Source organism: Grampus griseus (genome assembly GCF_964374135.1).
Source record: "Grampus griseus genome assembly, chromosome: 5".
NCBI classification, from domain to species: domain Eukaryota; kingdom Metazoa; phylum Chordata; class Mammalia; order Artiodactyla; family Delphinidae; genus Grampus; species Grampus griseus.
This window is the reverse complement of record NC_138998.1, coordinates 139,564,261-139,634,950: the sequence shown is the minus strand read 5'-3', so window position 1 is coordinate 139,634,950 and position 70,690 is coordinate 139,564,261. Positions and strand designations below refer to the sequence as shown.

Below are 70,690 nucleotides of genomic sequence, written 5' to 3'. Positions count from 1 at the left end.
TTTTACTCAATGTCAGCCATTTGTGTTTTTTTCTTTATTTCAAAAGATGAATAGTAAACAAACAAACCCAAAAACTATTGCCAATTAATTGGAAACGCTGGTGAGTTTTCATTCTGTGTGAGTTCAGTTATTGGCATAATTAAAGATGCCCTAAAGGAATCTGCAGCACTGACCCAGCCATCCCACTCCTGGGCATATACCCTGAGAAAACCATAATTCCAAGAGTCATGTACCACAATGTTCATTGCAGCTCTATTTACAATAAGCAGGTCATGGAAGCAACCTAAGTGTCCATCGACAGATGAATGGACAAAGAAGATGTGGCACATATATACAGTGGAATATTACTCAGCCATAAAAAGAAATGAAATTGAGTTATCTGTAGTCAGGTGGATGGACCTAGAGTCTGTCATACAGAGTGAAGTAAGTTAGAAAGAGAAAAATAAATACCGTATGCTAACACATATATATGGAATCTAAGAAAAAAAAAGGTTCTGAAGAACCTAGGGGCAGGACTGGAATAAAGACGCAGACATAGAGAGTGGACTTGAGGCCATGGGGAGGGGGAAGGGTAAGCTGAGACGAAGTGAGAGTGGCATGGACATATATACACTACCAAGCGTAAGATAGATAGTGGGAAGCAGCCGCATGGCACGGGGAGACCATCTCGGTGCTTTGTGACCACCTAGAGGAGTGGGATAGGGAGGGTGGGAGGGAGATGCAAGAGGGAGGGGATATGGGGACATATATATACGTATAGCTGATTCACTCTGTTATAAAGCAGAAACTAACACCATTGTAAAGCAATTATACTCCAATAAAGATGTTAAAAAAAAAAAGAATCTGCAGCACCGTCCCAGTGTCTTGTCTGAGTGTGATGGGGTGTATATTTAACCTTTAGGATAATTAGGGTTTTGTATCATTCATCTTCCTGTTAAATTTTTTTAAAAAATGTTTAGTGGGTATAGCTGCTTTACAATGCTGTGTCATTCACCTTCTTTTTAATCATTCAGGGGTCACCACCAGGTGTCGGGCCTTACTATGAGAACCATGGATTCCAACCCGAAAGCCTCTACCCGCCGCAGCCGCCCATGGCGCACCGTGCCTACGCGGGGTACCCGGCTCAGTACTACCCGCCCGCGGTGCCCCAGTACGCCCCGAGGGTTCAGACGCACACCTCGACACCCGTCATCCTCATGCAGCCCAAACCCCCGGCGGGGCCAGCATGCACCTCAAGTAGGACCCTTTTTGCATTTATTTCCTCTAATGGAGCCTGAGTTTTGGGTCTGCCTTCTCCGGTGGCCCGTCTGCCCCACCGGCTCTGGTGCCAGCTCTCCTCTGTCTGCCGGGCTGGTCTGGCTCTGCATACCTCTCCCCTCCCCCACTCTGTGTCAAAGCTGTGGGCCTGGGTCTCGCCTCCTGTGGGCCTCTGGGGGCCTCCCGGCTGCTAAGACCTTCATCTCCCACTAATGCTCTGGTAATGGCTTGGCCTGTACCACCCAGGGTGGTCTTTCTAGCTGGGCTTCTCTGAACTGCTTCTTGTCTGCGTGGTTTGCCGCTGAATCATCTTGAGTAGATGGTAAACCCCCATTGCAGGGAGAAACGATTTAACCTTTCTCTGTGTACCATTCCCTGGGCACTGCAAGTCACGTTCAAGGTGCTCAAAGAGTAGCTTCTGTATTTTGTGTTTGGTGAATGAAGTGGCCGGCGGAACTGTTGTACAGAAGCATCTTCAACATTTCTCTTGCCTTGAAGGGTCTTGTAGCCAGAACTGACTGGGCCACGGAGGAGGGTTGAGGGACTGAAGGTGGTGTGTCCTCTGCCCATCCCCTTAATCCCATATCTTTCTTATCCTCTCATTCATCTCCTTTCTTTGCATTGCATTTTATCTCTTCTCCCTCCAGACCCCTTCCCGTCGCACCCCCCCTCCCAGGCTTTTAATGCAGGCTAGTTGATGTGGTGAGAACTGCCCAGGCAGGACAAGTACTGCCATTACTAGTATGAGCACAGAGCCAGTACAGTAGCTGGACCAAGGAACATTTTCACTGATAATGTTTTAATTTTAATTCGTGAGATACGCCTACCTACGTACACCACTTGCACAGTTAAAGATTAGTGACAGAGTGAATTTCCACGTGCCACCACCATGCCATAAATAATGACAGTAAGGAATAGTGAATAAGACCCGTACCCTTTGAAGACGCCCCTCCGCAGACCACTCCAGCTCTTCACAGGTGCCGTCGCCCTCGGATTTCTGCCTCGGTCCTTGCCTCTGCCTCCTTCGCGCTTCATAGGTGGCTCGTCCATCCTTCCTTCTCCGCACCGCTACTCTCTTCCATTCCTGTGTTTTCTGCCCCTGCCCCTTTCCTGTGTGGTTCTCTTTCCCTCCATTCATTTGTCTTGGATCAAGGAAGCACTTGTCTCTGCACAAGTCTTTCTGGTGGTGGTTGGTAGAATGAGGCCAGTGGCTGCTACTCGGGGTGATTTCGATCCCCAGGGACATCTGGCAATGTCTGGAGACAGTTTTGGTTGTTATAACTGGGCTGGGGGTGCCACTGGCATCTCCTGGGTAGGTGCCAGTGACGCTGCTAAACATCCTCCAGTGCGTAGGGTGACCACTCCCCCACCAAGAATGACCCAGCCAAGGTGTCCGTGGTACCCAGGCTGAGGACCCCTAGTCTTAGCCTGTCATGCTCTTAGCTCATCCTTCCCTCTCTTCCCCGACACTTGGCAAACACTGATCTAACTGTCTCCACAGTTTTGCCTTTTCAGAATGTAGAGTTGGAATCACGCAGCATGTAGCCTGGCAGAGCCTTGACAGTATTTTGCAAGTTACTTAAACAGCACAAACTCAAGAGAACCCCAGCAGGAATACAAGGGACATTTTTATCTTAATGGCTCTGTTTGTTTTATCAAGAGTTGTAGGTGTTTCACATTGAACCACAAGGCATACACATGTGAATGTTTGGGTTTTGGAGGACTGAAGGTCAACAATCCTGTGCTACTAATAGTTGACACTGGACACGATAGGGCTTTTGCACCAACAATTGACAACAATGAAGGTAAATGATTAGTCAGTTATAATTACACTCACAATCCGTACAGTTGCAAACCAGCACCCAGTCATGTCCGATCGACCAGACAATGATTCCGAAATGCCTGTCCCCCAGAGGTGAGATCCGGGGCTCCCGCTGCCCAAGCTCCTAGTGAGGGCTGGGCAGGTTGCCACCTTCTCAACGAGAGGTTCAAGATACCTAGTTTAATAGCCCTCAACTCACCAGGCACGCTATTTTATCTTGGATAAGATAACACATAGGGAAGTCTCCTAAAGGAAGACATCATCCTTGACTAATGGGTCAAATTGGCCACTTGGAATTTCCCCTGAGCTTCCTTGGGGACCCTGCCCTGCTATCGGTAAGATGCAGGCACAGTGCCAAGTCCTGATAATGGGGCTGGCGGTACATGGAGCTCCTCAGGCCGGCGGCTGTGACCTCACCCGTGAGCCTGTGGCGCTGCAGACTCACGCCTCCTCTCCCCGAGCTGAGTCAGAATCTCTGGGTAACAGGTTCCCCGGTGATTTCTAAGCCGGTTTGAGCACAGACTGTGGGATTGGCAGAACATGGTAATGAAATGAGAGGCGAGGCGTTGAGCCCCGATCAGATGGGTCAGCTCTGGTCTCTCAACCCCAGAAGCTGAACGTCTTGGTCTGGTGGACTTCTCGAAGCAAGAATGTGCACAGGTGGGGTGCAAGGCCCCCCCGCACTGCACCTCTGCAGCCTGGGTGTCCTCCTGTATGAACTAAGCGGTTGGAGTGCCTGTGTGAGCGCCTTCGCCCGGACACTTCCCTCTGCCTCTCCGCCTATCCCAAGGGATCACTGGGCCAGGAGCTGCTCTCTGCACAGGACCTGCTGAGGGTGGCGGTGGTGGGGGCCTTCCTCTGAACCTTGGCATGACGTTCGGCTTACACTCTGACCGACAATGGCGTGTTCGTTTGTTTTGACTAGAGAGCGCTGGTGACCTTCTCCAAAGACTTGTATTCTTAGCTGGAACGTGAGCCCAGAGTTCCTGCCCCCAGACCCGGGAGCGATGCCAGCGCTGCCCAGTAGCACTTCCTGCAGTGACGGAATGTCCTGCCTCTTCACAGTCCAGCGCAGTAGCCACTGGTCACATGGGATTACTGAGTAGTTGAATTTACCGAACGATTTAATATCATTTAACGGTAATTAATTGAAGCGCAGATAGCCACATGTGGCCAGTGACTGTTTAAATGAGTCAGTGTGACTCTGTCCCATCCCTCACCAAACCACCTTGAGGAAGAAGCTTTTTCCCCGCTGCCTTGGGTACCACTGACACAGAGATGATAGTCTGAGGAGAATTATTATTATTTTGCTTATGCTTTATAATCACCGGAACAAGGTATGTTTCCTTTATTCAGCCATTTTTTAATGCATCATTTATTTGACTACCTTCAGGCCATACTTGTGGAAGAGCTTAATTTTAATGTATGTTGCTTCATATCACGGCTTCCTGCTTCGGTTCTCAAAAAAAGCCTAAAGTTCAGTGCTGTGGAAGAAGTAAGACCTCCCAGGATACGTTCGTAAAGAGAAAACTCACATTTTTAAATGTATAAGAAACTATTATTCCTTGATAGGATACACCATATATATCTGAGAGTCTAACTTCTAAGAAACTTGGCGACTAAGTTGTTCACTCGACTCTTTTCTTCCAGGGACTAAGAAAGTCCTGTGTGTCACCTTCTCCCTGGGCGCCCTTCTGGCTGGAGCAGTCCTGGCCGCCATGCTGCTGTGGAAGCTGAGTGAGTGCAGGACGGGGCCAAGTCGTGGTGTGCCGGCCCTTTAGTGGCCCTACTCTCTGGGCTGGGGGCTCACCCACAGCCCCTCGGGAAATTTCTCATCTCTTTCCTCCTGTTTGGTTACGCGATGCATGAATAACCTTTCTCGGAAGCGGCCAATCTCGTTTGCATGCTTCCTCCTAATCCGTGGGCTGTCAAGGTCCCGTGCCCTTTGTGTGTGATATTCATACACGTGGGAGAAGCACGTTGAGTTTACCCCGTGCTTCAGGCACTAGGTGGCACCTGGCACTCGTGAGCACAGTGGGTGCAGCACCTCGGGGCCACACCTGGTCCCTGTGTCTCAGTGTACAGCGGTGGCTGCCACAGGCCCCTCCTGTACCCACAGCCACGTCTCCTCCATCAGCCCGGGGCAGGGTTTGTGGATCACAGGACTCACCTGTGTGGCAGAGAGGGCGGGTGCTGTCCAGATCCGAGGCTAGGGGTCCTCCCCTGAGCAAAGGGACAGACCCGAGGGGGTCAGGATCCCTGCGGCCGCTCCCTGTGACATACGTTGTCGGCAAGGACTCATCCCCTCCTTTAACAGTAAAGGAGGAAAAGCTCACTCCCTCTTGTCACCTGGGTGCTGGGAGGTTTTCTCGGTTTCTCAGCCCGATGGACATCTCCCTTCCATTTCTCTGCCAGTGGAGGACGAGTGCTTGGGGATGGAATGCAGCTCCTCGGGGACCTGCGTCAGCCCCTCTCACTGGTGCGACGGCATCCTGCACTGCCCCAGCGGCGAGGACGAGAGCCGTTGCGGTGAGTGGCGGGGCCGTGCCGGCTGCCTCGGAGGGGGGACCGCTCTGCCCCACCACAGAGGCCACAGCAGGGCAAGCGTGACGGTGTCAGGCCCGTGTCCCGAACGCCGAGCGTTCCACAACTGAATCCCTTCCTGAAGGCTGAGCCTCGCGTCTAAGCCCGGTTTTCAGATGACGGGACAGGCTCAGAGTGGGCGAGCGCCAGCCCTCCACCAGCATCGCGCAGCATGGGGGAAGGGAGACCACAGCCCAGGGCCAGGCCAACGTGCCTGCCCCAGCTGCCACGACGTCACTAAAACAGGCAAACTGTTTAAGACATAAAGTTGGGAGTGGGCTCTGCGTTTTCTAAACAAGCTGCCTTTCAAGTGATCTATGTTGTCACGGGGTGGGCACCTTTTCTGCTTTTATTATTTTCAATGAATTATTTCATGGGTGGTAAAGTGGTCATGCCAGGGAAAATGATGACCCTGGCGTTGAGGACGAGGCTTGTGCTAATACCCACTGAGGGCCATACCCAGAGCCTAAAGCCTGCTGCGTCCTCTGGGAGCTGTGTTAACTCTGAACGCAGGTGATGCCAGTCAAAGGCCGGGCTCTACGCCACCGCTGTCTTCCTTCTGCAGCCATCCTGGGGGAGGATGGATTTCCCGTACATCCCATTTCCAGGTCAGGGCACCTGTGTGAGTTGCAGTGCGGACTTGGCCGTGGAATCCTCAGGGTTGGGGGTTAGGCCAGAGCTCAGTCTCTGCACCATCTGCATGGACCTGCGTCCACGCTGGTGCCTTGGCCTCTAAGTTCCGACCTCCTGCAGTTCTTTCCCGGAGGGGGTTTGCACTGGGCAGTGACTCACTCTGTAAACTGTTGACATAGTGACTTGCCTTTATTTTGGTGATAATATATTTGTCACCATTTTCTTAAGTAAAGCAGGGAGTTTTTGAGGTTGAGAAGATGTGGTTAAGCTCTCAGGCGGGATGACATTTGATGTTTCCCTACCTGTGCATGTGCATGTGTTGATAAACTCTAGCAAGACAAACTCATGTTACCTGGAGAGACTAACTCTCTCTCTTCTTAATACTGAAGTTGTATTTACTTAAATACTTTAAGAGTTAGTGTACTCAAATAGATCATAATTCGGGAAGTCCCTAAGGGTATGCAGTGAAAAATCTCATCTCCCCCATTTCACTTACGCTCATGCACACTCACACACACACACACACACACACTCACATACTCACACAGAGTATATACTCACACACTGTGAGATAACAGAGTGTATGTATTGGTCTCTGCCCCCCGTTCCCGGCACAGGGCTCCTGAAACTCTAATGATTCCGAAGTGAAAAGACCACCAGGTGCATCTTTGGTTCTAGTATTTCATCCTTGACCCCAGTTCCTGACACGGAGCTCCTAAAACCCTTGTCATTTCCTGGGTGACAGGAGTGTCTTTTGTCCTAAGAACGCGACTCTTGGCGGGCTCCTGAATGGCTCCTGGATGGGGGCTGGTCTTGGTTAGAAGCTTAGACTGTAGCTCCGCACCCCACTGTCTAGAGAGGGGGAGAGGCTGAAAATGGAGTTAATGATCGAACATGCCTACGTGATGCAGCCTCCATAAAATCCCAAAAGTACAGGGTTGGGGAGCTTCCGGGTTGGTGACCCCATGAAGATCTGGGGAGACTGGTGTGCCCAGAGGGCACGGAATCTCCCGCCCCTCCCCACACACCTTGCCCTGTGCTTCTCTTCCTCTGGATGTGCATCTGTGTCCTTTATCCCATCCTTTATCATGAACTGGTAAACAGTAAGTAAATGGTTTTCCTGAGTTCTGTGAGCTGCTCTAGCAAATTAATCGAAGCTGAGGAGGGGGTCGTGGGAACCTCTGAGTTCTAGCTGGTCGTTCAGAAGCACAGGTGACAACCTGGACTTGGGGCTGGCATCTGAAGTGGGGGGGCAGGGGAAGGGGGAGGAGGGCAGTCTTGTGGGACTGAGCCCTCAACCTGTGGGATCTGATGCCATCTCCAGGTAAAAGAGTATCAGAACTGAGTTAAACTGTTGGACACCCAGCTGGTGTCCCAGAGAACTGCTTGTTATGGGGTAAAACCCACATGCATTTGGTGATCAGAAGTGTCAGGAGTGATATGTTCTGTGTGAGCAGTAAAGAAGACACACGTGAAACAAGGGTGTGAGGAAGAGGAAAGAACAGGGTAGTTTTTCTAACACACAGACACACACACACACAGACACACTCACACACAGACACACACACACAGACACACACACACTCACACACAGACACACACACACACACACACACACACACACACAAGCCTGTTCATCAGCCAATCATGTTTTTTCCTTGGGGCAACGAATAAGAGTATCTTGTTTCTCCTTGCACAGAGTTTTTGCACGAAAATGTACATGTGTTTGCATCGTTAATGTGCCCGTTTCCCTGTGGTTGCCATCCAGCTGACTCCACAGGGCTTGATGACACATCCTGGAAGTCACTTTTCTGCTGGGACGTGAGCCTCCCCTTTCCCTCCGCTGCACTCGCAGCGTTCCTTTGCATGGAATCCTGAGCAGTTTCACGTGTACAGAACAAACAGAGTTCCCATCCCTCCCCGGCCCTCACATACAGTCGCCCCTGCTTGTAACATCTTGCATTGGGGTGGTACCTGCACTGTAAGTGATAAGTCGATATTGATACATTGTTATTGACTAAAGTCCTTAGTTTACATTAAGGTTTACTCGGTATTGCAGATAAATGTACAATGTATACATCTGGACAGTAGGTTTGGACAGATGTCTAACATGTGTCCACCATGACAGTGTCATACAGAGTAGTTTCACTGCCCTAAAAATCCTCTGTGCCCTACTTGTTCATCCCTTACTTCCCAGCCCCGAGTAACCACTGATCTGCCTACCGTCTCCATGATTTCGCCTTTCCCCAAGTATCTTAGAATTGGAACCCTTTCAGATGCTTCTTTCACTGAATGATGTGCATTTAAGGTTCCTCCACGTCTCTTCGTGGCCTGAGAGCTCAGTTCTTTCTAGTGTTGAATCGTAATGCATTGTCTAGGTGTCCTCCAGTTGGCTTATCCACTCACATGGTGTGTGGAATCACTCATCACAGAAGCAGTAGGAAGTGACCAGACCAAGGCTGGTCATTCCACAGCAGGATGAGCCCCAGATGCCAGGCCCTGAGCAACCACTAATCTACTTTCAGTCTCTATAGGTGTCCTTCTCTAGACGTTTCACAGAAATGGGATCATACAGTGTGTGAGCCTTTGTGTCTGGCCTCTTTCACTCAGCAGAATGTCGTGGGTGCTGTATTGTGTCAGTGTTTCATCCCCTTTCATGAACAAATAATACTGCATTATGCGGATGGACCACATTTTGAGCATTCATCGGTAGATGGACATTTGGGTTGTTTCCACCTTTCGGCTCTTGTGGATAATGCTTTCACGAACATTTGTGTACAGTGTTCCCTTTTGTCTGAATACCTGTTTTCAGTTCTTGTGGGTGAAGGGCATATTTTGCGGGGAAAGGCTGGATTCTCGGCACCTCTCATGTGTAGCTGGTGCCTTGGGAAGAGGGAGCCCAGCCCTGCCTCTGGGTCCCAGGGCCTCTGTGTCCCAGGGAAGGTGGGGCTTATGTGGCGGACAGGACGATGGTTTGAGACTCACCAGAATCTCCCTTCCTGCAGTTCGCCTCTACGGACCCAACTTCATCCTTCAGGTGTACTCAGCTCAGAGGAAGTCCTGGCACCCCGTGTGCCAGGATGACTGGAGTGACAACTACGGGAGAGCAGCGTGCCAGGACATGGGCTACCCGTGAGTTCCGAGCCCCGTGGCCTCCGTGATGATGGTGACAGGCGCAGAGACATAAGATCAGTGCTTCTCTCTGTCCCTCCCTGGAAGCGCCAACACAGGGGCACCGCGAGCCTTTGTCTCCTTTCTAAAGCCGCTCCAGGAAGCCGGCAGGGGACCGTGGGCAACACACTGCCCCATCCCCCTCCACGGCATCCCCAGCCCTGCCTCTGGGGCCTCCATCAGCTCCTGGTTCCTCGAGGCTGTCCAGTTCTGCGGTCACCAGGGTCCAGGGTGCTGGCCGAGGGCCTTGGGTGACTCATTTCCTAAGGAGCCCCCAGGCAGGGTCGAAGCCTTGACTCCACTCACCTCCTGGGTGGTAGCGAGAGGGGAGGGCTGCAGGGAAGGTCTGGAGGGAACAGATCTGCATAACCTTCACTGCGTGAGCGCGGAAGGCGCTGGAGGCCTTTGAACAGAAGAGAGCTGATCAACAGATTTATCTGTTAGAGAATTCATTCCTCACGCAGCCACCAGAGGAGGTGGGAGAGGGGGGTGGGAGCGCCCCCTCCTCAGGATTCCAGCCAGGGACACGCCAGACCATCCTTGTCAACGCGTGGCAGCCGTCTGGCCTCTCAGGGAAAGGCTGTGCGATTTCATTGCCACCGTCTCTTCCTTGGGGGTGTCACCGTGTAAATTCTGTGCAATTCTAGTGTGTTGCCTTTATGCCAGTTTTCAAAGTGAATTACCACTTGATAAGAAAGCTGGCATCTTAGCTAGTGAAATACTTCAAAATGCCAGCCCCCAATTGCAGCGTATGTCACTGGGAATGACGTAGGTGAGGCCCCATCATGGTTCAGGGTCTGTATTTTATCACTGGGAGCATTTTAACAGGTGTAATTTTGTTACATTATATGTACTCACACACCCTTATTCTTACTGCTTCTTTATCCTAATCCAGATTAGATTAGAAACACGACTGATGGAGGACATTTCCCTGACACTTCAGGCTTATCGGATGGAAAGATGGTTATAACGCAGCGTCACTTGACTGGAAGTTGTGTTTTTGTTTTCCCAAATGCTATGCTGTTCCTCGTAACCAGAATGTCATATTCTGATGTAGCTATAACATAGGATTTACGAATGCTCACAACAAAACCCATTATTTTAAATAAGATTTTCTGTCTTTTTCAGGAATAGTTTTTTTTCTAGCCAAGGAATAGTGGATGACAGCGGGGCCACAAGCTTCATGAAGCTGAATGTCAGTGCCAACAATATCGATCTCTATAAAAAACTCTACCACAGGTATTTAATTTGGTGATTTCTTTTTAAAAATGTATTTCATTGAAGTATAGTTGATTTACAATGTTATGTTAATTTCTACTGTATGGCAAAGTGATTCAGTTATATATACGTTCTTTTTCATATTCTTTTCCCAGTACAGTTTATTACAGGATATTGAATATAGTTCCCTGTGCTATACAGTAGGTCCTTATTGCCTATCCATCCTATATATACTAGTTTGCATCTGCTAATCCCAAACTCCCACTCCATCCTTCCCCCACCTCCCTCCCCGCTTGGCAACCACAGGTCTATTCTCTATGTCTGTGAGTTTGTTTCTTAGATAAGGTCATTTGTGTCATATTTTAGATTCCACATATAAGTGATATGTGGTATTTGTCTTTCTCTTTCTGATTTACTTTGCTTAGTACGATAATCTCTAGGTCCATCCGTGTTACTGTAAGTGGCATTATTTCATTCTTTATTAGGGCTGAGTAATATTCCCTTGTATGTATGGACCACATCTTCTTCATCCATTCCTCTGTCAATGGACATTTAAGTTGTTTCCATGTCTTGACTATTGTAAATAGTGCTGCTATGAACATTGGGGTGCATGTATGTTATTGAATTGTAGTTTTGTCCAGAAACATGTCCAGGAGTGAGATTGCTGGATCATATGGTAGCTCTATTTTTAGTTTCTTAAGGAACCTCCATACCGTTCTCCATAGTGGCTGCACCAACTTACATTCCCACCAACAGTGTAGGAGGGTTCCCTTATCTCCACACCCTCTCCAGCATTTGTTATTTATAGACTTTTTTTTTTTTTGCGGTACGCGGGCCTCTCACTGTTGTGGCCTCTCCCATTGTGGAGCACAGGCTCCGGACGCGCAGGCTCAGCGGCCATGGCTCACGGGCCCAGCCGCTCTGCGGCAATGTGGTATCTTCCCGGACCGGGGCACGCACCCGTGTCCCCTGCATCGGCAGGCAGACTCTCAACCACTGCGCCACCAGGGAAGTCCTTATTTGTAGACTTTTTGATGATGGCCATTCTGACTGGTGTGAGGTGGTACCTCATTGTAGTTTTGATTTGCATTTCTCTAATGATCAGTGATGTTGAGCATCCTTTCATGTGCCTGTTGGCCACGGTGATTTCCTCTTTCCTTTCAAGAATTGTGTAATGGGAATGAGTAGGAGGCGTCAGGGAGAATCACTGTCCAGAGTTTGATTTCTCTGCTGCACCTGCGGGTTTGTCTGAGTTTCTCATGGTGAGGAGATTGGACTTTATGTAGGACCGTCCCTCTGAGCAGCTCTGGGTTTATTCCAGGGAAGTGACTAAGGTTTATTTGCCATCTTGTTTGTGCCCTCTGCCCTCTGCCCTCTGCCCTCTGCCTTCCATGGTATTGGGTAACATTGCACAATTGAAATTCCTCTTTCCTGATTTTTTTCTCTCTCCGGACATTAGACATGTACCTTACTGTGTGTCAGGGTGTGTGTCTAGGAGTCCAAAAGAATGTCTCAGGGTCCCCACTGGGGTGATCAACTCATCCTGGTTTGCCCAGGACTCTGCCGGTTTCACACTGGAAATCCTGCTTCCCAAGAAGCCCCTCAGCGCCAGGCAGCGGGGGTGGTTGGTCCCCCAGCCCAAGCAATCGTGTCAGAGGATGCTGTGCAAGGGGTGGGCCTGGGAGCGAGCGGCTGGTCCAGGGCACCAATGTTTCCTGTACCTGGAGGGATACTCGCAGCGCTGGGCGGGTCGCAGTGCGTCTGGTGGGTGGAAATGAACCTGAGCTGGTCCCGTGGTTGATGGTTTAGCTGTTTCGGAGGGTGGGGGAGAGGGCTGGACTTGAGCTACCATTCTGTGTTGCATATGTTGAAAATGGTTGCGGTCTTCCTAGGATCATTACTATCCGAATGTTCCTTAACGTGAAAGATACACGGTGTCCTTCTTGCTTAAGTCCTCCTCAGCTCCCAGGTCCCTATCTCCCATCCCCAGGTGGCCAGGCAGGCCGTCACCTCCCTGCTGGCCAGGTGCCAGATGCTGCCTTGATGGGAGGATGGACGGGTCACACTTCCCCTCCTTCCGTGTGAGTGGGAGGCTGGGAGCAGGTTTGCGTTCCTGGTGGCCCGGGGGGCTGACTTCTGCCTGGGGCACCTGGTCTGGCTGTCCCCAGGAATGTGAGAGGGTGAGCCCAGGAGAAGGGGTGCACACGGCCAGGTGTGCCCATCAAAACAGCAGGCCGTGGTTTGCCCTCCCGAGGAACTAAACACAGCTGCCTGGGCTCTTTGTAAACGCCCCCGACTGTCTCGTCATCGTCTTTGGTTACATGGAATCAGGGCTGAGCAGGGGAGGAAAGGCTGCCACCTCTCGGTAACTCACAAGGTGGCTGCAGGGTTTGGAGGAAAGAAGAGAAGGTCATTGCCTGGGATGTGGTGTCCCCGGCATGCATGGTGTGAGGTGGGAGAACTGCTTTCCTCTTTGCTTTCAGAAGTTGCTCTTTGGTACCCGAGTCCTCGCAGGGTTTGTCTGAGTGGCCGCTTTGCGCCCTGATGCCGGTGGCTGCACAGTGTGTAGAGGAGAATGCCCTTATGATCCTTAGGAAGCATCTTCTCTTAATGGGAACATGTCTTCTCTCGGCATCCAATGCCCCCCAGCCAGAGACCGCCGGGACATGCCTTGTCCTGGAACTGTGGGTGTCTCCATGGAAGCGGGTGAGAAGGGACTTATTACAGGGCGTGGGCTTGTGTTGAGTCCTTTTGGGGAAGGTTCCAGGAAGCAGGGCTTTGCCCTGCATTGGATGCTGTCCGGAAGTGAGGGTGATTCTGTAGTTGGTACCTTAATGGTTTTTTTTTTTAGAAGGTGGGTGGCAGGCATGAAGCCAGGCTATGGCTGGGATTGGCTGGGAAGTGCGGCTACTCGTGTCAGCCAGCATAGGGGCCTGTTGGTCACCGTGTGGCTTGGACCAGGCTCATGGGATCGTGCAGTGGGCGTGCCCGCGTCCTGATCCATCATGTAACAGTGGTCTGGCCCCATGTGGATGCCCTGGGAGCTGTTTACGTTCAACAGAACGTGGCCAGGTTCGAACATGAGGGTGTCAGGGCTGTTTCTCTTCTCCTCAGCCTATTGGGGGAAAATTCCGTACACGGTGGAACACATTGGTTGTTTCTTTTTCATAGGTAACCCGGAATGTCTGCCCCCCAAAGGAGTAACTTTTCTTCTGTTCCCAGGCAAATGATTGACTGTATAGTTTCCTGTGCGGTAAATGTAAAGCAGTTATAGGAATCTGGAAGTTTCCGAATGTCTTCCTGACAAAACTAAAGGATCGTTTTAAATCCCAAGGAAAACTAATAACAGCTGATATGATGTGTGCTTATCTTCACAACCATCCTATGAGTTGGTACTATATTAGCCCATTCTGCAGATGGGGAAATTGAGGCACAGAGAGGTTAGGAAGCTTGTCCAAGGTCACACAGCTTGGATTTGACCCCTGCACGTTGATTCAGTGTCTGCTCTTTACTACCGTCCCCTATGTATATAGATTTACTTTCCTTATTCAAGTCTTCAACTGTGGACTCTTCTATGTCTGGGGAGGCAGAGAGTGAGAACAGTAGAAGAAAATATTCATTTCTAAGCATTTTGAGAATCAAGTGTCTCGTTTGTTAGAGTGACCAGAATTTTCCCCTCTTCTTTTGTAGTGATGTCTGTTCTTCAAAAACAGTGGTTTCTTTACGCTGCATAGGTAAGTGATTCTTGGTTTTCCTTTTTGTGTTTCTAAAATAAGAAACATTTGGTACTTATAGAAATGTATCTCCCTGTGTCTCTGGGGGATGTGGAGAGATGAGGTGGGGTAACAGGTCAGGACATGCCCAGCACTCTGCCCAAGGGGCTCCTTTCTTGAATTCTGATGCACTTGAGACACCTTCAGCCTCAAGTCCAAGAAGCAGCTGTCCCATGGGGACGGGAGAGCTCAAGAAACTGCCAGGGCCACACTCTAGGGCATCCGCGCGCTGGAGCTGGACGCCTGTGCGTGTCCCCGCCCCTGTGTTTGGATTATTTATAGCTTCCAAACCTTCTACTGGTATGGAGGACACTGTCCCTGCGCTCCCTTCTCTGGGACAGCCCCATCCTGTTCCCATTCGGGTCTCAGGCCTGAAGCTTGGCTGTTCAGTTTGAACAGCTGAAGCTAGCAGATGCCCCTAGGTGGACGCATGCCCCAGTGGTCCCGCTGGTACCTTCCCACCCAGGCTGGCTCAAGCTTCTTTAGGTCCAGAGAAAGCAGGTGCCTGCCCTGCCTTCCCGCGCACGCGCCGCCATCCACCTCCTGGCAGCTTGAGAGCAGCACACGTGAGAAAAGCCTCCTTAGCTCTGTTCGGGAATCTTGGCGCCTCTGAGCATTCGAGGGGGTGCCAGGGCCTTTGTTATCCAGGCCCCCCACCTGGTGTACGGGAGACGCCGATGGAATCGCACAAGTGCTAAGGAACAGGGGCACCCAGTGCCAGCAGAAGTGGTGCTTCCTGGGGGGAGGGGGAGGAAGCACCTCCTCTCACCCCACCCCCCAACGCAAAGAGACCAGGACACATTCTCGGAAAGTCGGACCCCAAACAAACAGGAACAAGAACAGACAACAGTCACCCTCCGGCCAGACAGGACCCTCGGGCTGGGGGCCGTCTGGGCACCGGGTGTGACGGGCGTCAGGCGGCTGGGAGCGGGCGGCCCTGCTTCGCTCACCGGCCGGACGCGCTGTGCTTGTCGCCCTCAGAGTGCGGGGTCTCCGGGAAGACGAGACGCCAGAGCCGGATCGTGGGCGGGTCGAGCGCTGCCCCGGGGGACTGGCCCTGGCAGGTCAGCCTGCACGTGCAAGGCACCCACGTCTGCGGAGGCTCCATCATCACCCCCGAGTGGATCGTGACCGCCGCCCACTGCGTAGAGGAGTAAGTCCCGCGGGGGCGGGTCCCGGGTTGGGAGGCGGAGGCTCTGGGCCCTGCGGCCTGGAGTGAAGTCTCCGAGTCCTTCGAGTTCCCGTTTCCTTGTGGACACGCGGGGATTCTAAGGGCGCCCAGGTCGTTGCCTCGCTGGGAGGGTCAAATGACTCGTGCAGCGCGTGGCCAAGCCCATCCCTTCAGCGGGCGTCCATTACTCCTGGGGTCTGGCGCAGGGATGCAGTGTGGGGCTGGGGTGATGCTGTGATCAGAACTCCTTCTAGGGGCTTCCCTGGTGGCGCAGTGGCTAAGAATCCACCTGCCAATGCAGGGGGCACGGGTTCGAGCCCTGGTCCGGAAGATCCCACATGCCGCGGAGCAACTAAGCCCGTGCGCCACAACTACTGAGCCTGTGCTCTAGAGCCCGCGAGCCACAACTAGAGAAAGCCCATGCACAGCAACAAAGACCCAACTCAGCCAAAAATAAAATAAATAAATTTATTAAAAAAAAAAAAAGAAAGAAAGAACTCCTTCTAGCCCACAGTCTTCTCAGCTGTCCCACTTTTCCTGAGTCCCCTGCCCTCTTGGGAGGCCTGGTTTCCCCTGGGTGCTCATCCCCAGAGAGGGTGCACTCAAAGACACTCAGACCTCACACTGCCATGCAGGAAGGTCCTCTGTGGTCCATTAAACACCCTGGGCCACAGCATTGCCCATACAGGGGGGTGGAGAGGGGCAAGGGTAGCCATCATTTACAGTGTTAGCTTTTGTAGAAGATACTATTCCCCCTCCTTTTTTCTTAAACGTGGAGGGTTTTTTTGTGTTTTTTTTTTGTGTTTGTTTTGGTCACATGGCTATTTTGAAAAAGCCTCGCTCATCAGAGTTATTTTTCTTTAGAGTGAGGCCGGGCCTGGCCTGGCCGTTCTCTGGCTCAGTGGCTTCAGACAGTCCCCTCGAGGTGGCTGCCTGTAGCATCTGCACCTGTAAGACAGGTGTGCTGCTGCACGGGCTGTTGTATGGTTGAAGAAAGCAGTGTTTATTACCCAAGAGCGTTCCCTTCCTTCCATCCACCATATTCCATGGGCTGTAGGATTTAGGATTTTCTTAGAAGGGAAATACCCAGATAAAGGTAATGCCAGGACGGCTATTAGACTCAGAGTCTGTTCATCAGTACACACCTATTAAGCACCTACTGTGTGCCAGGAAATGCTCTAGCATGTAAAAGTCAGTTAGATCTAGCCACGCCGGAAATGGGGTTTCAAACCTCAGGAAGGCACTTAGGCTCAAGAATAAGCGTTCTTGGAATCGCGAGGGTTTGCCGGCTGGCGGGGAAGCACGGAAGGAATAGGATTCACTGACGAGGTAAAGGAGGGGAGTGGGGGCTGTGTGGGGTGTGGAGGGGGAGGGGCCTGAGACCACCTGGCCAGCCTTGTCGTGCGGCTTTTGACAAATCACGTCGCCTTGGAGACCTTGGCTCGGGCGGGTGACTTTTGAAGGCCGTCGAATGAGCGTTTCGTGTTTGTGGTTCTGACACGCTGAGCGGTGTTCACGTCTGTCTTCCAGACCTCTTAACAATCCCAAGATTTGGACGGCCTTTGCAGGAATTTTGAGACAATCTTTCATGTTCTATGGAAACGGATACCGAGTAGCAAAAGTGATTTCCCACCCGAATTACGATTCCAAGACCAAGAACAACGACATCGCTCTTATGAAGCTGCAGACGCCTCTGACTTTTAACGGTGCGTAGCAGCGTTCCTGCAGCCCGGGGTACGTGAACAGTTTTGACCGCATCTTAAGGAGAGGTTGACTGGAAATAAAATGTGCTGTGATGTCCAGAAGGAAGGAAGTTGCACTGAGTTGTAGCGTGTGGAGCCAGGGGAGGGGTTGGCTGCTAGAAGAGGGCTCAGCAGAGGCCGAGTCACCCCAAAATGTGCCTTTGGCCACGGAGGGATGCGTTCACTGCGGCACTTTTCCTCCTCGGCACGGTGACGACTTAATCAGCACACGTGAACGTCTAGAAAAGTTGTTTCCTAGTCAGCATCTGGTGGGTGCTGGTTTGCAATTGCACCTGTTGTGAGTTTAATTATAAATTGCTAATCACTTACCTCCATCCTTATCAATTGAGTCCGATGCAGCCCTACCACGTCCAGTGTCAACTCTTTGCGTCACAGGACTGTCGATCTTCAATCCTCCGAGACCCTAACTTTCAGAGGGGGGCGTCTTGCCTGTTAGAAGGAGGGTCCTGGCAGGGGCAGGAAAGGGGATGCCAGGACACACTGGAATCCAGAAGTCTCCCTGGGCAGGAGGCTGGTGGTCCCAGGCCCAGGGAAGATCCAGGTGGACACCGTCGCCGGAGGCCTTCAGTTAGACCAGACCCGCTCACGCTGTTTTCCCTTCTTGGAACAGACAGAGTGAAACCAGTGTGTCTGCCCAACCCGGGCATGATGCTGGAACCGACACAGGCCTGCTGGATTTCCGGGTGGGGGTCCACCTACGAGAAAGGTGAGGCTCCCAGCAGGGGATCTGCGGGTCTCAGGAGCAGATCACTGGGTTCTGAAGCGGGAGGTCTAGGTTTTGATCCTGGTTCTACCACTAAGTGATTTGACGACTTTGGGCAGTTCGCCCAGTCTTTTTTCCTGTTTCCCCACGTGCTAGATGGGAAAATCCTAGCTGCCCTACCTACCCCATGCCCTTATTAAGACCAAATGGAACAATGTGTGGAAACTGGTTTTTGAAGGGTGAAGGCCACCGTGTGAGGGACACACGGCCCCCATGTTTGTACCCCATGGTCGCTAACAGGCCGCCTGGAAGTCTGCCTGCCTTTGATGGCTGAGTGATAACGGACTCGGTGAGGATGGGCTTGTGTGACCGGCAATGCCAGCTGCAGGCGTCGGAGCCTTTGTCCTCCTGCCCTGACACCACAGAGTGGGAAGAGGCGCTAGACCCTCCTGACGCAGGCTGGCCCAGCTGCCTTCAGTTACAATTTGCTTTCATCTCAGATAACGTTTTTCAAATGAAGGGATCCTTGCTGTTGCATTCTTATGGAGCATTGGATGGGCTTAGTCGTGCATTTATATATTGTTTACATCCTTCCAAAAGTGTTTAGGGCACACCTCCAAGGATCTTTTAAAGCACGGTGAATAGCTCAAGGGCGGGGTGGTTGGGAGGGGTAGGGGAGATGTCGGTGGCCCTGGGTGTCCTGGCATCTGGTCTAAAGAAAACTCCTGGATTGAGCCTTCCAGTTGTGAGCGAGGTTTCCCAGCATCCAAGACAAAAGGGGAAGTCAGCCACAATTTGGGGAGCACCGACCAAGAGCTGGGAATGCAGCAGTGAACAAAATGAGACAGAAATCCCTACCCGCAGGAGCTTCACATTCTCCTGTGGATGTCTGGGGGCAGGATGTGCTCAGACAGGAAAGGAATAACTGAACTAGGTGCTTTCAAACAGCGGAGGTTTGCGACAGCGAGCGGTGGTCAGGGAAGGCTTCTCGGAAGAGAGGACATTTGAGCTAAGATCTGCATGACTAGAGTGTCTTACGAACAGAAGGGCCAGTGTGGCCAGGGCACGATGAGCCGGGGTGAGGGGGCAGCCTGGGGCCAGGTCGCATAGGGCCTTGTAGGCTATAATGAGGATACTGGAGTGACTTGATCTGAGAGCTGTGTAGGGAGTCACGGCAGGGTTGGGGGTGAGGGCAGACGGAACAGCACGGTGAGGGGACCAGTGCTGTGTCCTCCGAGACAAGAAGGCGGCTCAGACGGGGGGTGGGGGTGGGGTGGGGGTGGGAGCACGTTTGGGACAGAGCCTTCAGAGCTGCTGATGGATGGAGTGTCAGCAGAGAAAGAGCAGAGAGTCACAGGAAGGCGGCTTCCAGCTGTGACGCGAGCCCCCCGGTGGGTGGTGGGACCATTTCCCGAGTCCGGAGGACGGGGGGCGGGGTGCGGTATGGCTTTGGGTGGAGGAGCCCTCTAGGAGAGGGCCCAGAAGACATCCAGGTAGCAACTGGGAGACATAGAGTGCAAGTCCCAGCGAGCGTCTAGGAAGTTTCCACCTGCTGGCAGCCGAGGGCAGATGGTCAGAGAGTGAAGGGTCGTGTGGGGTTGAGGACGGTCGGGTGTTTGAGGTGGAAACACAGGGCTCCTCCGGTGGCCCTGGGAACGGTCCAGAGAAGAGGGAGCAAGGAAGGAGGAAAGCTGACCCCAGGGAACCAAGTGGCTGGGTGATGGGAGAGGATGATTCTAGGACACAGGTGATGGGAGAGGATGATTCTAGGACACAGGTGATGGGAGAGGATGAGTCTAGGACACAGGCGGAGCTCCCCAGCCCCAGAGGCAGGCAGTCTGCTACCAAACCCAATCTGGAGCCGCTTTACACACAGACCCCAGCAGCTGGAAGATACCCCGGTGTCCCAGGAGCCAGTATGGGAGGAAGGGCGTGGCTGTCTCTCCACGCCCCCCGGGAGGGAGTCCAGGCTTCCTGCGAAAGCCAGGCCATCCTCTGTTGCAGGGAAAACCTCGGATAGGCTGAACGCGGCGATGGTGCAGCTCATCGAGCCCTGGCGGTGCGACAGCAAGCAGGTGTACAGTGACCTCATCACGCCGGCCATGATCTGCGCAGGGTACCTGCAGGGAACCGTTGACTCCTGCCAGGTGATGACCAGCTTGCGTTCGGCCTCTGCGCCTTGGCCGGCTCCCAGGGGGCCCGTGAGGAGCACCTCCTCCCCGACCTGGGGCCCGGGGGTGGCCGTGGGAAGTGACGGCCATGGACGGTGCGACAGCCCTGGTACCCCCAACAATGCGCGCCGCTGCTTCCTCCGGAAGGCGCTATGTGGTCGAAGTGTCACAGAAATAAGTCTTTTGACTATTTAAAAATATGGACAGCCATTTATTTGGCAACTATTAACTGATGCAGACGCCAATTTGTCGCTGGTGCAGTCTCTTTGGGGGACTATATTACTGTCACCTCGTCGGAGGAGACCTGCAGCCCCTCCCATTACCCCCACCTCCTTGCCCTCTGTGATGTACGGCCTGGGGTTTCACTTCTGCTCTGTAACCTGCTGTGTCCCCCAGGGTGACAGCGGAGGCCCTCTGGTCACTCTGAAGAGCAGCGTCTGGTGGCTGATTGGGGACACGAGCTGGGGGTCTGGCTGTGCTAAGGCTTACCGACCGGGAGTGTACGGAAACGTGACCGTGTTTACAGACTGGATTTATCGACAAATGAGGGTAACTTTCCCGTCCTCCTCGTTGGGTTCTCTGGCTTCGCTGTGTCAAAGCCTAGGAGGTGTGGTCCCCGTGCCAGGTGGCATCCCCTCCCCCACTGTCCAGGGCCCACCACTGGTGTTTGGGTGAAAACGTCTGGGGCTCAGCTTTGTAGGGTCCAGAGCTGACTGTGATGGGCTTCCTTGTGCTCTGACCACGCTCGGTTCTGGCTCAGGTGGTTCTGTTTACCCACCCAGACGTCGTTGAGTCAAACTTCTGGTGGATGGGCAGAGAGCAGGGAGAGGCAGGTCAGCCAGCCGTGCCTCTGCCCTGTCCTTTTCCGGGCTATCGAGTACGCCCTGGGGCCGGGGAGCAGCTGGGGTTCTCTGGTACAAGGAGAGGTGGTAAGGTGGGGAAAGATCCCAGGGGCTCCCGACCTGGCCTGTGGTGCATAACGGAGCCCAGTCCTTGTGCTCTGCCTGGATCCTGGGTCCACCTCACGGGCCTCGGGACCGGCAGAGCCCACAGATTTCGGCTTCTTCTAGGGGTTGGCTCCTGGTGGAAGAAAAAGTTCTATTCTGTCCCCTCTCAAGTCTCCAAAGGTACCCAGGTGCAGAACCAGAGGGCACTGCCCAATGAGGTCCGGCCTGCATCTCCCCAGATTGAAACCGTAGGACCTAACACCTTCAAGTGGCCACGGGGCCCATCTAGTCCCCGCCCCAGAAAGGGCCGAGTGCTGGAAATAGATGACTCCCTCTGGCCCGCCGGGGGCTATGTGGTAGAGGGAAGCTGGGGGGGCTGCGGTGGGGCTGGGAGGAGAAGGCAGCCCGGACACGTTGAGGGAGGTGAGCCAGGCCAAGGGGAGACTGTCCGTCCAGGATGAGAGAGCAAACGGGCAAGATGTGTTAAGGTACCGCCGGTGGCTCAGCACGGCCAGAGCGGGGAGTGAGAGGGCTGGGTGGCAGCAGAGAAAGTGGTAGAAAGCAGGACAATTAGACACTTGACGTCTTTCAGTGGCTAAGGTCACACTCGGTTTGCCCACAGAGGCCTGTGTCCCAGCTGTGCTGAATGATTGGATCCCTACACACCCCGTTCCCCCTTATGCCTCAGGGCCTTTGCACATGCTGTCCTCCACTGTCAGCCTAACCCCTTGACCTTCATGCTGTAGAAAAACAATATCCCTTTGTCTTATTAAGCTTACTCATTGGTGTATAAGGGCCTCACGTTCATTTAGGGGAAAAAATAATTTTCTACCTTTGTTTGTCTCAAGAAAATAACATTGTTTCTTTTTCCTTTTTGAACAGGCAAACAGCTAATCCATACAGCCTGGGTCCTTGACACCATTTCACAAGAAAATGAAGGGGCTGATTTTTTTTTTTTTTTTTTTTTTTTTTGCGGTACGCGGGCCTCTCACTGCTGTGGCCCCTCCTGCCGCGGAGCACAGGCTCCGGACGCGCAGGCTCAGCGGCCATGGCTCACGGGCCCATCCGCTCTGCGGCATGTGGGATCTTCCCGGACCGGGGCACGAACCCGTGTCCCCTGCATCGGCAGGCGGACTCTCAACCACTGCGCCACCAGGGACGCCCGAAGGGGCTGATTTTTAATCCCTGTGCATGATGTATTTTTAGAAATGATTCCCAGGTCCTTTCGTTTTTATTAAATAGTGAACCTGTCTGTCTTTGGCACGCTCCACAGTTCTCTGCAGGCCACACGGCCTCCCCCACCCCGGGTGTACACTGCCGCGCCCCTCATCCGACAGGGGAGGCCCAGCTGGGTGTGGGCATGCAGGGCCAGTGCAGGCAGAGGGCTGGGGTCTGTCCCACGGGGACCTCCCTTCCAAGCCCCGTTCCAGGGGCCCCTCTTGTATGCACATGGGGCTGGTGACTTCTCAGCTGCTGGACGGCTTGAGATGGGAAGGGAGGGAGCCAGGTAGAAACTGCAGGGGCCACCCTCTGGGGCCATCACCAGTGCGGGCCACTTGGGGCAGCCCCGGGGCCTGTCGCCCCACGAGGGATTTTTGCTGATCATTTTTTAGTGCCTTTTTAGCAGCCCTGGAAGGTGGCTGGAAATAAAGGGACCAGCCCTTCATGGGTGATGACTTGATAGCCACTTGTCAGGGCACTGAAACCTTTTTTCCTTCTTGGGCGGTGGTGAGGGTGTAGACGGAGCAGATGTGTTCAGTGCAGAGCACTGCCGGGGCAGGGGGCCCCTGCCTGTTGGGTGGGGCGCTGTCCAGGGAGACCAGCCTTACTCCATGTCTTCTCCCTGTCCCTCTCCTTGGAGACTGTGCTACGCCCCACCCCCTACCGTGGTCCCACCCCGAGTGGGGTGTCTGCTGACCCTCTTAAGGTCTGCTAATCACGTGGAAATTGAGGTGACCCAGGGCAATCAGGGATGCTGATTAAAGATACACTGTTTCCTGTAAACTTTCTACATGTTACTACCTCAGTGCTCATGGAATCTGGGCCGTGATCCTCTAAGTAGTTCTACCCCTGACTCTGAAACTACTGTTGTCTTTGCCTGTGTGAACAGCAGCGGACTTGAGTTGCTGGCTCCGAATTGAATGCTCTGTAAGTGACATGCACAGCACCTGTGCTTGTGACAAAGAAGAGAGAGGTGTGTGTTGGACTCCCTGTGACCCCTTCCAGCCCCTAAAGTTTCCCTGGAGGGAAGGTCACGTTTCAGTTGCCAAGCGTGAAGCATAAACGCAGGGCCGTGAGGTTCTGCACCCTCTCAGACACGCTGGTGTTTCCAAGAACAAATTGAGTGATTCTGTGCTAGGACTTAACCTTGGAACGGAAGGCTGTACGATCCGCTCGCAGGATGCTTGGCCGGCAGCAACCGCAGGGACCATCCAGACGCGCCTGCTCCCCGAGGCGGATTTTAAAAAGCATTGTCATGGTGAGAAGGCGTTCCTTCTTTAGTGCTTCTCTTAATTTATGTGATCACTGTTTGTCTTCTGTTTTGTATCTTTTTTAAATTGTAAAATTCAAGTGTGAAAAATTGTACAAATAAATTATACATTCTTTTTCCAAACGTGTTGAGGCTCTGGAGATCTGTGTGGCCACCGCGAGCCAATCTGCGTTACTTTGTAGGGCCGGGATGTTGGAGCAGCTGCTGCGTGGTGGGGTGGGTCTGAGGCTGGGGGGGAGGGGCTGGGTCTGAGGCGGTGGGGCGGGGGGGGGGGGGATCACTTGTACCTCCCACTTCTCCCAGATTCAGACCCCGAGACCCAACTCTCTTCTAGAACTCTCTGCCCAGTGTCCCAAGAGTTTTCAGAACCTGCCTCCTCAAACATGAGTCTAGCGTCTCTTCCCCTAAAGCTGTCTTCCTAAAATCCCCACGAGCTCACGGTGGCAGAACTGCTTCCTTAACTAACAAGCATCTCCGTCCCTGGCATTGTGGCCACAGGTGGGAGACGGAGCTTGGGTAAATGTTTTCCTGCCTGGAACAAAAATCCATTCTCATTCTCCAAATTCCCCAAATCCAGCAGGTCCCAACAGGTAACAGGTGATTGGAGAAAACAACTGGCCGTTGTCTTCATCATGTCAATTTGCGTTAAAATTATGGAAAAACTTGTAATTGAAAAAGAAAAGAAAGCACATGTTTTTGTTAGATAACGTTCAAAAATACAGTTGAGGGCTTCCCTGGTGGCGCAGTGGTTGAGAGTCCGCCTGCCGATGCAGGGGACACGGGTTCGTGCCCCGGTCCGGGAAGATCCCACATGCCGCAGAGCGGCTGGGCCCGTGAGCCATGGCCGCTGAGCCTGCGCGTCCGGAGCCTGTGCTCCGCAACGGGAGAGGCCACAGCAGTGAGAGGGCTGCGTACCGCAAAAAAAAAAAAAAAAAAAAAAAAATACAGTTGATTCTTGTTACTCGTGGCAATTATGTTGTACAACGTCATCGCGAACCTTGAATTAGTGAATATTGAATCATGGCTCCTAAGGGACAAATAGGGGCAGGTGCCTGCCAGCCACCTGTCTTTGTCAACCCATCACTGCATAACCTTGTTCGGTATGTGTTTGTTTAAAGACACCTTATGGGTATCTATTGTTCGTTCGTTAGCATTGAACTTACGGCCCACAGCCCTAAAACACTCACTCCTGAAGGCCGCTTCTCCGTAGGGCACAGCCCAGCCTTCCTGCACTTAGCACACTAGACAGCTCTTTCCCACTCTGCCTGGGGCCATTTCAACAGTGAAATCACCAGCCCAAAGTACAAAAATGCTAAAAAAAACACCGCACTAAATAGACTGAAAATGATACTTCTTTACAGTCTGAGCTGAAACGCATTCAGCAGCTCAAATGTCTTGCCCCTCTGCCCCTGTCCACAAGTGTTGATTTTGCGGGGAACCAATAAATTTTAAAAGCAAGTTGGTGAATCCACCCATAAGGGATCTGCAAATAATAAAGACTGTATACCTGAAAACGTCCATGTGGGCAAGGCAGCTGACATGCTTTCCAGTCACACTTTTCATTTTGGAGTCCCCTCGTGAATGGTTTTACTTCTGGATGAAGCTGATTTCACCTAAAAAGTCCAGCCAGAACACTGAAAACATTGATATGTTTGTACTTAAACCTTTACACAAGACATAGGTTCGATTTGCTCAATATAAATGAACCCAAAATAGTAATTAAAGTGGAAACGAGTATTAAGGAAAGTGTGGAATCTGTGTTGATCGTCTTGTGGCTTCCTGCAGCTGGGGCAGGGGGAGTTCGCAGCATGGAAAATGAATGAACTTTGATTCGCTTCTTGCTGAGCTGTTATGGAGGTCGGGGTACAGTCCTACCTTAAACTCGGGTCCCTGGCCTGTTCTCCGCTCCTTCTCTCTGGTTCTCCTGTGGTTTCCCTGACCTGGCTCTGATTTCAGAGATGTTTTCCTTATGGCCAAGGCTTCACCCTGGAACCTGACTTTTTAAAGAGACACACACACACACCCCTGGTTGAAGTCAAATCCTTTGCTGCTTTGGACGCAGAGAAGGTTATGTGGCACGGGCCAGAGCTCTTCTCCCAGCGCCCCCAGTGTTTTAAGGGCTGCAATTTAGGCTACTTCCAAAGTGACACTTAAAAGATTCACTGTTGTACCAGCTACCTCATTTTAAATGAATTAACCCCATAAACATGGGCGTTGCTGTGATTAAAGAACCTGATCTTATAATCCCCTGAAAATCCACTGATCCATTTGAATCCACTGAAGGTGAGTGGATTCAAGGTCAGTGCCCCTTTTGCTGCTTTTATGGCTACCTGGCGGATGATTTGTCCCTGGGACTGGATTCCTTTCCTCCCAAACAAAAACTGACCACGGGGCCTTTTCTGGCTGGCTGGCTGCTTTCGTCTTTGCTTTCTGCTCCAGAAGGAGAGAAATAAAGGGAGGTCTTCCATAGCATCTTAGAAAATAGTCAGGCATCCGGCAAGTCATTTGGACAAGTGCCCAGCATCTCCTATGCCCACTCCACCCCTCACAGCATTTAGTAAGCACCTGCAGACCCTGCATTCTGGAAAAATGAGGCCTCCTACTTTGGTCAGTTCAACGTGATCTGGCCCCTCTCCTTGCTCTGCTCCAGACTCAGCCCCATCCTATGGGATCAGCTGAAGCCCAGGCTTGCCTGGAGTGAGGGACCGTGAGTGGGCATCACTGCTATTCTAGCACATTCTGCACACGTTGATGGACCTTCAGGCCGATGCTAGAGCAGGCAGCAGACCCTGGAGAGGCAGGTTCTGATCCGGGTGCCGCCCCTCATGGGTGGAGATGGGAGATGTGAGAAGGAGAATGGCGGGGGCAGTTCAACCCTTTGCCTGAGCCTCTCCGCCCTCTGAGTGAAGGAATCACACAGAGTGAACGCCAGGGCTGTCTCTCCCTGAGTCCTGAACAGGTGAGAGGAGAGACAGGGCACTTCTCCCCTATCGATGGCTGGTCGGAACAGGCCTGAGGGATTCCTGGACGTCTGTTCTTTCGGGGTAACAGGAAAGTGATTATGAGTACCTTGTGAGTCCCCAGCGGGCTTCCTCCCTGGGGAAATTCCCGTTCTCTGGGGCACATACTATCAGCTTTCTTCCTCCACTCAGTCTAGGAATCGCCAGGAAAACCGTAGCGACAGCAAAGAACCCTTGGCAACACGAACACCTCTGATTCTGGTCCCTTGTTGGTATTGGAGCAGTTACTCAGTCCAGCCACGAGGGGGCGCCAGCCTCCAAGTGTCCAGAGCACCCCGTCTCGTACATGAATTCGCATATTGTCCCAAAGCATTGAGGATCACGGAGTCCTGAGTGTCAGAAGGGCCTTGGGATGGGGGTGCGGGTACGGTGGGGGCTGGGTGGGAGGGGACAGTGTAGCTAGTTCACCCCCCTCTCCCCAACAACAAGCGGTTGTCCCACTGGGCCTGGGAGTGGACAGCTCGTGAGATAGCCACTCCCTTTCTGGCGGGCTGTCTGCGTGCGCCCCCAGCCCTGCCCAGTCCAAGGACACTCAGGACCGTGCTGTGCTCCTTCTGGCCAATTCACGGTTAACGGTCCACCTTCTCTGCCCACCAGACCTGCATTGGCCTGTAAAACCCCGCTGGCTGGGCAGTGACTTCTCTGGACGTGGGCTGTTTACCTGTCAGCCTCATGCCAGGTGGCCAGCGGTTAAGCAGACTGGACACTTGATCAGCACACGTTATACACAACGAATGCCGATTGCTTCACATTCTGTCCCATTTCTTTAACTGTATTCCCCATTTCCCTTCAGCCTCTCATAAATAACCGACCACATTCCTCTGTTCAACTGTTCGTTGTGACCTGATCCAGCACTGAGGGAAGCGGTAGTGCCCACCGACTGCTCCAAGCGTTCCCGCCTGCTGTCACTGTCAGACTTCTCCCCCCCAGATAAAGAAGGTGTCAGAGAAATGTCTGGTCGAAACGAGTTTATTACAAATCAAAGAAATAGGCTTCTGTGTGCATTCACACACGTGGCACTAATGCCCCTAAAACGTCGGGTGTGAAAGGCCACTACAGAAACCGGAATGACCCTTTTAGGATGCTGTGTGGGCATCGGTAACTGATGAACTGATGCAGAGAGCACAGGGCAGGCATGGACCATCTATGTAAATCACTTTATGCCTGAAGCCAGCGTGCCCATCACAGCTTCTTACTAGGTCGTCATCCACTAACAGCAGGGATGACGGCTACAGTCTGACTACTAACCACTGGCGCAACTGTGAAAGGATCAGCTAATGACGCGAGGCTGGCAGGGAAAGATGTCGGTTGCCGGCTTCCTGGAGACCCCGGGGCGGGGCGGAGGGCGGGTTCAGCCGGGGAACTTGGCGAGCCGAGCCCGGGTCAGCCGCTGCAGCGGCTCCCTCGGGAGCTTCCTCCTGTCGCTGGTGTCGCTGCGCTCCAGCAGCCTGTCGTACTTGTCCTTGCTCTGCAGCAGCTGCAGCATCCCCTTCCGCAGCTGGCCGAACGTCTTGAGCATGAAGAACTGGATGATCGAGGGGGTGTGGCTGGAGATGCGGGTGCTGACCTCCTGGCAAGAAGGGAGGGGCAGTTCACAGGAGGGTGAGGGGCTGCGGCCGCCAGGAGACCCTGACGTCACCGAGGAGCCCCCGGCACGGACGAGACCTGGCGGGTGCAAAAGCTCCCCACCTGGGTTTCAAAGGCACCCTCGTCCTCTGTGCTCCAGGAGGCACTGCGTCGGGGGCCAACCCCAAGCCTGGGCTCCCACCAGCCTCTCCTGATCACTAAATGCTTACTTCTGATGCAATGCGCTCTAAAAAGGTTAATGGGCAGACTGAGTACAAAAACTCTGCCCCGAAGATTTTATAACCTTTTTTTTTTTAAAATCAAAGCTAAAATTATTTAGCAGAAAAGGAGCTGGACTATCAAAAACCACAGAAGGGAGCTCTCTGAGCTCTGGGCACATTGAAAGTTCGTTTTGACCTTCCTTTCTCCCTCTCTGTAACTCAGCAGGACCCAGTGGGGTCCTGGGACAATATCCCCTCCTCACCCCACCCATGTCCTCTGCTTTCCCTTTGTCTCTAAAAAAAGAAAATGTATCCAAAGGATAAATTTAATCAGAGAAATGAAAAAAGGCAGCAACAAAGGAAAATAGTCAAGCCAAACAAAAGAATAATAGTTTAGCCGTTAAACAAAGTCAAGGACCTTTAGTCCCTCCTCAAGGGCTACAGACAGTATTTTGCACCATGTCCTCTGAGCTGCTTTACAGAGACTAAAACTCCCACCACGTAAAAGAAGTTAATCATATGCTGCCCACAATCACGTAGACCCCAGATCAGTTGGAACCAGAGGGTTGAGGATGTTGACCCTTGGTGACCTCACCACCAACCAATCAGAGGAATGTCCACGAGCTCATCACGTACCTCTTTAGCATGTTAACCCTTCCTCTTTTCCCTACAGAATCTCCAAACAAAACCTGGAAAATGGGGAATTGGTTCTTTGGGCCATGAGTCCACCTTCTCCCCAGGATTGCCGGCTTCCTGAGTAAAGCTGTCTCTCATTTTACCCAATACTTGTCTCTCAGTACTGGATTCTTGAGCAATGAGAAGCAGAACCTGAGTTGGGTAATGTCACCACACCCCACCTGCTAGTGCAAAGTTTCTCTTTCCTGAGATAAGTTGATCTCTCAACAAGCTGATATATACTGGTACTGCAGCAAGTTCTGCAACCTCTCCGTGCTTCACTTCCCTTCTCTATAGTATGAGCACCTGGCCTCACGGGAGGGCTAAAAAGATTACATGAGCCAAAAACAAAAGTTTAGAAAGATGCCAGGAGTGGAGCAAGCACGCAGGGTATGTGCGTGGAGGGAATCAGTGAGCTGGAGCTGGAACACATGCTCCGTGCCCCAGGATGAGGGCAGGCGAGGGATGGGACCGCCAGTGTCACCGATGCAGGGCGGGAGAGAAGGGACAGGCAGATGAAGGCATTCCAGGGGGATGCTGGGGCCAAGAAACCAACGTCTGATGTTGGAGAATGGACACCAGCTGAAAGGAAGGGCTGGTCTGTCTGACCGGCAAAACCACACGCCCAAACAGCTTTTGAGAGTCTGGTATGAACACGGCTGCAAAAGTCATTTTCCCATTGTCCTGGAGATCATTCAAATCATCCCTAGTTTTGGTGAAGTAGGAGATGGGTAATGTTCAGCCTGTGACCCCCGTGTAACAGAAGCAGGGGCGGCCAGGCAGAGCCACATAGGGGGAGGGGAGCAGCACAGGTCAGACAGGGAAGGAGAGGGAAAGCCTTTCCTGCCGGGGAGCTCCCTGGTGAGCACAGTAGCCCAGTGAGCAGGGCTGGTGCAGAGTTCTTCCTGACCAAGTGGGTGTGGGGGAGCTGAGGTGGCGGGCCACACAGAGAATCACACAGAAGGGCCACGTTGGCATGAGACCATCTCTTGGGAGCTGAGAGGAAATTTCTGAGTAGTGAAAATCAGCTCCCCTGGACCTCTCCGTTGTATTTTCTTTTCATCACCGCAACTGTAAGATCCATTACGAGACACGTCAGGCTTCAAGGCCTTGGTGGGTTAACAAAGATCAAACTGGGTTATTTCAGGGGCAGCACCGTTGGGAACAAAAAGAGTGTGACACACATGATATGTCGACTTGCTCACTGTTGAGGGAGGGCTGATTCTTCTGAGAGTCGTGACTGATATGGGCCAATGAATCTGTATTTTCTCTCTAGGTGTCCTCTGAAATCAGTACTAGACACTTGCTGGCCAGAGTTCAGGGATCTGAAACAGCACATGTGGCTTTCATGCCACTAACTCCTTACTCTGGGCGTCCTTCACCGACTGCATCACCCAGCCCCCCAGCCCTGGACTCAGCTTGACTTGCAGGGTTTCCCATGGTGCCTTGGACTCACCTTTCCGGAAACTGTTTGCAACCACAATACTCCATCTGTAGAACTCGGTTCGCATTTTGTTAAACAGCCGGGAGTCATACTCTCTCACGAATTCTTCCCCTTCTATTATATTAGTGATCTCTTTATTAAATGCATCAATTTTCTGCCAAGAAGAAAAACGTTACGTATCAGCGGAGATATTCCAAATACAAGCAAAGTAGTTTGGCGGTCGCATGCATGCAGAGGGTGGGCGAGCCCTTCTCTGCTGCCTTACAGGCCCGGGTGGGAGGACAGGAGAGAAGAGGCTTTGGCAGCAGACAACCCCAAACTCCCCTCACTGCCCGGGGGTCTCGGGTGAGCGCGCTTGAGAAAGAGCCGATGCTGTGAATGGGATGGCCTGCCACTCCCTGCCCACCGTCCTCCAACCCCAGCCCCTTTCTGGTGCTAAGTGGCCAGAAGGAGTCCGGATCAGCTTTAAGGGAGTGAAGAGAGACGTGCACAAGGCCCACACACGATCCCTTTGTAGACAGTGATGTGCGACTCTCCAGCTTGGTGCCCCTGGCAACACTCACATCTATCAGAGAGAACATCTTCCCACTTGCGTCTTCCGGGATATCTAAGCCATACTTCTGTAGCTCCTCTGTTATTCTCTGGTGACTCTCCTTTATCTGATTTTCTAACAGGGGCAGAGATTTCTGAGGAAAATAGAAAACAATGGAAAGCCATAAATATGAAGAGGGAATGAGTCAAGTTTGGCGATGACGGGAAAGGAAGAGTTAGTCCAGTGCTCATAAGATGCTACTTAGTAATTAGGCCAAGTGGATAGTTTATGAGCATCCCACTCAACGTGGTCCTCTGACAGGCAACATCCACACCACCTGGGAGAATCCCGGGCCACATCCAGACCCCCAGAATCTGAGCCGGCATCTTCACGAGATGCACAGGAGATCCACGTGTGCTGACGTTTGTTAGCCGACACGGTTAAGCTTTGTGTCTGCAGGATTCTATTCAGAGATTGGACAGCTTTGCAAGTACTTACACAGATGTGCATGATGAGTTCAGTGGTCAGTCTTTCGGCCAGGCACAGGACCGTGGCCCTTCCTTCCTCCAGAAGATCCCTGTGAGAGAAGACAACGTACGTGTCCATCTGGGTCTAGCCAGAAAATGCAAGTCGGCTCTCTGCTGCTAGGGAAAGCCAAGGCAAATCCAGTTACTTCCCACTGGATGGGATGTCCTGCATCTGGTCCCCAACAAATGTTCAGAATTGGATCGCATAGAGTTGACTGAATTTCAGTAACGTTAGGTATTTCAAAAATGGTACAGAATGATCCTGCCAGCTGATATATTGTGTCTCATGACATCTGACTATAGAAATGGTCTTTATAAAAATATACAGTCACCTCTAGATACGTTTTCATAACGTGCACATACCCTTCTATATACGTGATGCACGTCAGTATCGAGTCTCGTGAAAATATACTGACACAGGTTTACGGATGAACCCTGAACTGGGGGACCCACCCTTCCCCAAGAGGAGAACTTAAACCATGGGCTGGTTGGAGGAAGGAAGCCAAGCCCTTCTCTCACTCTTTCCAAATATGTGTTTGCAGGGTGAGTTATTACATGATATTCTATATTTTAAGGGACTTTTTAGGATGAAGGGCGGCCAGGAGGCATGAGTCCACACACCTCTTTGCAAGAGTACACTCGTACCTAAGTTTCAGTGTCCACACCTGTCAATTTTTAAAATTGTAAAACATACATAACATAAAATTCACCATTTCGGTCGTTTGTAAGCCCACATTCGGTGGTATTAAGTACAATTACGTTGCTGTGCGTCCATCACCACCATCCACCTCCAGAACTACCCCATCTTCCCCAAAGGAGACTCTGTCCGCATTAAACGTCTCCCCCTCCCCCTCCCCCCAGGCCCTGTCTCTATGAATGTGACTCTTCTAGGGGCCTCGTACAAGTGGAATCATACAGTGTTTGTCTTTTTCTGACTGGCTTATTTCACTGAGCATAATGTCCTCAAGGTTCATCCGTGTTAGAACATGTGCTAGAATTTCCTTCCTTTCTGAGGCCGAATGCTATTCCACTGTATGGACGGACCACATTCTGTTTATCCCATTCATCTATCAGTGGACACTCAGGTTGCTTCCATGCTTTAGCTATTGTGAACAATGCTGCTATGAGCACAGGTGTACAATTATCTCCTCTGAATTATACGTCTCTGCAGGCTTCTGGGAGCATCAAATGTGATAACGTTTACGAAGGACATGGGTCTCCACCTGCATACACATGTGTGCACACAAGGGATCTCAGTGACTGTGTCACTTTTTTCTCCACATCTTATAAGCTCCTTTTCATTGGCATCTCATTGCACAGCAGTCTAATGGTTGCCAACGCTGTGATCTCTTATTCTGGTTCATTTATATAAATCCCATGATTTTCAACATTTAGATTCCAAATTTTCACAATTAAAAACAAATCTGTGGGCTTCCCTGGTGGCGCAGTGGTTGAGAGTCCGCCTACCGATGCAGGGGACGTGGGTTCGTGTCCCGGTCCGGGAGGATCCCACGTGCCGCGGAGCGGCTGGGCCCGTGAGCCATGGCCGCTGAGCCTGCGCGTCCGGAGCCTGTGCTCCGCAACGGGAGAGGCCACGGCAGTGAGAGGCCCGCGTACTGCAAAAAACAAAAAACAAATCTGTAAAAAAAAATATTGTATAATATTGCTTATATGTGGAATCTAGAAAAATGGTACAGATGAACTTATTTGCAAAGCAGAAATAGAGACACAGATGTAGAGAACAAACTTATGGATACCAAGGGGGAAGGGGGGGTTGGGATGAACTGGGAGATTGGGATTGACATATACACATTACTATGTATAAAATAGATAATGAATGAAGACCTACTGTATAGCACAGGGAACTCTACTCAATACTCTGTAATGACCTATATGGGAAAAGAATCTAAAAAAGAGTGGATATATGTATACCTGATTCACTTTGTTGTACACCTGAAACTAACACAACATTGTAAAGCAACTATACTCTAATAAAAATTTAAACAAAAAACAAACCTGTGCTGAATATCCTTTAGCCAACATTAGTGGATACATCTCTGATTACTTTCCTGGGTGGAATTCCTAGAACTGGAACTCAACCTCGGACACGCACCTATGCAGACCGGTTCGCATGTGACCTCAGCACACATTCCCAGCAGCAGAGGTGAAGGTCCACGCCCCTCCTTTCCCACCAACTCTACATCTTCTCATTGTTTCAAATCTAACCAATTTATCAGTCTTTTCCTTTTTTAAAAATGTCATTTTTGGCATTAGGGTTAGAAAGACTTTTATGCTGGGATTATAAATTCTCCGTCTATATTTTCTTCTGGGACGCTTATGGTGCCTTTCTTGTACTTAATTTTAAACTTCAACTGATATTATATTTGGGTATCCCATGTTAAGTAAGGTCACAATTTAATTTTTTCCCAAATATTAAACAATTATCTCAATGCCACTGATGGATGATCCAACAGACATAGCCCAGGGATTTGAATTGCCACATTCATCATAGACCAAATATATGTATCTGAGTCTTATTTCTGGGTTTTCTACTTTGTTTCTATCCTGTTTCACTTACGTTTATATTCCGGTTCCAGAACCATACTATTTCAGTTATTGCAAAAACCTCTGCCTTATTTTGACGTTTTAAATTTATTCTTTGCAGTACTTTGTGAATTCCTCCTTTTTTCTTCCAGGCAAATTCCGTGGTCATTGTCAAGGAACAAACACACATGGATACTCTCAAAATCTGATCTCAGACAGTATCCATTTTCCCCCGTGAGGACGGAGGTCCTTAATTTTGGTTCACACTCGGAAAACACCACCCGCCTACCTGAAATGGGCGTGGTTCCCAAAGAAGTCCTGCTCCTTCTGCAGGGCCTTGGTCAGGCTCAGCTGGTGCTGGATGTCCTGCTGCCCCCGGCACTTGACGATCATGTAGCCCTTCTTCAGATGGAAGACGAGGTTTCTCACCACGTCCACTACCTTGTCTTCGGTGCTTTTGTCCACCAGATCGGGCTTCGTCAAGATTCCTGTGACCCAGAGACTTTGGTTAGAGAATGCTCACAGCTTCGCAGAGCGAAAAGTAAGGACAGCTCCTGCCCCTGGGAAGGCAGGTCCCCTGGCCCCTGGTTTCCTCCCACCCTGCTTGAGGGCACACAATAGGGCTTGCAGAGCGAAGGTGTGAGGCTCAGTCCCTGTGTTCTCCCCAAGCTCACATCACCCAGATCTCAGCTCTCACACCAAAGAGACAGTAGAGTGTAATGGCCCTTTTGTGTTCTTTCTGTCCAGTGGAGGAGTTCACTCTCAAACTTTCCTGTGCATCTGAAACACCTTAAGGTAGGTCTTAAAATGCAGAATCTCAGGCCCCATCCCAGAGATTCTGATTCCGGAGGTTTGGTGGGATCGAGGGACTTGCATTTCTAAAACTTCTGCAATTATTTCTGGTGCAGGTGGGGCCTGGCTCACACTTGGAGGAACACTGGTCCAGCCAGGACCAGTTACATCACTTGCGGGGCCCATTACAAAATGGAAACGCAGAGCCTCTTGTTCAAACGTTGAGTATTGCAAGATGGCAGCATCAGAGCATCACACCAGGTGTGGACCCTTCGGGTGCGGGGCCCTGTGGGACTGTCCAGCGAAGCCAGCCCAGGACTAACCCTGAGGTTTACCGTGTCCACTGGTAGCTGCTGCCCTGGCCCAGAGATTCCCATCCCAGGCACGACAGGCAGCAGGACAAGCAAAGAATGAGAGCCTGCAGCTAAGGATGGTGGAGCAGAAGGTGGAAGGGACTGGGTCCTGACAGCGTCACTGAACAGCGGTCCCGAGGGAAGCAGCCTGTGCCCAGAGTTCTTGTTAGGCGTGAAAATAAATCGCCATTTGTTTCAGCCACTGTACTCGGGTTCTCTGCTATTTACAGCCAAACGTATTTTTTAAAAATAAAATTTACCATTTTAGCCATTTTTAGGTGCACAGTGCAGGGGCATAAAGCACTTCCACGTTGTTGGGCAACTTTGATCACTAATCAGCTCCAAAACCTTTTACTCCTCCCAAGCTGAGACTCTGTCACCACTGAACACCCACTCTTCTTTCCCCCTTTCCCCCCGTTTGACTTCCTGTCTCTAGGAACTTGACCACTATAGATCCCTCATATAAGTGGGATCACACAGTATTTGTCCTTCTGCCCTGGCTTATGTCATTAAGCATAATGTCTTCCAGATCCATCCACATTGTAGCAGGTGTCCGAATATCCTTCCTTTTTTTTTTGCGGTACGCGGGCCTCTCACTGTTGTGGCCTCTCCCGTTGCGGAGCACAGGCTCCGGACGCGCAGGCTCAGCGGCCATGGCTCACGGGCCCAGCCGCTCCGCGGCATGTGGGATCTTCCCGGACCGGGGCACAAACCCGTGTTCCCTGCATCGGCAGGCGGACTCCCAACCACTGCGCCACCAGGGAAGCCCTGTCCTTCCTTTTTAAGGTTGAATACTATTCCATTGTATTGATACAACACATTTTGCGTATCCATTCATCTGTCTGGGACACATGGGTTGTTCTACCTCAAATGCACTGTCAACTGACATAACTGCTTTCTGATTTTGCCTCACCTCCTGAACCCACCATGCCTCTTATAAGCAGGTAGACAAGGATTACAAGCCAACGCATGGCCAACAAGAGTCAAATGTGGCCCATTTCATCTGGCCTCAATGTGTTCTCAAAAGGTTCTCATCTTGCGTGTGTGCCAGGAAGCACCCACTGGATTCAAGCGATGCTTTTCCACTATCAAGCCACCTACTATTTTTAGATTCTTCCCTCTTCTTACCTATGGTCCTGTCCTTGGAGGTCCACCTCCTGAGCCATGCGCAGTGCCTCCACGGTGGCGATGTCCACATTAGCGGGGACTACCACCAAGTTGATGGTCTCCTGCTTAAGGATGTAATTCCTGATGAGAGACTTGATCTGTAAGAAAATGAGAGGGTATGAGAGATGAGACAGGTCCTGACCTTGTACTTGCTTCAGACCCTCCAGGTCCCAGAGGTATTTCTCCAAAGAAGCAACTATGGAGAAACGAGCCCACAACACAAGCCTGGTGGTACTTCCCAAGGCAGAGGAACTAAGTTCTCTGTGGTTCAAACAGGGAAAACTGTGAGGTCTTAACTCTTTAACTATCTCCTAAGACCTCAAATCTGACAGTCACAATGAAAAACAAGATGCCAAAAGAATTGCCGGACTATTCCCTAAATCTTTAATCCACAGAGTGAGATTCACTGATCTAGGAATATCATTAGACTTGCTTCTAATGCTCTCTTATGCTCCCCACATAAAACCCCTTCCTAATACGTGCTGGTTTAGATATGGCACAAAATGTAACTATGACCCAAACGAGTCGCCACATAAAACACAAATAAAATGCATTTCCAACTTTGCCTGTTTGCCTTTTTCCACAGAAGCTTCCACCCAACTTGGTGGAGTAGATTTCGACCATCACACTCTCCAAATTCCCCACCTCCTAATGCCCACTCTTCAAGCTCAGTCCTGGACTCACTGATGCTCTAATGCAGCCCCACCCCCACAAGGCCCGGGCCAGGATGGAACCTGATGTTTCACCTGATATTCAATGCCGGCTGGCTGATTGCCCACAGCGATCCTGGTGATGCCGGGAAGGTCTATCAGGGTCAGATCCGGGACATGAGGGGAGGTGACTTCCAGACTAATCAGCTCATGACTGATTCCCGTGCCTTCCCCAGCAATGGCAACCTGGGCTAGAGAAGAGGAAGGAAAAAAACAGAATAGAGCTTAGGATGGAATATCACATTACAGCGAATCCTCTGAAAGCTACTTCCACCCACTGTGATTCACGGATGAGGCATGCAGTGAGTCCCCTACATATGAACGAATTCCATTCTGAAAGTGCGTTCGTAAGTCCAAGCGTTAAGTTTCTCTTTTCAGATGTCTCACATCGATGATGTAATCTCTGTGGTCTGCATTTACCGAGCCCTGCCATAAATTAGCCTAAACCAGGGTTATGCAAGGACATGCACCCCACTCTTGGAGAAAAAGGACCCCCATTTCTGAATAGGGTTCAGTGATGCCCCAGTCAGCATTTTGGAATGCCCTTTTACCAGGTTAATAGGTGAAGGGGTTCCCTGGTCCCATACCCGTATACCTCTTCCATCAGATCTGTGGGATGGGGAAGTCTGTGAATAAGGGGCCAATACTCCATATTTGGAGACAAGCTTCAAAATTCACACTACACTCAAGTACGTACTTACATACTAAACAATAAACTACTGAGGTCAGATTCTGTCCAAAGCACTGGTCTTAATGAGAGTAAAAGAAGAGAAAATACAAGAAAGCTGGGGGCCGGATGTAGGGAAGGGAGGGTTCCCGAGGGACCAGGACAGGCCCAGAAAGGGGAGAGTGGGAATGGTGACAGGCAGACCCCACCCACTTCACCTGGTTGACCAGACAGCCAAATAGGCAATGACAAACAAACACGGGACACTTACCTTCACTGATTTCCTTTTCCACCTGCGAAGCATCAGAAATCTCAGTCTCTTTGTCCCAGAAACTTGACTTTGCCTTTCCACTCGTCTTCATTCACAAGTGTTTTCAGTTTCAGCACCAGAGGACATCTTGTAACAATACCTAGGAGGTCATTATCCATCAGTTCTATACGCTGCTCTTAACAGTCCTATATGGAGGTCTTAGACCAGTGGTTCTCAAATTTCTATACAATCATCTGGGGAGACTGTTAAAACTGCAGACTTTCTGGTCTCACCCTCTGACACTCCGACACATTCTATCTGGGGTGACTCACGAATGTGCATCTTGACTGTATGTCTCAGGAGGTGTTTGGCTTGAAAGCCACTTCTTTAGACCCCCTGCTTCACTCCAGTGTTTTCCATCAGCCCAGGTGGCAAACTACAGTGGGGAGCCCCAAATTTCTGCAAATGTCCTCCATCGTCCCCCAGTGCACACACCCCACTCCTATCAGGAAGGGGGACTGCCCCCGCCAGGCCACCTCACCACAGTCCCCTTACTGTAAACTTCTTCCAAATCCCACCCGCCTTCACATCTGACTCGTATTTCAAGACCCAGCTCAGGTGTGCCTTCTTCCCTGGAGCCCTCACTGATCCTCGGCCTGGTGGCTCAAAAAGCACCACTTGGCAGAGCACCAATCCTCACCTCCCAGATGGAGGGTCACCTCTTGGGAAGGGGCTCAGGAAGGACACCCACGTGCACAGTGTTCAGGGCTGAGGACCACATGCATTTACTCAGATCTTCCGCAAGTGTAGGTTATGTGATGAGAGGATGTTATGAATTGGGTCTCCTCCCCCCGCCACCCTGTCAGACTCATATGTTGAAGCCCCTAATGCCCAACGTGACTATACTTGGAGATAGGGTCTATCTTTAAAGAGGTAATGAACATTAAATGAGGTCATAAGAGTGGGGCCCTAAACAACATGTCTGGCATCCTTCTAAAAAGAGGAAGAGATCCTAGACATGGGTGCATATAGAGAAAAGGCCACGTGAGGACACAAGGAGAAGAGGGTCATGTGTAAGCCGAGGACACAGGCCTCAGGAGAAACCAACCCTGCTGACACCTTGATCTCGGGCTTCCAGACTCCAGAACTGCGAGAAGTAAATTTCTATTGTTTAAGCTCCTAGTCTGAGGTCCTCTGTTACTGCAGCCTGAGCTGATTAACATACAGGGCAAGTGCTTAGGCAGCTGTCCAGGGCCTGTGGGAGCTGCCCTCCTGGGGGCCTTCCCAGAGACCTCCCCTTAAACCACTGGTCCCCAGGATGCCTTGTGGCTTGCAGGAGGCTGGCCCGGCAGAGCTTATCGCTGCCTCTGGGAAGGGCGAACCCCGACAGAGCCTCCAGCACAGAGCTCTTGCCCGAGCTCTGGTCCCCAGTGACAGCGATGGTGGGCAGGGCCAGGCCCTGCTCCACGCCCAGGGCCCACAGGGAGTCGATGAGGTCAATGCAGGGCCGTACCTTCTCCTCATACTGGTTGTACAGGTTGTTCTCAGACCCCTGGAAGAGGTAGAGTGGGAGACCTCTATCATAGCCTGCAGGTCACATGCCATCAAAGATGGACAACTTCAATCAACCTAATATATACAGGTGATTGGAGTTCTCAAAAGAGAGTGGGGGCAAAACAGAAATAAATACTTGAAGAAATAATAGCTAAATTTTTCCCAAGCTTGGTGAAAACTATTAGCCCAAAGATCCAAAAAGCTCGATGAATCCTGAGCAAAGGAAACATAAAGTAAACTACATCAAGGCACATGATAGTCAAATTGCTCAAAACCAGTGATAATGACAAAATGTTTAAAGCAGCCGGAAAATAACATGTGATAAGTACAGAAGAACAAGGATGAGATTTACAGCACATTTCTCACTAGAATCTATACAAGTGAGTAGACAGTGGAGCAACCTTTTTAAAGTGCTGAGAAAAACCATCAACCCAGAATTCTCTACCCAGCAAACATATCTTTTAAAATAATGAAAGTGAATAAGGACTTTTTCGGATGTACAAAAGTGAATGAATTCATCACCAGCACACCTGCACTACAGGAAATGTTTAGGATGTCCTTCAAGCCAAAGGAAGATTATATTGAATGGACTTCTTAATCTACACCCAGGAATTTACACCAGAAATGGTGACCACTATGCTTTTTTATTACTTAATTATCTTTAAAAGACATTTGACTATTTGAACAGAAATAACAATGTATTGTGGGGTTTAAAATATTGATAAAATTAAAAATCATGATAAAATAGCATGAAGGCTGGGAGGGGAGAAATGGACACATTCTATCGTAAGGTTCTTATACATGAAGTAGTATATTAGCACTCGAAGGTAAACTTGATAAGTTAAGGACACATAATATATTCCCTAAAACAGTTTCATTTAATAAGCCAACGGAGGAGATAAAACAGAATCATAAAAAAACTTGATTAATTCAAAAGAAGGCAGGAAAAGAGGAAAGAGGAGATGAAAAGCAAGGCAAGTAGAAAACAAATAGCAAAATGATCTTTCCAAGCCCGATTACATTAACAATCACAGAAAATCTAAATAGTCTAGATACTCCTAAAACAGTCAAATGACTTTGAAAAAGAAGAACAGAGTTGGAGGGCTAACATTCCCTGATTTCCATAGTTACTATAAAGCTGTAGTAACCAAAACAATGGGATGCTGATGCAGAAATGGAGAAAGAGAATGGAACAGAATGCATAGTCTAGAAATCAACCAATACATTTGTGAACAACTGTTTTTTGACCAAAGTACAAGGGGAATGCAGTGGAAAAAAGGTAGCCTTTTCCTTCAACAAATGGTACTGGGATAACTAAACATCTATATGCAAAAAAATGACCTTGAATCTATGTTTAACACCATGTACAAAAATTAACTCACAGTGGAACACAGACCCAAATGCAAACTCTAAAACTATAGAACTTCTAGAAGAAAACACAGGAGAAAATCTTTGTGACTATGGATTAGGCAAGGATTTCTTAGATATGGCCCCAAGAGTAAAATCCATAAAAGAACCAACACATAAATTGGACGTCATCAAAATTTAAAACATTTAATCTTTAAAAGAGACTGTTAAGAGAATGGAAAGACAAGGCACAATGTTTGCAAAGCTTATGTCTGACAAAGGACTTGTACCCAGAATATATATATAAAGAACGCCTAAACCTCAACAACAAGAAAACCAACAACCCCAGTGGCGAAGAAAATAAGAAAAAATCATTTTACCTTTTACCTTTTTCTAATTCCTATTTTTGTGTATGCTTTATAATATAATTAAATTTTACGGGAATAGTTGTTTTATAGCATCGTGAGAAGGTGTTCATAGTTTGGACCTGATGAGCCTTTGTGGTCGGGCTGTCCTGTGCATTGTAGGAGGTGTAGCAGCATCCCTGGCCTCTATTCACTAGTCACTTTGAATTGTGACAACCAAAATGTCTTCAGACATTGCCAGGTGTTCCAAAGGGTAAAACTGCCCCCAGATGAGAACCACTGCCTTACAGAATGCCTGAGCGCAACATTTCATACGTGGGAAATGTTGACAAGATTCAGCAGAGAAGAGGGTACACACACTGACAGGGATGCCCTTGGCCAAACTTTAACGGGGCTCCTTTGAGCCCCCTTCTCCTCTAGGCTTCTCCTTCACCTACTGAGTCCAGACTTATCAAAGAATCGTGCTAAGCCAGTTCATCCAGAATCTCCTCAGCTTTGACAGCCAGTCAGTTCCTTCCTCACCTCCCTTGATCCTAACCTAGTTCCTCTAGGTAATTCTTCCTCCTGTCCTCCACCCTGCCCGCTGGCTATAAATCCCCACTTGTCCTTGTATCCACATTGAGCGCAATCTCTCTCCCCTATTGCAATAGTCTTGAATAAAATCTTCCTTGCCCTTTTTAAACAAGTGTCCTGAGCAATTTTTCTCTATAACAACACTTCAGAAAGGTTCAGAGCACAATTCCCCACAGAAAGACTCGTGGTGGCTGTGCACACACCTGGCTGTACCTTTACACACATCAGTGACCTCAGTCTTAGCCCTCCTTATGGGTTCTTTCTGTTTTCGTTTCTTTATACCACCCATTCATGAGAGTTTACAAAACATGAATAGTAATTAGTCAAAATGCATGTACCAACCACCTGGGTTAAGAAAACACATAGTCCCTGTACTTAAGACACTCAATCTACCCCTCCCCAGGCACCTTCCTCCTAAAACCACTTCAGCCCCAGAAGGTTCTTCCGTTCTCAGGTTGGTGATAACGATGTCCTTGCCTCTTCATTACAGTTTTACCACCCGTGCATCTTTCCCTAAACAATACGTGGCTTATGGTTGCCTGTTGTGGATGTTTATATAAATGGGATCATACAGTATATTTCTTCTGTGACTTGATTCTAGGGTTCACCATTGTTTATCTATTTTTAGTTTTGTTTTTTTTGGCCACGCCATTCGGCTTGCAGGATCTCAGTTCCACAACCAGGGTTGAACCCGGGCCACGGCAGTGTAAGTGCCAAGCCCTAACCACTGGACCACCAGGGGACTCCCACACCATTGTTTTCTAGACTCAGCCATCTTGATACCTGGAACTCTAGCTCGTTCCTTTTCACTGCTGTATGGAATCCTACTGCACGAGCACACCACAATCTATGTATGCATTCCACTACTCGTGGGCACTTGTGCTGTTTCTGGTTTTGCTTAGAAAGAATGCTATATGAACGTGGAAAAATGCTTCTCAAACTTCAGCACAAAGAAGAATCACTTGGAGGGTCTGTTAGAACACAGATGGTAGGCACTGTCCCTGAAATTTCTAGTTCACTAGGTCTGGGGGAAGGATATGTGAGTGTGATCACTTCCACGTCAAACTTCCCCGGGGATGTTGATGCTGCTTCTCTGGGGACCACACTCTAAGAACCAAGGTCTACACCTAGAAGTGGAATTGCTGGGTCATAAGACACCTCCTATTCAACCTGGCTGAAAAAGGCGACGCTACATCCGAACACATGGGTCTGAGCACTGGGAGTCCCTCCTGCCCTCTACCCTGCCAGTTACAGCCAGGAGAGAGACGACAGTTATATTAGGGTGGTGGAAAGATGGGTGGACCTTCTTATTTTTCTATGTCCTCCAATGTAGTTTGTAATATTGTTTAAAACATTGTTAAACATTGATTATGAAAATGGAGCCAACTGGGAAGACGCGGAAGATCCATTGTGTTGAAACATGTGACAGCGATAAACAGAGCTCTTCCTAAGTGCCCGGTCTCTACCTCTTCTCAACAGTCACACAAGGTAAATACTATCATTATTCCGACTTCACAGATGGAAAATTGGGCTTCTAGAGGGAAGAATAACCACCCAAGATCACACAGCTGCCAGTGTCAGCACCGGAATCAAATTCAGGTTGAGCTGATTCCAGAAGCCATGTCTGGTTCCCACCAAAAATATGTCTCGATTCTAGGAGAAAAGACACCACATGGCTTCACCGTGAGGTGGTGTCACAGTGACACCTCAGAGGTTTGAACTCGAGACTGAACCATGATGTGTGCATGTGATAACACAGGGCTCCTTGGGCCCAGTGCCTGGGGCCAATTCCTACACTAGCTCATCAGCATCTTGCCTGGTTTTCCAGACCAAAATTGCACCCCAACCAGCATCAGTTAAGGTAAAACACTGTCTGCATTTGGCTGCAAGAAGGGCCCAAACAGAATGAGTAGAGTCTTTGTATCCACGTCCTGCCCTCAGAGAGATGTGGAAGCGGGCACCTCCGGGCAGCAACGGCATCACTGTATCAGTGGGCAGCCCGCAAGTGGACACAGCTCATGTCCACACGGAGAGTGGTTTTCAGGCATCAACTTACCGTTTCCTCATTTTTCCCCACCAGATCATCATTTCCATTTAGTAACAGATGACTGGATGCAGAAGGTGAATCGGGTTCTTTGATTTTCAAGTCAGAATGAACCATCTTCTTCCTTTATCAGGTCAGCTTAAAACCAAGTAGGTCAGGATTAACACAATTCAGAAGCTGAGTACATTCAATCATGGAACCAAACCCACCATGAGACACACTGGGACACAGTGGGAGCTCAGAAAGAAATGACAGGACAACTCCAAGGAACCAAGTGTCAGATGAGGACAGATGCTCCCAACCAGCTCAGTGGTCTTCAAGGATATGCTTCCGGATCTCCAAAGATTTTTTTAAACTCTGTATTTCCCATCATGATTGTAGGTTGAACATCAAAAATTTTTTTCACCATAAATTTAAATAGCGGCAAAGGATGAAATTTCTGATGTATCTTTAAGTTTACATTTAAAAGTAAAATTATTATAAAATTCTTTCCAGTGTAGATGAGGGATTCTAAATATTATGATAATTTAACACCAAACCTGTGTTTTATAAAATATGAACTCCAGGGCTTCCCGGGTGGCACAGTGGTTGAGAATCTGCCTGCCAATGCAGTGGGACACGGGTTCGAACCCTGGTCTGGGAAGATCCCACATGCCACAGAGCAACTGGGCCCACGAGCCACAACTACTGAGCCTGTGCATCTGGAGCCTGTGCTCCGCAATAGGAGAGGCCGTGACGGTGAGAGGCCCGCGCACCGCTATGAAGAGTGGCCCCTGCTCGCTGCAACCAGAGAAAGCCCTCGCACAGAAACGAAGACCCAACGCAGCAAAAAAAAAAAAAAAAAAAAAATGAACTCCAAGTCTTTTACTCTGTTCCTTTTGATCCCCGACTTCAGATTTTTGTTCCATTTCCCCCACCTAAATGGATCTTAAAGTCATTCATTTTATTTATTTATTTATTTTGTTTGTTTGTTTTTTTGCGGTACGCGGGCCTCTCACTGTTGTGGCCTCTCCCGTTGCGGAGCACAGGCTCCGGACGCGCAGGCTCAGCGGCCATGGCTCACGGGCCCAGCCACTCTGCGGCATGTGGGATCTTCCCGGACCGGGGCACGAACCCGTGTCCCCTGCATCGGCAGGCAGACTCCCAACCACTGCGCCACCAGGGAAGCCCTCATTTTATTTTTGAAAGCATTTAATTGGCCACCTTATCATACTTGTCTGCACCCAGAAAATACATATGCATATATTTGAAATTCATTAAAATTTTTTTCTGGGACCATAAGTCTCTAAATATTAAAATTTACACATCTAATAATCTTAGATAAAAGTAAATGAAAATATTTCTCCTATGACTTGAAATAAATGTTATAAAAAATATAAAGCACTTACTTACTTCCAATATACCTTCCTTTTACTTGACAATGTAACGTTGACCCATCGGCAGAAATTCAGAGCTGTTCTCCGACACCTCCTTGAAATCAGGCAAAACATACAAATTAGACCAAAACCCGGGCGAATAAATGATAGCGCTCACCAAGTTTCTTCCCCATTGCTGAGAATGGTGCAAATGAAGGGGGGAGGGATGTGCTTTGAAAGAGATTCACAGTTCCCTAAGTCCTTTTTGTAACCCTTAAATATTTAAACTCTAAGGTAGATGGATAAGGCACAGAGCCTTGCTGTCGATGTACGGCCTGAATCAACACTTTTTTTTTTTTTTTTTTTTGTGATGCTCTTGCTTCTTCTCAAGGGACCCTACCCCAAGGCCTATATGATTTTGGGTCCATACTGGTGCAGTTGAAAGGGCAAGTTTGCTAAAAAAAAAAAGTGTACTGGGGGGAGAGGGATGCATTCTGTTCATTGTATAGTGAGAGAAAAGCAATTTTGAAAGGTGATCAATTTTAAAGAGTCCTTATGGAATCTGGCAATCTGGAAATTTATTCCCTAACCACCACCCACCCCCATGCCTTTGGAAAGACTTCGTGTGCCCAGGGGGTCCCGGGCTGGAGCTGGGGCCCCATGTTAGAGACTACAACTTCAGTTGACCTTACTGCACCCAGTCAGGTGGCACATTAGTCCCCAGGGCTACCACCCCATGACCGTGGGTTCTTTGTGAACAAATTCCCTTCCTCTGTTTGTTTCATCAAATGACATTCCCTGAGGGCTTCCCTGGTGGCGCAGTGGTTGAGAGTCCGCCTGCCGATGCAGGGGACGCGGGTTCGTGCCCCGGTCCGGGAAGATCCCACATGCCGCGGAGCGGCTCGGCCCGTGAGCCATGGCCGCTGAGCCTGCGCGTCCGGAGCCTGTGCTCCGCAACGGGAGAGGCCACAACAGTGAGAGGCCCGCGTACCGCAAAAAAAAAAAAAAAAAAAAAAAAAAGACATTCCCTGAAAGCAAAATCTTGTGACTTTTGTCTGTACATCTTAATTATTTGTACCTATCTTGGATCATCTTTGAAAATCAGTTTGGATCTCAGGAGCAAAGCCACCTCAGTAATAAAAACCAGTTTTACTTATTCATCACATTCAGCATCCGGCTGCACTTGTCAAACTGAGCTGAACGCATTCACCCATTCTGGCCATGCTAGAGTCAAGCCGTGTGACCCTTAGCCCTCGGCCCCGAACTGCTCATGAAACGTCTAACCCCTACCCTGTGTCTGCAGACAAGATGGCAGGGAGCTTCGAGGCGGGCACAGCACTGGGAATCTCTCTCCTTTCCAGCTCCTAGCTCCCCAGTCCTGCACACCCACACTGGTCAGTAGTGGGGTTACTGCACCAGGCTCTTCTCTCACTCCAAAGGTTGGGGAGGGGAGGGATGGGGAGAAACTGCCCAGGTGCTGTGGGTTCTTTCCATTCTGTCTGTCCACTCAGGTTCCCCCTGTCCATGGGGGTGGCTGGCTGGCGGTACCTCCCCCTCCCCTTAAGATCTCCCAGAGTGCGTTTGCCTATGTCTCCCAGACCCAGATGCCATTCCCCAGTGTCACTGGAGAATCCCTGCAGTGGAGGGCGGGGAGGGGATCAAAGGGTTGCCCAGGGGAGCTCTGTCCTTGTGGGAAAGCTTCCTCAGCCCAGTCTGCAGAGAGGAGCAGGGATGTGAGGGAGGATTGGCTCCCCTAAGCCCTAAATAAGGGCCACCTACCAAGCAAATTCAAGAAAACACCGGATTCAGTGTCTGCAAACTGCCCAAATAATTCAGTCCAGTTAACCCTCTCAGGACTTAGATTTGCTTTTTCTCATCAAAGTGTTTTGCCTTCCAGAAACTCACTGACATTTACATTGTCAGTAATTGTAATAGGGAAGAACAAATCTGACTCCATATTAGATCTGTTTCTTTTACTTTTAACCTTTATATTCTATTCCTTTTGCTACAAGTTAATCATTAAAGAGATGTCGCCTGTAGCTTAAAGTAAACGTCATGGTCCCCAAGCCTGAATGTAAAATGAAAATACCTTTTCAGCTCACAGGAAACACTCTGACCCAGCCCACCTGTGTATGGCTGCAGGAAAGAAGAAATTAGCACACTCCCTCCTCCAGTCAGGCTGAAATCCAGAGATATTTGCAACAATTTAAGGCCTTTCTGCTTTACCTCTTCACCTCCCCGCTCTTTGTTGTACGAAAGAAACTAGCATCCAGACCCCGGGAAGAGGGTTCTCTAGGTCATCGGTCGTCCGTCTTCTCGGACTCCCAGCTTTCCGAATAAAGTTCTTATTCCTTACGCCCAACACCTCATCTCCCAATTTTCTGGCCTCTCCCAGGGCGAACAGAAACGCGCAGACTCAGTAATTTGGTTAAAAGGTTAAAATCTTTGGTTAAAATCTTGTACTTTAGACCTAAGCCTCTCTATCAAATCAAGATGAGCTGAGTATCGGGAGGTGGGCGGAAGAGAAGTGAAGGACCTGGGGGGGGCGGGGGGAGGGCACGTCCACGGGCCGGTGGGGAACTTCCTGGCCAGCAGCTCTGTTCTAAAATAGAAAGGTGACATGAACATTTTAGGAGTCTTCCGGGGACTTGGCAGCTGAGGCGGAGGTGGGGGGAAGGGTTGACATCACTTGACCTTACTTTCGACAAAAACCTGATTTAAAATTGGACTGAATGATTCCGAGGATCCCACACGCGCAGCTCTGCGGTCACCCGCGGTGGGGTCGGGGCGAGGAGGGCTGCGGCGCAGGTCTCATCAGCGCCTGGGTTTCCCGTCAGCCCCCAGGGCTGTCCTACCTGCCTCCATCCTGAAGACTAAGTGTGCCAGCTCCACGCCGTCGCACCCGGCTGCACAGGCTACGAGGAAGGCAGACCCTGGGCAACTCTCCATCCCCTGGGTTAAGGGTCCTCCACGCAGGGCACTTCTGCGTATGCCCCATCTCTCGGGCCAGCCCTTGCTTCCTATAGGGCGGCTCCGGCACCCAAAACCTCCCAGCGACCCTCCGCTTCAACCTCCCTCTATTCAGAAGGATTGGTGAAGACCCCTGGTCCAGGCGCTTCCAAGGAAACCCCCGGGCAGCTGACTTGTCTGGTTTGCACTCCTTAGCAGGAAATATAAACTGCTATATGAAGCTTGGTCAGCCGTTTGGGGTGCGCTCGGAGGTCACGCAGCAGTGGATGTGAAATTTTTGCAGTGCGCCCCTCTTAACCGGCTCCCTCGGAGACCCTCTTTGACGCCATCCCCTCCACGTGCCCACCTTCTCAGGCAGAAAAGCCGCCAGTTTGGGGGATGGAGGACTGTTTTTGATGCATCACGCAGGAGCCTCAGCAGCGTGCGGTAGGAAAGTAGAATCAGCGGTGCTCTCAGCCCAGCCAACGTCGCCATTACTATTACTATCGTCATCATCATATTCATTATCATGTCAATGTCACTAATAATCATGATCGTTTTTACTACTACTAGCTTGCGCAATACCCGCAGCCCGGAGCGCTCAACTCCCAGCCAGCCGCCCAAATGCCCCGAGGCCTCTGGCCGGCGGAGGGTGCCCAGACCCAGGAGCGCGACACTTACCGTCCGCGTGCAGTGACCGGCGCCAGGCGCCCGCCGCTCTTCTGCTTTAAGCAGCGCGAGCGGCGCCCCTCGCTCCCCGCCCGCCCCGGGCCGCGGGCAAACGAAACCCTCACGTTCCCAGGGCTGCGGGATTAGAAACGAAACGTAATGCGTAGTGCACCAGCGCCTCCGGCGGCCCCTGCGCCCCGCGCCCCCAGCCTCCTCGAGGCCCCCCAGGTGTGTCCCCGCACCAGCAGCATGCCTGGGAGCTTGCGGGAAATGCAGATTCTCGGCGCCCACCCAGACCTGCTGCATCAGAAACTCTCGGGCGCAGGACCCAGCTACCTGAGCTTTATCCGGCCCTTCTGATGGTTCTGGCACGGTTTGAGAACCGCTGCTCTGACAGTCCCGAGTCATCCAAAGCTGAACGTAGCTTTGAACTTAGCTTTGAACTTAGCCGGTGCCTTAAACCTCTGGTCTTCTGAACAGATGCTTGATAACTGGGTGTCTTAAAACCCTGCCGTAGGTTCACTGGGAACATTCCTGCACCAAAACGGATTCTTACGCATTCTAAGCTCATGGCAGCTCCCCACCCCAATTCTTCCTCCCCCCTCAGACCCACATCATCCTCCTTTCTCAATTCTCCTTATCTTCTTCAAGCCCTCCCTGGAGTTTAGCTCATTTGCTTTCTTCAGGATGGAAGTGGGTGGAAGATGGAGGGGAGGGGTGGCAGGGTCAAGCGGACCAAAAAGTGGCCCTTCCAGTGAGGGCCCTGTGGGGGGCAGTAACCTTTCCCTTTGGAAGGAGCTGGCACCGCACCTCCCTTCCCCTTTGCTCAGCTAACGAGCCCGGACAACAAACCTCCTCCCTACAAGGACCCCTATTATTAGGAAGAACATCCCTCACGCCACACAAAGACCCAGGACCTGCTGCCTTTCCAAGTGCTGTGGCCAGGTGTCAACTGAAAGAAAAAAAAAAAAAACCGCACACCTAAAAATTGAGAATCATGTTTTATTTGGTGGACTTACTGAGGACTTACCCCAGAATGATGGCCTCTCAGATGGCTCTGAGGGACAGCTCCAAAGAGGTCAGGGAGGAAGCAGGATGTATAGGAGTTTCTGTAACAAAAAACAGGTAGTTGGAACGTCGAAAGATTACTGTTAATTGAAGAAAAACCAGACATCTCAAGTGAAGGAATTCAGCGCTTTTCTATGTATGGGAAGATGCAAGAGTCTGGGCTCATGGAAATCATTCCTCTGATATGCACCTTAACCAGCTAGGGCCAGTATCCTCTTTTTCTCCACGCTGAAGCCCCTCAGGAGGCACAGTCTCCGGTAGCCGCAGTAGCTGATGGCTTGATGGCTGCAACATCCTTCGTCTACTGATAGAGCAGGGGACGTTCTTCACGCACACAGGGAAAGCTTGGATGGAACCAAACTCAATACGGTGGCACCCAAAAGGAGGGGAGGAGGCCCCACGGAGCAGCTCCCTGGCCTGACGGCTGCCGTGCTCTGCAGGGTCCACTGCTGGGGTCTGGGCAATCCCACCCAGGGTGGTCTGATGGGAGAACACACGCTTCCCCAGTAATTATCCAGGAACACTTGCCTAGCTGCTTCCCTGTCCGGGCCTCGGTTACTTCCTTGTTACAAAGAAGAGTGAAGGCTTAACTCTGAGGAATGATCTTACTTCCTGAAACCACATGAGGCTCTCCCTGTGATTCTGGTTCAGGCATGAATTCAGAAAGAGCCGCTAGCAAAAGTGAAAACTGGCTGGGGCCAAAGCCAGCGCCAGGGCCAGGGCTGGGGGCAGGTGAGTGAGTGAGGTGCCTGGGGTGCAGGATTTAAGGAGCTGCTCACTTTCAGTAGGTCAAGTGCATCCTTAATGTTGGTGCCCAGTCGCTTCACACTCCTCCCGCTCTTGCCTCCTGGCCTCCTGCTGCTTCCAATATGCACATTAGATGGCAGTTCCAAGAGCCCCGGGGCGCGTTTGGGGTATAATTGAATAATAACACAGTAATAGCTCATATGCACCAGGCCATAGTATGTGTTGGGTGCCAGCCTGAGAGACTAGCTCACCTTCACAACCACCCTGTGAGGGAAGTAAGATTGACAGGCCCATTTTACGTATGAGGAGACTGAGGCCAAGGAGTTAGGTTACTGCTAGGCCCCTTGGCTAGGAAGTGGGGGAGCTAAGATTGCAATCTAGGCTTTTATTCCCAAGCCTGTGCTCTGTAGCACCTTCTCTCCATGCTAAAATCGACAAGATGCAGCTCCTGTTCTCAGGAAGCTCACAGCCTTTCACCTGAATTGCTGATGATTCTTTCCCTACTAAAGAGACATTGATGACTCTATATTCTAACAGATGAGTGTCAAACTCTTAGCCCTTGAGAATTGTCCTCCAGGCTCAGCACCCCACTTCTGCTGGCCTATCTGTCCCCCTGGGCTCCTGGAGACATTCTCCTCCCTTGCTAAGTCCCAGCGGCATGCTCCCTGTCTCTGCAGCTGCCCTAGGGAGCTCCTTCTAAGCCTGGGTCACACCTCTTCCAGCCTCCGCTTCCCCTGGCTTAGCTCAGGCAAAGATGCTTCGCATCCCAGATGGATGTTCTAAATAGTGGAGCATGTAGCCTCAATGGGGCTGTCACCTCGACAAAGTTCTCATCAAGCTTCGATCCCTCCAGTGCCTACCACCCAGCAACAGTAGGTGCTTAGTAATCATAGGCTGAGTTTCACTGGACTGAGCACAGCCATCTCAGCCCCTGGGGATCCCACCATAGCGTGCGCCTGGCCCTACCCTCTTACTAACGTTTCTTAACTCCATTAAAACGTGTCTGGCAAAAACACAGCATCCACAGGAGAGCGTATCAGGGGCCAAACAATCACACTGATCCCTGAACTCCTGCTGCCTGTGCAGTCACGGGTGCCCAGGGCTCTGCAGGTCTCTCTGGTCCTGGTCCTGCCCTCTCATCACCTGCATGGCCTGGCCTTGCAGAAGACAGGTGAGCTGGTGCTTATGGGAAACCAGGCCCGACAAGCTTCCAGGCACCGCTCCCCACCTGCAAACCGGTGCATTTACTCAGACATCTGTAGGAAGCGAGCGGCACCCTGTGCAGGGATGGGAGGGGTGGAGGTATTCCAGCGAGCTCAGCTTGGCGTGCCCCATTGCCTGAATGCAGCGCCGCCTCAGTATGCAAGAGCTTCCATTTCAGGGCGCTTGTCCTCCGCCTGCGCGCTGGGCTTCTTCCCAGAAAGCAGCCTGCCTCCGTCCTTCTCCAGGCCTAGTGGACTTGCTTTCTGGGAGTCCCACGCCCCAACTCCCCTATTCCCCAGGACCATGGCCTTGTCACGCTGTCTTGGCCATTTTGAACGCCCTGTCTGCCACCAGGCCGTCAAGGGCGCGGACAAGTTCGTGATGTTTGCTGTTGTACTTGGGGTCCAGCACAGTTCCTGGTACATAGTATTTCAATAAATGTTTCTAGAATGAATGAATGAATGATGAGTCGGAGGACTGGCTCTGGTCTTGCAGACGTGGTCCTCACGTGACCTCGGAGAGTTACCCTAAGCCGCTCAGTTTCTTTCTGATCTGGCGTTTCCCAGTCCATTCAAGTTCGGTTTCCGTTTCTTTGCTCAGAGAAAGTGAAGTCCATCTGCCGCCCCCCAAGAATCCAGGGGCAGGAGAGGCGGGGGCGGAGCTCGGAGGAGGAGGGGGCGGTACCGGGTGGGGGTGGAGCGCGTTGGAGCGGAGGACGCCGCGTGAGGAGGAGGGGGCGGAGTCCGGAGCAAGGGGTGGTGCCTAGGGGGAGGGGCGGTGTGAGGGCTCCGCCCCCAGGCCGGCCAAGTTGTCGCGCCCGCACGCGGTAGGGTGCGCTGCGCTGCTGCCTGGACATTGCATCAGGTCCGGACGCACGTCTTCCGGAGCCCGGCGGCACGCGGGGCTGCGGGGTAACCCGGAACCACCGCGGTAATGCTCCCGTGTCTGACGCTACCAGGCCGAAGCGCAGAGCAGCGTTCCGCGGCCGAGCGCCCCATCAGTCCCGCCAGAAGCGCCAGCGTCTGGCGTCACTGCCACGTTTTGTTTTCTCTTCTGTGCTGGTGACATAGACCTGGCTTCTCAAAGGCTGGTTCCAGGACGAGCAGTGTTGGCTTCACCTTGGAGCTTGTTAGGAACACAGGGTCCGTCACTCTGCTGGAGCTGAGTGGCCCCGGGACCAGGGCCACTGGTGGCCCTGGGACCAGGCTTAGTGTACATGGGGCCATTCCAAAATCATTTTTTCCTGGATAAGGGTCAGCTGTCTGTCTGGCATTCGTCTGGTGATCAACACTTGGTGAAAGTTTGCTTTAACGATGAAGGAGGCAACAGCACGTGTTCCCTGCCTTCCCAGGACCTCTCCCAGGGGGTAACAGGAAGTGGCCCAGGCCGTTCTTTCCACCAGTTCTTCAAATTCCAACCCAGGCTGCTCATTCCTCCTCTGCCTGCAGCTGAGCTCCGTGTTTCATGGAATAGAAAGTGGAGGGAGCCCAACACAGTGTCTCTGTGTCAAAACTGTCATCTCTTTGTTATGGGGCATCTGTGGAGCGACCATGTCAGGTACTGGGCTAATTTCTCTACACATATGATCTCTAATATTGCAAAAATACATCAAATAGTAAATGGAGCTCAGAGAGATGGACTTGATCTCGGGTGGCCTCAGCCTGCCACGGCTTGAAGCAGGATTTTGGTTCCCTGGCCAGAGACTGAAGTCAGGCCGTGACAGTGAGGCCCCTGAATCCTAGCCACTAGACCACCACAAGGGCCAGTGGCCAGTGATAAGGCCCCTGGACCGTTGGCTTTGTAGAAATAAATTTCCACAAAGAGGTGGAAAGTAGTGAAACAAGAAAAGTGTTTATTAGGAGGAAAAAGGGTACGTGTGAATAGGCACACACTTGCGGGCTCAGAGAGAGAGTTGCGCCCTAGTGCCAGTTTGAATCCCTTACATGGGGCATTTCTTCAGGGTTTCCTCTGCCCAATCATCTTGTTTTGCCTGGCTCTGAGACCGTACTTGGTGTATCTCAGCGTCCTCCCTGTGTGCGTGTGCATCTCTTAGCCAAGATGGATTCTAGCAAAGAGGCCTATGGCTAGGATGACATCACTGCTTTGGGATGCCATCTCCCTCCCTTTTTGACCCCCAAGGAGCCTTTCTGTGGGTGTGTAGTCAGGAAGTGTTACCGAGTCCAAGCTCGCTCTGCTCGCTGCGCACGACAGGCCAATAAATTGGGAGACAAGATGCTGAGGCAAGGAACAGGAACTTTATTCGGAAAGACGTCAGACCCAGAAGACGGTGGATTAGGGTCCCCAGAAAACCATCTTCCCGGAGTCTGGATGCCAGTTTCTTTTATAGAACAGAGAGGGGGAGGAGGTGAGGAAGTAAAGTAAAAAGGCCATAAGTCTTGCAAAACATCTCCTGGTTTGGCCAGCCTCGGGGAGGGGATGTGTTCATTTCTTCTTTTCTGCTGCCATCCACAGGTGGACAGGTCAGGGCGTCTCCCTGTGAGCTGAACAAAGGCACTTTGGTTTAACATTCCGGCAGAGGGGCAGGGTTCCCCGAGGCAGGCCCTTATGTATGCCTATAGCTTTCGACAGAACAAAAGCAGTGGAAAGCAAAGGGCAAAGTGAAAGAAACAGATCCAACCTGGAGTCAGATTTTGTTCTTCTCTGTTGCATTATCACTGCACCATTGATTGGAGAGAATATCCCTCCCCCAGCCCACCTCCACCCCAGTGTGGAATCTCAGGGGAAGGGAGGGGAGGGAGTGATAATGGAGCAGGTCGCTGTGGGGCTCCTGGGCACAAAAGCCCTTCTGTGTCCCCCATCTCTTGATTACAGAAAATAGGTTTCATTCAGCCTCCATGACCTTCCCTGAGTTCCAACTGGGCAGCTTCAAACAGATGCTAATCAGGGAAGGGAGGGGATGTGAGACAAGGAAGGAACAGTCAAGAGAAACAACAGTGCAGCCTTGGGGCAGGGTCCTGGTTCCCACCAAGGGATGCACACAGCAATATCTTCGAGCTGCTTTGCAGGTACTGAGACCCCCACCAGGTGGGAAGAAGTTAACTGTGTGCTGCCCATAAGCATGTAGCCCCCAGACCTGTTGGAACCAGAAGGTTGGTGATGCTGACTCCCACTTACCACCAACCAATCAGAAGAAAGTCCACCAGCTGATCATGCCCACTTTGAACCATTACTATAAAACTTCTCACTACCCCCTCCAGGTTGGGATACACAGTTTTGAGGGCATTAGCCCACTGTGGCCCCCTTTGCCTGGCAAAGCAATAAACCTTTTCTACTTCACCCAAAACTCTGTCTTCAAAAATTAATTCAGTGCTGGGGTAGAGAAGCTGGATTTGACTTCAGGAGGGATCGTGTTCAAGCACAGGCAGATCCCCAGACTTTGATCAAAGCAGATTTCACCTGTAGGAGCAGGTCTGCAGTGCCCAGAGGCAGAGGAGAAAGGAAGGTCCCACAGGTAAGGTATGCTGTGAGAGACTTAATATACACACAGTCAATGGTCAGACCATCTATGAAAACAGAAGGCTGAAAACAGAACAGGCTGAAGCAACCCGCCCAGGAAACCAGTCCACTGTTAACAGCAGCCAACCAAGGAAGACAGCCTGCCTTAGGCCAATGTGTAGGAAGTCAGAAAGCTACCTACCAACAATCCAGGAAGCCAGACAATAACTCTTGTAACAATTAGCCCCAAATGATGGGTTTTTTTTTTTTTTTCACCAAACCAGGTCTGTTTGCAGCAGAGAAAGAGTATATTCACAAGACGGTCAAGCATGGGGAAGGGAGAACAAGTCCCAGATCTGCCTCCCGGAAGGCATGGAGGTTTAGATATTTAGAGTTGGGGAAAGGTGACTGGAAGTGGGGAAAAAGGTGAGGTAATCAGTGTCTTGCGCAGGCGCATCTGGGTTACATGGGTCGACTATGAAATTATTCAGAACCTATAAGTTGAGCGTTGTTTTATTTGGCGGGAAGTTTTAGAACTTCACGCCTGGGAGACAGCATTTCAAGTAACCCTGAGAGAACTGCTCCAAGGAGGTGAGGGGGGAGCTAGGATATATAGGAGTTTTGCAACAAAGGACAGGTAGTAGGAACAAATGATTACTGTTAATAAAAGGAAACTAGATACCTCAAGTTAAGGAATTTAGTGCTTTTCTACGTATGGGAAGATGCAAGAGTCTGGGCTCACTGAAATCATTCCTTTGATTTGCACCTCAGCTATTTGGGGCCAGTATCCTGTGTTTTATATCCTCAGTTCCCTCAGGGCTCACCACCTCACCATAGGCTGTGGCTGCCATTGCTGACGACTGTGACACCCTTTGTTTACTGACACGGCAGCAAATATTCCATTTATCACTGGTTTCTGCATCTTCACAATGGAGGCGCATAACATGATGGGAGGGTGGAGTTTTCCAGCCCTCTGGCCTCGAAAGGCCATATGTTGGACACCTGCACAAGCCCAGGTTTAGGGTCAGTGGTCCCAACCAGCCTTAGCTGGCTCACACTGTACGGGACCTGAGCCAAGTTCCGGTAGAACAACTGGGCTATGTGTAGCTGAGAAGGTGTGAAATCAAAGAGAAAAAGAAAGGGAGGGAGGGAGGAAGGAAGGAAGGAAGGAAGGAAGGAAGGAAGGAAGGAAGGAAGGAAGGAAGGAAACTAAAGGCTGCTTCATTGGCGAAGGCAGTTTACAAGCTGAGGGGTTTTGACAAGCTACCCCCTATCTGTTGTTCTGCAAGGCAGGCTTGAGAATTCCTGTTAGCTATCAGTTTCTGTCAAATCTAGGGGGGGCATGGTTTCAATTTGGTTACTATGAAACTTCTAGGTGGTGTTTGGGGGGCTCCGAGGAGCTCTGGTTCTTCATGTCTCAGCACAGAAAGAACTCAGCCAGAGGCAGAGTGATAGGTAAGAAGTGATGTCTTAGAATAGGACACTTGTGAGGCTTACAAGCAGGTGGATGAGAGCTTTCTCCTCCCCAAGAAGTTAGTGGGCTACAGTTTTATAATCATAAGGAAAGTGGGGAGGGGGAAAAGGGCACCTTCTTCCTCATTCTTGAGTAGACGTCACGCTTCCATCATCAGCCCCGCCTCCATGTCAGGTGGGGGAGTTTTCTTGTCCCTACCTGGTCAAGCCAGGACTGCCATGGCACAAGGGAAATGAGCAAAAAGGTGGTAACATATGCTGAAAATGGTAAATCATCTCAGGTTTTAGTATAATGTCACTTTTCCCTATATGTTTGTTTTTAGCGTGTGCAGAGGAGCAAGTCCTAGGAATCGTTGACTTACTGAGCTCACTGTGCAGGATGTGGGTCTCACGCCACCATTGTTTTATCATCTGGGGGCACGTCTCATGCTTCTGTTGCATGGTTTTGTTGCTAAACAAGCATACTTGATTTTGTGGTTAAGAAAACCTGCTTTCTTGGGCTTCCCTGGTGGTGCAGTGGTTAAGAATCCACCTGCCAATGCAGGGGACACGGGTTTGAACCCTGGTCTGGGAAGATCCCACATGCAGTGGAGCAACTAAGCCCGTGTGCCACAATTACTGAGCCTGCACTCTAGAGCCCACGAGCCACAACTACTGAGCCTGCGTGCCACAGCTACTGAAGCCCGTGCACCTAGAGCCCGTGCTCCACAAGAGAAGCCACTGTAATGAGAAGTCCACGCACCGCAATGAAGAGTAGCCCCTGCTTGCCACAACTAGAGAAAGCCCGCGTGCAGCAACAAAGACCCAACACAGTCAAAAATAAATAAATTTTAAAATAAATAAAGAAAATTAAAAACAAAAAAAGAAAACCTACTTTCTTGATTGATCATTAGCTTATAGGGTCTCCCATACTTTTTTCTTTACTTATAATCCCCTAGTAGGATTAGCTATTTAAGCGCCTACTTTGTCCTTTTACTCTGTCCCTATCAAATAGAGTCCCTACTTTTTTGTCCCTACTTTTAATTTAGGACTCTAAAGAAAAAAAAGTTGCCTGCCATTCCAGTTCTACAAGGATCAAGCCGTTGGTCCCCGTGGTTGCCCACCCACAGTGCACCTGAGGGGACTTCAGGATGGAGAAAAACGGGAGGCATACTGTGCTTTGGATATACCAGCCCTTAGAGAGTTAAGATACCTACCTAAGGAAAAATTTCAAGGACCGCAGATTCTTGCATCTTCCCATACATAGAACAGCACTGAGATCATTAACTTAAGATATCTGTCCTTTGTGATTAGCAGTAATCTTTTTATGCTTGATGACATGTTTTTCCCAGCAAAAAAAAGTTCACAAATATCCTGGCTCCTCCTTTACCTCTTTGGAGCAATCTCTCAGAGCAATCTGAGCCTTCCTTTTTTTCCACTGTAAAGCTTTCCCACTCCTCTGCCTGCCGTTGAGTCTCTGACAAAATGTGAGTCCTGGTGGTGGGCCCTCTTGCTATAGCCAGCTGTGAATAAGTAACTTTGCTAGTTCTTGTGGATTAAGAATGCTGCCTGCCATCAGTAAACAAAGGATGTCACAGTCATCAGCGATTGCAGCCACCCCAACAGTGAGCCCCGAAGGAACTCAGGATGGAAACGAGAAATACCCACCATCTAGCAGTCATCAGACTGCAGCCATCTGACAGTGCAGCTTGTGACAGTGCACTGCACTAACAGTGCAGCTTGTGGAAACGCAGGATGAGAAAGCACAGGATGCTGGCCCCAGGTAGCTGAGGTGCACATCAAGGGAATGATTCCAGTGAGCCTAGCCCCTTGCCTCTTCCCATACATAGAAAAGAGCTAAATTCCTTAACTTGAGATATCTGGTTTTCTTTAATTAACAATATTTTGACATTCCAACTACCTGCCCTTTGTTGCAAAAAGTCCTATATATCCTGGTTTCCCCCGAACAGTTTTCTCAGCCTTTGTTTGAGATTCTGTCTCTCCAGGGTTGAAGTCCTAAGAATGTCCACCAAATAAACCATAACTCTCAACTTTTAGGTTGTGCTTCTTTTTTTTTTTTTTTTTCCATCTACATTCTCATTTGGGTAGTCTTCCTTTATTTCCACATTTGTTATGAACAAACCCCAGATCCACAGTAGCATTGGAGGAGGAAATGTGTGTGTGTGTGTGTGTGTGTGTGTGTGAGCCTGGTATAAGAAGGAAGAGCAGGGAACACGCCTGTTTCTTTACTCCTGTGTTTTGTTCAAGGAGTATTCTCCATGGATGTAGGGGTGGGTGTGGCAATGTCCAAATCCTGTTTGCTCCGCCTCCTGCTGAGCTGGACCACATTTCCCAGCCTGCCTTGCAGTTAGGTGTGGCCACAGGCCTGATGTCTGCCCACGGAGGGTAGGAGTAGTGATGTACACTACTCCCAGGCCTTGCTCCTGGAAACCTTCCTTGCAATCCTCACCAATCTCTCTTGCCTCACCTGCTGGCCAGATGTAGAGGGTGTGGTGGAGGATCAAAGGCCACTGAGATGGTGGGGTCACTAGGTGGGAGGAGGCTGGTGCCCTAAGGGACAGTGTGGCTCCGAACCCTGCCAAGCCACCTTGGATCACTGTGATGTGAGCAGGAAACACCCTTGGATTGTGTTAAGCTGTGCAGATCTTAAGGTGTTTGTCGAAAAGTTAGCTCCATGCTTTGACCTGTTGGAAAGCCAGGTGTAGTGGCTTTGTTACTGAACTCAGATTTGACTGCTCACTGCTCAGAAGTCAGTATTCAAGAGGCAAATATTGGCAGAAAGGAAAGTTGCTTTAATCGGAGCCCCAGGAAACTCATACACCTGGCTCCAAGTATCTTCCCTGGATGCCTTGCACCTAGGTTTTGGGGTCAGTCCTGAGGTGGTAAATGAGAAGCTTTGGTTGAGGCTGTGTATGTGTACACATGAGTGAAATGTATTAAACATTTAGGGGAAGCTTTGACTACACAATTTATGAAACAAATAATAAACATCAGATTTTATTTTTCTCAGAATTGCTTGTTCACAACAGCATTTATTGTATGAAGGGATTTGATTCTTTTCTTCAGCTCTGCTACTTTTTGTACATGTGACCCAATTCATAAAATGAGGGGGAAAAGCCAGAAAGAAAAAAAGTATGATACCTAAAGTGAAAACAGTGTTTTGTCTTTTAAATTTTCTTCTCATAATCTTTAGGTTCAATATTACGAAAGTTCTTTAAAATCAGAGTAACTTTGTGAGACAAGGATTCCCACTTTTGCCACTTTTATTCAACATAGTATTGGAAGTTCTAGCCAGAGCAGTTAGGCAAGATACAGAAATAAAAGGCATCCAAGTCAAAAATGAAGGAGTGAAATAATCTCTGTTCACAGATGATATGACCTTATATGTAGAAAACCATAAATAGTCCACAAAACTGTTATAACTAGTAATGAATTCAACAAAGTAGCAAGATATAAAATCAACACATAAAAATGAGTTGCATTTATGTAAACTAATTATGAACAATCTGAAAAGGAAATTAAGAAAGCAATTTCATTTACAATAGCATCAAAAAGAACAAAATACTTGGTAACTAACTAAGGAATTGAAAGACTTGTACACTGAAAACTACAAAATATTGCTTAAAGAAATTACAGAAGACACAAATAAATGGAAAAACATCGTATGTTCATGGATTGAAAGACTTAATACTGTTAAGATGCAAATACTACCCAAAGCTATCTATGGATTCAGCACAATTTCTATCAAAATTCCAATGACATTTTTTTGCAAAGATAGAAAAACTCATCCTAAAATTCATATGGAATTTCAAGAGACCCTGAATAGCCAAAAAAAGAAAAAAAAAAAGAAAAAAAGAACAAAGCTGGAGGACTCACACTTCCTGATTTCAAAACTTACGACAAATCTACAATTATCAAAACAGTGTGGTAATGTCATAAAGACAGTCATATAGACCAATGCAATAGAACAGAGCCCAGAAACAAGTCCTTGCATATATGGTCAAATGATTTTTGACAAGAGTGCCAAGATCAATAGGGAAAGAACAGTTGTTTCAAAAAATGGTGCTGGGCAAACTGGATATGCATATGCCAAAGGACTCTTATCTAACACCATATACAAAAATTGTCAAAGAGTATCAAAGAACTAAACATAAGAACTGGCTGGAAGAGCTTTAGAATTGAGGGCTTCTCGACAAACCTAGAGGTAAAGAAAAAAAGAGCTCTTTGTTGGAGGGAAAAATTGCTGGCATTTTTGAACACCTGCTTTGGGACACATAGTTTGTAGAAATGGTTTCACTTAACCTTCCTAAAATTCCTGTGAGGTCATTAGCTTAGTTCGAAGAAGAAAATAAAATTAACCATAATCCTCCAATCTAGAGATGACCACTGGTGTGAAGCTCTATGCTTTTTAAAAAAATGTTTTTCCTTATTAAATTTCTCTTTAAGACTTAACACAGCAATGGAGTTCACTGCAATTAGAGAAACTACAAATTAAAAATAATATCACTCAGTCTCTTTTCTCCCGGGGGGGCTGGGAAACACCATCGCAGCAAATGATGGGAAGAAGGTGGCATGGCATGACTGAATTTGTCAGAAAGTGGCCAGCTAAGGGACACCATTCCAAACAACCAAAGTCTGGATTTAAGCCATAGCCTCAGGTAATCTCCATCATTCATTGGTTCAATGAGATGTTTATTAAGTGGCTACGATGCTCCAGGCACCATGCGAGATTCTGGAAATACAAAAGAATATGAACTGACCTTACCTTTCTGAGGTCTCATAGTCTAATGCAGAGGGGTGAAAAATTAACAAAGAATGACAGCAGTATTTAAGAATGCTGTACCTGGGGGCTCTGGGGCCCAAGGGCTGGAGAGCGCCCTCTTTACAGAGGACAAGGAAGACCTCCCGGTGGAGATGACAGCTCTATGGGTCGCAGGACTTCAGATATAAACTCTAGTGCTGAGGGCAGCACAGTGAAGATGGACACAGACAGCAACAGAAAAGTCTGGCCCCAAATGAGACACCACTTCCTGTACCAACTCCCTTACAGTCACGTGCATAGCAAAACCCAGCAGCACTGGTGTTCTTTTGGGATTTACCGCTTTAACTGGGGGAATTCGTAGAGAGCTCGCCGTGCCTGAGCCAGCCGGTAAGTTTTCTCCCTAAGGAATCTCCTCTTGGCTGTCGTATCACTCTGTTCTTGAAGCAGCCAGGAATAGTACTGTTTTTCCTGTAGTATCTGCATCATGGCTTTCTGTAAGTAATCACCATTCTCTTGGAGCATAAAATACTGAATTATGAATGGGATCGGGTTGGCGAGACGTTTGCTGGTTTCCTGGAAGAGGGGATAAGAAGGCTCAGCTGGAGGGGTCTGGGGCCAAGGCCTGTGGCTGCAGAGAAAAGTTCTTGGATGCATGCACGGTCTACTTGCTGAGTCCTGGTGTCCCGTCCACCTCCACGCCAGCGGTCAGTACCAAACTAAGGGAAGGATCGATTTGGGTCGCCCAATTTTCCCTGCCCAGGTATTCCCTCTGGCAAGAAGAACCCACCTGTAGGCTAGCAAACCCATACCACGTTCTGGACATCCCAGCCTTTCTGGGAGCTCCTCCCCCACCCCTGCTTCTCCTCCCAGAAGGGACCTCCCAGCTGTGAACCCTGGGTCCCATCTGGGAGCCCATCGGGACCTGTGTCAGCGCTCGCCTCATTCCCTCCTTTCCTCAGCATCTCTAGTTTGCCTGACAGCTGGACCCCACACCTGGGTAACTCTACTTTCTATTCTGATCGAGAAAGGGCTTCAGGAGTTGGGCTTCTTTGCAGTTTAAAAGCTACCTCCTTCTCTATGCACCCTAATACTTTAGTCCACGGATGGAGTGTTAGAAACCACGAAGCCGACTGGGTCGCAAAATCTAGGGAAAGCCTTTTTCATTCCCACGTTGTGGACCTCGCAAGTTTGAGGCACTTCAGGAGCCAAGAGCCTTCTGAACTATGAAGGGAAGCTAAACTATAACCAGTCAAGTTAGCGCTTTGCTGTATTCTGATAATAGTAATTTGGTAATTTATGCATAGCACAAAATACAAAGAACTTTGGAGATGGAATTAATTTTGAGTACATTCTCTGCTCCATGAGAAACCTGATTTGGGGGCAAATTAAAAGTGCTTTGGTAAGGTTACTATAAAACTATAATGAGATAATATATGAGTAGTTTTTCACAGCCAAAGGGCTTGGTACTCAGCAGTGTGGTCTCTCCCCTGTTTGCTCAGCTAAGCAGCTGTCAACGGGGTTACCCCGCTCTCTGCTCGGCAGGGACCGCAGTGCACTGTCCCTGTACCCCTACATGCTCACCGAGAAACACACATTCAGGTGGACCCAAATCTCCACAGTGGAGGAAAATGAAGGCGGATCATTTAAAAGGGGCGATTTCGACTGAAGATTCTGTGGAGGCGTTCCCACTGGGTTAAAGATCTCTTCTCAGACTCTGTTCAGAACCACAAGCTGTGAATCTGATCTTGACAATAAATCAATTGCTCCATCCTGAACTGAAGCCGGGTCAGATTTTCTGTTGTTTCCGCTTGTTTTGCTTTTATGTCTTCAATCTTCTTCTGGTTGAATAAGAAAGAGAAACACATTACTTCTCTTTTTCTCCCTCCACCCCCCGCCATGTTGCTTAAACAGCCTAGGAAGTATGATTATGTTGAACACGGAGTTAAAAATAATCCAAGGTCAAAGAAGGCCCGAGACTTAAATGGCGATTTTCAGGAGCTTCCCCTTCACCCTCTACTGCTGTCCTCACCTGTCCTATCCTGTGACTCTGCCCCTTGCCTGTGCCAGGCTCACCTTCTCTACTGCCAGTCTGTGTGTTTGTTTGTTTAGTATACTTGCTGCCAACGGGAGCACACGCCTGTTCATTTTCTCTGCTCCGACCTCCATCACCTCCCACATCCCCGTCTTTCTGGTTCCCCCATTATGGTTTATTCTACATTTTCATGCCCACCACTCTTGTCTCTGTAGTTGGCTTGAATCCAAGCATTCAAGAATGTCTCCAGGGCTAATGAGCCCAGTGGGATAACAGCTCCCTATCCGTGTTTCCCAGAAATCCTGCGACTCCCATGTCACCTACACGGTCAAAGGCATCCCGGGAACGGGAGAGAGGACATAGTGGCATGGGTTCACTTCTTGGCTTTTGAGTTTCACATGGACTTTTGTGCATTGAAGGCAGAAACAGTAATTTGAGAGAAGAGAGAAACTGTGAGCTTCACAAGGGCAGGTTTTCCTTCTGTTTTAGGCGTGTATGTGGCCAAAACCACGTATGTGACAACGCCCCCCCCCGCACCTTGCAGATTTGGGGCCTGAGAATAGAAGCGGGCTATGCACCACTTCCCAAGAGGAGTTTCACGGGAGGACACAAGACCCTTGGTTCTGATGTGGCTCAGGAGAACAGAGTACAGACCCAGGGGGAGCGCATCTGGGTGGGTGTCGTGTAGCCGTGCCCAGACCTTATTCATCCCAGGACGGCACAGGGCGCAGAGGCCCTTGGACTTTCTCGGCCACAGAGCGGCCTGTGTTTGCAGCAGAGTACTCTGAGCCCTGGCAGGGCTGGGGAAGCGCCCACGAGGGCCAGCCCTGTAGTCGGGAGCATGGAGCGTCCAGGGGACCAACCACGAAGGCCCAGGAAGGACGCATACATCTTGCAAGCTGCCAGCCTGGAGGAATGGTGATCAAGGACCAGGCACGGCACCTAACCCGGGACTCAGACACAGCCCCTGGGATAGCTGGAGACATGTGAATTGTTTTCCACCAGTTGGCCAAGGAGGTGTTTCAGTTGAGAGTCATCAACCCAAGAAAGAAGTTGAATGTTTATAATTGGGAGGGAAAAAAATCTGATTAATTAAATGAAAATAGAAACTCAGAAATTCTTATGGCATTTACAGCTCTCCCAAGAATACATCCAGACTACAGCTGGAGGACTCCTATCATGGAAGGAATAGTGCTGTTTTTATCACGTGCCAAAACAAAGACGCACACACACACGCATGCACGCATCACGGGCACACACCCTATTGGCATTTGGGCTGAAGCAGAATGGAAGTTGGAATTCTGCCAGGGGAAGCAAGGAGTTTCTTGTCAAAGCATTGACCTCTCTGGTCTTGGATTAGGGGTGAAGAGGAGGGAATAGACGGGGTAAGTGAAATTGTCTCGCCTCGGAACAAAGGAGCAGAAGAAAGCTGGAAGTAGGTGGTGGAATCGTCTTCTATTGAATTGGTGAGGTCGGCGCACCACACTGATGGGTGGGAAGCTGTTACAGATACTAAGGGGTCCCTCGTGTGGGCACAGTCAGCTCTTCGCACACTTTTCATGTGCCGGAAGTAGCTTCTGGTCTTGGTAAACATGATGCTGCTTTTGCGGGAGCCCTGTCCCCAGACTCACCTTTTTGGGTATTGGCTGCAAGTATGAGTATCCAGTTTTTAAACTCCTGTCTGATTTTGTTATATAAGCAGGACTCTTTCTCCTTTACAATTTCTTCTCCTTCTATTAACTTTTCAATGTCCTGATTAAACACCTTAATTTTCTGAAAAATGAGATAAAAGCATCATTCTGGGCTGTAATCATATTACAGAGCTGGGATCTGGATCAGCTGAGTGTGGTGTGGGACCTGGGGTTTCAAAGGGGTCCAATGACCCACCAGCCACTTCATCCCCCAGGTGAGACCCAGGGAGGGCAGGGCAGGGCTCCCGCAAGCCACAGGCGGGGAAGCTCTTATATAGGGAGGGCCACCACAAGATGTGCAGGGCCACCAGGGATGATGCGACCATCTAAGGAGAAGCCAGTTTCTGTGCCCGAGGGTCACACGGGGTCCCCGGTAATCTTCAGCTCAATCAGAAAGAACATTTTATAGGCTTCGTTGCTGGGGAGGTTATCTCTACACTGGCGCAGCTCCTCTGTCGCCCTCTGGTGACTCTCCTTTATTTGATTCTCTAACAAAGGGAGCAATTTCTGAACAACAGAAGAGCAAACAATGAAAGGCTGCAGCTTGATGAAATTAGCTGACAGATTTTTTAGGTGTATGGGCAGAGTCTCATTTGAGAGCGTTTAAGGGGATCCGGAATTTCTATTATTGTGTGAAGCTTGTTGAGATGGACCCCTGTTAAGAGCTCAAGAAGGGCTTTGGATGCAATGCTATGCACTACAGCTTCAACCATCTGGTGTCAAGAACTTTGCAGTTCTGTCAAGTGACCAGAGCGGGGAGGAATCAGATGGGGGCCAGTTTTTGTTTTTGTTTTTTTGCTGTGTTTGGCTCAGTGCTTTTCATTGAGAGAAGAAGTATCCTTGTGCTGACTTTAAAAAATGCACAACATGAACAATGTGAGTGAAGTTTTATTTGGGGCAAAATGAGGACTATAGCCCGGGAGACAACATCTCAGATAGCTCTGAGAAACTGCCCCAAAGAGTTAGGGGGGGTTGGTCAGTACCTATGTGGTTTTGGTGAAGGGGGAGTCCATGCAATCAACAACATGTTTTTTGCAGAAGGTTCTGCTCGTCTCGTGAAGGTTACTGCTAGTCATGAGGAGCAGACGTCACCATGAAGGATTTTAGTGCTTTTCTAGATATGAGGAGATACAAGAATTGGGCTCATAAAGTCTTCTGAGAATATCTAACCATCTGAAGACCTGTTCTGCCAGTTTTTCCCAGAGCACAGAGTGCCTCATTCCTGATCTCCACCCTGAACTCCTTTCAGGAGGTGTTGAAGGTCAGCAACTACAACAGCTCATGATTTAATCCTTGTAGAGGCAGATGGCAAGTACTAGTTTGTAGCTGATGCTTGAATATAATGGAAGACTTCTTTAGCAAAATGTTATGTTGGTGGTCATTTGAGCATGACAAACTGAGAAATGGTGCTTTGGTAGAGGCTATGTCTGTGTGTCGCTGTCAGGCTGGTACAGTCCTAAGCAGTCAACGTTGCTAACAACAATTTAACAAAGAGGAAGAGCAGGAAGGATGCAGAGGGGCACCAAGGAGGGTTATCTTTGCGCCAAGCATCATTCCAAGCCCTTCACGTCGCAGTGAAGCCCTGCACTGCGGTACAAAGCATGTGTCTTCATTGCCTCTTTTTCACAAGAGAGGAACCTTAGGCTCAGAGAGCCAAACTGCTTGATATCATTGCTGAGCTGGTAAGCAGTAGAGTTCCACTTTGCATCCCGTTCACCACCTTTACAGCCCGAGCAGGTAAACACTACAGGTAAAGACACCTGTGTGAATGACGCTGGTGCAGCCAGCCAGGCAGGATGAGCTCATTGAGATTTAGATGCAGTTTGTGGATGAGGGTACCATGAAGTTGATAATGTCTCAGCCTCTCTCTCTCTCTCTCTCTCTCTCTCTCTCCAGTTTGTATTTGTATCTCTAGGCAGAATATGTATTAATTTTTTCCCTGATATTTCAAATTATCATAATTGAGTCTTGATATAAATTTTTTAAATTAATTTAAAATAGTACACAATGTAAATTCAAAATTGTAGGATGGTATTATCAAAAAAACAAAAGACAAGTGTTGGCAAAGATGTGGAGAAATTGGAACCCTTGTATACTGTTGATGGGAATTCAAAATGGCACATCCACTATGGAAAGCAGTAAGAAAGTACCTTAAAAAATTAAAAATGGGACTACCATATGATCCAGCAATCTCACTTCTGGGCATTTATTCAAGAGAATTGAAATCAAGATCTCAAAGAGATATTAGCACTCCTGTGTTCATTGTAGCACCATTCACAATAGCCAAGATGTGGAAACACGTAAATGTTCATGGAAAGATAAATGGATACAAACTGTGGTAGATATATGCAATAGAATATAATTCAGCCTTTAAAAAGAAGGAATGTTTGCAATATGTGACAACATGAGTGAACCTTGAGAACATTATGCTAAGTGAAATAAGCCTGTCATGGAAAGACAAACACTACATAATTCCATTCACGTGAGCTATCTAAAACTCATGCAATCAGAGAGTGGGCATGGTGGTTGCCAGGTGTTGGGGGGAGGAAGAAATGAGGACTTGCTAACCAAAGGGCAAAAAGTTTCTGTTATGAAAGGTAAGTAAGTTCCAGAGCTCTGCTGAAAAATATTGTGCCGATAGTTAACAATACTGCATTGTTCACTTAGACTTTTGTTAGGAGGGTGGACCTCATGATAAGTGTTCTTTCCACAATAAAATTAAATTTAAAAAAATGTTTACACTGTGCTTAGTAAGCGCCTACATGATTCTAAGGGCTTTACAAATATTTAATCATTGAACAACCAACTTTAAAGAAGGGCAAATGCACCAGAAGGTTAAGTAGCTCGTCCAGGGTCACATACCAGGTGGTCTGGTTGCTAAGTGTTTGCTGTTAACATAAATTCACGAAGGACCCAGTAGGATCATTTTTCCAGTGCTACTGTGAGTGCCTTTCCTGCAAGGGCTGAGTCCCAGCATGTGGGCACACAAGGATTAAATCTCAGATGTTCAACAACAAAGCACTTCAGCACACCTTTTTATCCAAGACTTAACTTCCCCAGACACCTTGAACAGTGGTTTTCAAAGTGTGGTCCCTGGGTCAGCAACGTCGACTTCAACTGGGAACTTGAGACATAAATTTTGGGACCACACCCCAGACCTCAGAAACTCCGGGACAGGGCACAGCCAGCTGGATTTTAACAAACTCTCTCGCAGATTCCGCTGCTCCCTCGGGGTTGAGAACCATGGGTGTGATTATTACAGAATCTTCTCTCTGTTTGGTGAGCAGAGTTTTCTCTCCCTGTGACCCCTAACACTACTGAAAAATGATCTGTTTCTTCCATTCAGGGCAGGAGCAGAGAGGAACAAGGAACCAGGGTGGTATGTATAGAGTGCTGGCCAGAACATGTGCGTGTGGCATATTATTTAATCCTAACCGCAATCCTGTGAAGAATTAGCAGGATGAGAAAGCAAAAACTCAGCGAGGCTGAGTCATCTCCCAAGGGCACAGAGTAAGTAGCAAACCTGGTCTGCAAAAATTCACCATTTTCCCACCGTCTCTCCTTAAAGCAAGAGTGACCTCTATATCTTATTACCCTTCTCCCCCTGGACTTGCTGTTCAGGAACAGCAAGTTCCTAAATAAAGTGAAAGGAAAAAAGTACCCGATTCAACGGGAAGCATCCCAGTGTTTTGCAAGATTTTGTGGGACTCAAATGAGAAAGCAAGTGAAAACACTTTGAGAAAACAAAGTGTGCTCTGCCTTGTGAAATATACCCTATTACAATTTTTCATCACAGTCCAAGAAAAAATGGTTTCTTTAAGTAAGCCAATAACTTTAACACTGAAATAAAGACGAGGGTAGGTTATGCTCATTGTATAATTTTTATATATAATTTGGTAGTCATCTAGGCCAATTCAGATAGGCGAGGCTGCTTTCCATGGAGTCCAAGGTTGTCCTAAAGAATCTTACCTGAAGTGCGGATGTGTTTGAAAGAACATCATTTCCTCCTTGGTTGCTTCGGCCAAGCTCAGCTTGTTCGTGACCTCCTGCTGACCCCGACACTTCACTATCATATAACTTCTCTTGAGATGGTATGTGAGGTCCTGCATGACTTTCAGGACACCTTTCTCAGCACCCTTGGCCACTAGATCTGGTTTGGTCAGGATTCCTGTGAGGTGATTAGAGAAGGGCACTGGAGAGGTTGTTCTCTACTCAAATATATGGAATGCTGCTAGGCTACGGGATCTTTTATTGGCCATGATCAGCAAAGCCTCCTGCAGCCCTGATGGCCCAGCGCCTGACAGCCCGTTCATTCATTCTTCCCATCGTCACTCCTCTTACTTGTACTTTTCTTCACTCACCCATTCACTCAGCTCATGAACTGCCTTGTGTAATTCATGTAACAAATGTCTCTTGGGTGGTTGCTGGGTGCCAGGCACTCAGGCAGCATACATCATCAAAACCGACCCACTCCATCACCATGCTTCCCAAAACACGTCATCCCCTACTGTAAGGAGGGCCTGTGCCCTCTCTCTAATGTCTCCTGTCGCAGACTCACTCTGCCTCTTCTGGTGGGTACCTCTTTCGACGTCCTCCCTCCTTCCTCTCTCATGTTCCTGCCCTCACTCCTTCCTGCTCACATTGGACCAGAAGCTTTGATTTCCAAGTGACTGTGTTCTTGATGGACGCTTGGTTTGCTTCCACATTTGGGCTGTTGTGAATAAGGCTGCTATGCACATGAGTGTATATTGCATTTCCTTTTTAAACCTAGCACACCGTTCTCTATTTCTGTACTTGACCCTAGAATGCATGGAAAGTTTGCATTGATGTTATAATGCTGTTTGGAATATACTGAGGTCAGATTGTATACTCTATGGTTACAGTACTTAGCTGAATTTATAACAATAATAGCTAATACTGAGCAAGAACTTTTGGTTATTAGAGTGTGTGGCTAATGAGAAGAACAGAAAACTATTACTGGTGTTATTCAATTGCTATGGAGACACTGATATCCAAATAGATCAATCTACTGAACAGATGATATTGTCTTCTGTGGTCGTCAATAAGACATCCCTAATGACTTCTAACTGCACAATGACTCATGACCCAAAACCTGAGTTTTCTCTCTGGTTCAATGTGCTCTAGACACCTGTAGAAGTCAGCAGCTAACACGGCACAAGTGTAGTCTGGCATATAATAACACATTACACTTGAGCTGTATTCCCCTAGTG

At 49.6% G+C, this 70,690-nt stretch overlaps 4 protein-coding genes across 4 annotated transcripts in view; 1 reads left to right on the top strand and 3 right to left on the bottom strand.

Annotated features, from left to right (window-relative positions):
* The window catches only part of TMPRSS2 (transmembrane serine protease 2), a gene marked incomplete at its 5' end in the record, with an annotated part of 23,933 nt that extends 1,735 nt beyond the window's left edge, over positions 1-22,198 (top strand). Inside the window, 12 exons of the mRNA XM_082654793.1 lie at positions 1,014-1,236; positions 4,730-4,816; positions 5,495-5,608; positions 9,301-9,427; positions 10,595-10,705; positions 14,375-14,418; positions 15,439-15,610; positions 17,159-17,338; positions 18,006-18,097; positions 20,099-20,241; positions 20,662-20,814; positions 22,095-22,198. Of these exons, the coding sequence (XP_082510919.1) occupies positions 1,014-1,236; positions 4,730-4,816; positions 5,495-5,608; positions 9,301-9,427; positions 10,595-10,705; positions 14,375-14,418; positions 15,439-15,610; positions 17,159-17,338; positions 18,006-18,097; positions 20,099-20,241; positions 20,662-20,814; positions 22,095-22,106 (1,458 nt within the window). The 3' untranslated portion in view covers positions 22,107-22,198. The remainder of the gene's footprint in view (positions 1-1,013; positions 1,237-4,729; positions 4,817-5,494; positions 5,609-9,300; positions 9,428-10,594; positions 10,706-14,374; positions 14,419-15,438; positions 15,611-17,158; positions 17,339-18,005; positions 18,098-20,098; positions 20,242-20,661; positions 20,815-22,094) is intronic.
* Positions 22,199-28,074: 5,876 nt separating this feature from the next.
* LOC309823221 (interferon-induced GTP-binding protein Mx1-like) lies at positions 28,075-49,278 on the bottom strand (the record flags this gene model as incomplete). Its single annotated transcript, XM_082655359.1, is given in 12 exon segments — positions 28,075-28,293; positions 31,193-31,315; positions 31,660-31,738; positions 34,522-34,720; positions 36,506-36,525; positions 36,527-36,642; positions 37,291-37,445; positions 38,193-38,256; positions 38,258-38,331; positions 39,531-39,723; positions 49,040-49,162; positions 49,270-49,278. Coding segments are annotated over 12 exon segments (1,374 nt in total).
* A 12,791-nt stretch (positions 49,279-62,069) lies between these two features.
* Positions 62,070-63,634, bottom strand: LOC309823220 (interferon-induced GTP-binding protein Mx2-like; the record flags this gene model as incomplete). The annotated part of the gene is given in 4 exon segments (XM_082655358.1): positions 62,070-62,309; positions 63,318-63,443; positions 63,447-63,464; positions 63,467-63,634. Coding segments are annotated over 4 exon segments (552 nt in total).
* Positions 63,635-69,424: 5,790 nt separating this feature from the next.
* Positions 69,425-70,690, bottom strand: part of LOC309823219 (interferon-induced GTP-binding protein Mx2-like) — a gene marked incomplete at both ends in the record, with an annotated part of 7,926 nt that continues 6,660 nt past the window's right edge. The window contains 1 exon segment of the mRNA XM_082655357.1: positions 69,425-69,627. Coding sequence (XP_082511483.1) covers positions 69,425-69,627 — 203 coding nt within the window.